At 38.0% G+C, this 60,504-nt stretch overlaps 2 protein-coding genes across 2 annotated transcripts; one reads left to right on the forward strand and one right to left on the reverse strand.

The window, feature by feature from the left end:
• The first annotated feature begins 23,669 nt into the window (after window positions 1–23,669).
• LOC131852204 (E3 ubiquitin-protein ligase RNF113A) lies at window positions 23,670–30,196 on the forward strand. The gene is made up of 7 exons (XM_059202846.1): window positions 23,670–23,712; window positions 24,903–25,045; window positions 25,317–25,472; window positions 26,093–26,220; window positions 27,392–27,453; window positions 28,170–28,347; window positions 30,025–30,196. Exons 1-7 carry the CDS (start codon window positions 23,670–23,672, stop codon window positions 30,194–30,196), a joined length of 882 nt encoding a protein of 293 aa, XP_059058829.1.
• A 3,608-nt stretch (window positions 30,197–33,804) lies between these two features.
• On the reverse strand, window positions 33,805–59,961 carry LOC131852205 (mucin-2-like). Its single transcript, XM_059202847.1, has 28 exons — window positions 59,935–59,961; window positions 52,721–53,068; window positions 51,964–52,242; window positions 51,282–51,785; window positions 50,600–51,103; window positions 49,918–50,421; window positions 48,995–49,342; window positions 48,239–48,517; window positions 47,315–47,662; window positions 46,557–46,835; window positions 45,875–46,378; window positions 45,040–45,252; window positions 44,522–44,722; window positions 43,840–44,343; window positions 43,158–43,661; window positions 42,476–42,979; window positions 41,594–41,923; window positions 40,912–41,415; window positions 40,230–40,733; window positions 39,548–40,051; window positions 38,866–39,369; window positions 38,178–38,681; window positions 37,496–37,999; window positions 36,814–37,317; window positions 36,132–36,635; window positions 35,450–35,953; window positions 34,768–35,271; window positions 33,805–34,053 (listed from the first exon to the last, which is right to left on the reverse strand). The coding sequence occupies exons 1-28, from the start codon at window positions 59,959–59,961 to the stop codon at window positions 33,805–33,807; spliced, it is 11,469 nt and encodes a 3,822-aa protein (XP_059058830.1).
• Between the last annotated feature and the right edge of the window lie 543 nt (window positions 59,962–60,504).

Consider the following 60,504-nt stretch of genomic DNA (forward strand, 5'->3'; position numbering starts at 1 on the left):
TAACAATTGGACACTACACTTAATATACAACAGCGACATGGACCCAGAAACTCTTCTCCAGTGCATGTTTATTTCTCCATACGAAAGATTATCCAGCGCCGAAGCAGAGATCCAGAGAAGCAGAGATCGGTTCTTATCGTAGGTACATATGTCCCGTCTATACGTTATTGTTGATCTGTGCACTACGCATGCAAAATACACTTTATGTGTTCCTGCATTGGTTTTTCCGTGTAACATCTGTAGAGACAATGAGGTTCTTCCCACTGTTAGTAACTAGAGTTATTTGTAACGGAGTACTGAGTTATTTATGTAACAATTTTGTTCTTATTTATAGATTTATATGGGATGACGTCCCTATGTGCGCTAAGGGTATACGCTAGCTGGTGGACTGTCCCTAAGGTCTAATAACTTGCTCAAAATTCCGTTAGAGTTATATATACTTTGGTATATGAATACAAATACGGTACATACACTAAAATAACATTCTTGTCTGTCTGTTCCGGCTAATCTCTGAAATGGCTGGACCGATTTTGATAGGACTATTTTTGGCAGGTAGCTAGAAGAAGGAGTAACATAGGCTACTTTTATTTTAGAAAAATAAAGTTACATTCCACGCGGACGAAGTCGCGTATACAGCTAGTTATTAATAAAAAATCACATACAATTGAAGGACATTTCCGCGTCCTTCTATTGTAATAACTAGCTGTACAGGCGACTTCGTCCACGTGAGATTTTTCACTAAAGTCCCGGTGATGGAAACATCGTTAACAAATCAAATTAATCCGAGACTGAGGTAAACTAATTTATGTTAAATTCAAATATATACACATATATAATCTGTTTGACCTTCGATTACAAATATTTCTGCCACTTTCACAAGTAAACATTCACACGATAATACAATAACAAGTCTGTTATATATTTTTGTGGATCTGTCCGTCCGTCCGTATACACAAAGGAATGGAAAGTTGCGAGTTGCAATGTATCAACAAACATACCCAGGATTTGTGTTAAATATGGCAACATTAATAAACAAGTGATGCATCTGCGAAAAGGGATTTTTTTATGTAACTGTAATACCAATAAGCATACGGCCCGCCTGGTAGTCTGTAATATATATACATTGTCTCTCCCGACAACATAGTATTATTATCCCGCAACACAGTTCAATAATATTCTCAAATTCAGAAATCATGTAAAATTGTTTTATGTTATAATTATTTCCCTAGCTCAGTATATATATATATATAAATCCAATTGAGAGGAACTGGCAACAAACTGAATTGAATTATTTATTTTTATAAGCCAGTTTATTTACAATGTATATATATAGGTGTCTATGTCTAACATTAAATGAAAATCCCGAACATGAAAACTATTGCCATGCTCGCTCTACGTTCAAGTAATCGTTTAGTGAGTACTAAGCTTTGCTCAGTAAATATGATTTAACAGATGTTTTTTTTTTAAGGGTAGTTCCAGTATATCCTTTGGCATGTTATTGTCATTTTTTTATTTTATTTATTTAATTATTCAGGGTACATGGCCCATATTATAAATACCTTATAAACTAACATCCATAAGAAATAATAATCATTACATAGTATAAAACAAAGTCGCTGTCGCTGTCTGTCCCTATGTATGCTTAAATCTTTAAAACTACGCAACGGATTTTGAAGCGGTTTATTTACAATATATATTTATATAGGTGTCTATGTCTAAAATTAAAAGAAAATCCCGAACATGAACAACTATTGCCATGCACGCTCGTCATTCAAGTAATCGTTTAGTGAGTAATAAATAGGCTTTGCTCAGTAAATAATATTTAATTTAATAAATATTTTGCATTCGTATCATGCTATTTACCACGATTATATGAAGTATAAAGTTGTAAACAAACGTGAAATAAATTTAAAAAGGGTTTTTTATAATGTTTTATTGATAACAACTATTGGCGATCGGCCTAATACTTACTTCCTTACTAATAATATAAATGCGAAAGTAACTCTGTCTGTCTGTCACACTTTTACGTCAAAACTAAAAAATAAATAGGTAATCCGGCAGTTGTAGAACGGATGGGATTTAATATTCCACCGAATTACGTGAGAAGTGGCACCCATCATCGTGTCCGACTGTTTGCAACCGTCGATACGCACAAGAAACGATAACAATTCTCCCACTATGAGAGCATTGCAATTATTAAATTTATTTTTAGGTAAGGTCCAAGATGCTGACGTATACACAGAAGCCTTGCCTTCCATAATAAATAAATCGTAAATATATACATAGAAAACACCCAGACCGACACAAACAATCATACTCATGAATACAAATGTTTGTGCCGTGCGAGGAATCGAACCCGCGACCATAGGACGTAAAGCGGTGTGCTAAACCACTGGACCACCGAGGTCGTCTCATATATAAAGTAGTATTGTGGGGGGAAGGGGATTGTTAGTAATGTGGACTAATAATCCTATTACTAGCAATGTACCATGTCAGGTTGACCTCCACGCGGTTCCCCTGGAAACCATCGTGATAAATTCTTGGTGAATTTGTCACGATGAGCTAACTGACCTGACCTCATGCTCATCTTATCATGCTCCACTGGTGCCCCGCCAGCGTAAACCGTTAGCGCAGGCGGGTGCACCATTCCATTATCTTCCCAAAAAAAAAAGTAGTATTGTATTTTTGCCTAGATGGGTTGTACGGGAAATGGTCTTTTTTAAAGCTAGAAACTTGAAACTTTATTTAGACTGTTGATTAAATATAAATAAATATGATATGAAAAATAAAATAGGTAATGAAAATTTGTATGGAAATTCATTCGTTCACTTCATGTTATTTCTGAAGCTAGAACGATACATTTTTGGCTTACAATTGGATTATTAAATGAAAAGCTCAAAGTCACTATTCAACGCGGACGAAGTCGCAGGCACAGCTAGTTCTGAAATAAATATGTGAATTTTAAATTTGCTATTTCCATTAAGAAAATTCTTTCACAGTTCTACCAGCAAACAAATTTACACAATCATTTGGTCGAAGTCACTATTCAACGCGGACGAAGTCACGAGCACAGTTAGTTAAAAAATAACCGTTTGAATTTTAAATTTGTTATTTGCATTAAAAAATAGTTCGTTCGCAGTTCAGGCAGGAAACAAATTTTACATCAATATTTCACAATTGTGGGGGAAGTCCACGTGTATATATATATATACCTATAAGTCCTATGTACCTAATTATAAAGTCTGAGCTGTTTTCATGGAAACGATTATTCAATTATAATTATTGATTCACTTCTTTAGAAATCTTTACGTAATAGATCGTGTATCTAAAACTGCACTAGCAGACTCCTACCAGATATGTCTGGGCAGGGAGAGAAACACGAGATGTTAAGGTGAGTGATGACGTCGGCAAGGAGTCTCTTAAACCTACACCCGGGTCCAGTCCCGGGAACTGCTCGGAGTTTCCCTCTGCCACACGATGGACCCGGCACCTGCACGATAAATCCCTGGAATTCTAGAAGATTATATCATATTCTTTAAGTCTTCATAGGAAGCTAAGTGTTTTAACTACAATATATTTATAATCCAAACAAAATGTGATAATAAACACAAATGCAAATGTTCGCAGCGAGGCATCGATCCTGAGTCCATCGATAATAAAGCGGTGTGTTTAATCGCTGGACAACAGAAACCATCAGATATAGAGGTATATTAGAAGCCAACGTGGCGGGGAGCGAGTTATTTTAATCAGTGTATGAATACATATATTTCTTACTAGCTGTTCCCGCGACTTTAACTTTATCACCGTGGAATTTAACTTTATTTTTCTAAAATAAAAGTAGCCTAAGTTACTCCCTATTACATCAGATACCAGCCAAAAAAAGTCCCGTTAAAATCGGTCCAGTCATTTCAGAGATTAGCCGGAACAAACAGACCGACAGACAGACAGAAAAAAATTTTAAAAAATGGCTTTTTGACATATATATATGTACTGTATATATATTCATATGCATGTAGTAAAAAACGGTTATTTCAATATTACAAACAGACACTCCAATTTTATTTATATGTATAGATTCATCAAAAACAAATAAATATAATACGCAAGGGGTACGCAAGGTCTTTTTTGAAGTGGTACGCAGTAAAAACTAATTGGTAACCACTGCTATAGATCTTTTAGAAGATTGTAGGCAGTCTAGAACTGCAGTGAGTTCTACTATATAATATTATATTATCTGTGGTTCTACACTAGAACGTGTATCTAAAGCTGCACTAGCAGACTCCTACCAGATTTGTCTGGGCAGGGAGAGAGTCACGAGCTGCGAAGGTGAGTGTTAACGTCGGCAAGAGACCTCTTACACTACACCCAGGTCACAAGTCCTGGGAACTGCTCAGAGTTTCCCTCTCTGCCGCACAATGGACCCGGCACCCGGCCTTTTTTTTTTTTACTCTAATGCTGTTGGCCGTAGCTGGCCTTTACAGCTTCACCGGACGTTAGGGGCGAGTGCAAATGGCACTCCAAACCAAAGGAAGGACTTATAGAGCGGCTGAAGGCCAACTCCTGTCTGACGGATACGACTTTAGTGCCATAGGTACTTCTGTTAACATATTTATATTAAATTATTTTTATTTGTAAATATTTTTTCTGTTCACAATAAAGAGTCATAATAATTATTATTTAAAAAAACATTGTAACTATTACTTTTATTATTAAAATTGCGTTCTGTAGTTTCTGCAAGAAAGATAAACAAACATCCATCCATTCTCAAAAAATGCCTTGATTTTTATAAGAAAAAGAAGAACGATTACAATGAAAGAACAAAAGAAGAACAGAGAGAAGAAGACTTGAAATAGAATAAAACAATATAAATAAATAAATTAAAATAAATAAAATTGTTACGATATTTATGAAACTGTTGGCCCAACTGTCAACAGAATTACAGCATGACATAGTGTAATCGTGAAAAAATATTTCAATCACAGCTACACGTGTAAACTTACATGTATTTACATGTACAGATGATTATCTAACATTTATAAAATTTATTTAAATACTAGCTGTCCCAGCAAACGTTGTTTTGCCATATAAATTAATAACGCTATAAAAAAATAGGGGTTGATGATAGAAGGGTGAAAAGTATTTTTGTATGTTGTATCATAAAAAAATAGAAAGTAAAAATTGTCTAAAAATAAAAAAATAAAAAATGAGGGATGGACTACCCCTAACATTTAGGGGAATGAAAAATAGATGATGGCCGATTCTCAGACCTACACAATACGCTCACAAAATTTCATGAGAATCGGTCAAGCCGTTTCGGAGGAGTATGGGGACGAAAACTGTGACACGAGAATTTTATATATAAGAAATAAATAGCCCTGGACAATTAACATAACGCCATCCAGTCCCACAGTAAGCAGAGCTTGTGTTATGGGTACTAGACAACTGATATAAATACTTAAACGCATTATTTTGTAAATATATAGAAAACACCCAGACCGATACAAACAATTATACTAATGAATACAAATATTTGTGACGTTCGAGGAATCGAACCCGCGACCGTCGGTCGTAAACCGCTACACCACCGAGGCCGTCATATAATATAACACAATAAGAGTCAATATTTAACATGAATATATATAACGTAGCACTGCGTAGCGGCGTAGGTGCATGCTACGAGTTCGATAATAAGATGAGTCTGGCTGTAGTACGATGACGTCACATAGCAATCTAAATATATATAACTCAAAGGTGACTGACTGACATAGTGATCTATCAACGCACAGCCCAAACCACTGGACGGATCGGGCTGAAATTTGGCATGCAAGTAGATGTTATGACGTAGGCATCCGCTAAGAAAGGATTTTGATAAATTCTATTCCCAAGGGGATAAAATAGGGGATGAAAGTTTATATGAAACTTTGTCAATTTTAAACCGATCGGGCTGAGACTTTGCATGCATAAAGCTACTATGACGTAGGTATCCCCTAAGAAAGGATTTTGATAAATTCCACCCCTAAGGGGATGAATTATTGCGAGCGAAGCCGCGGGCAAAAGCTAGTATATGTATATATATGTCTATAAATCTATATATATACTAGTGGTCGCCCTGTGGTCGTACAAATATATAAATATAGTCTATTTTCGTAAATACATATGTACATATTATACATAGAAAACACCCAGACCGATACAAACAATCATACTCATGAATACAAATGTTTGTGCAGTGCCGAATCGAACCTGCAACCATCGGACCGATTTTTTTTTATGCATTGCGATTATAGTAATACTACCTGTGCCCGCGACTCCGTCCGCGTGAATAGTTTTTATTCTACCACTCATTCTGAACGCTGATTTTCACAAGAAGAATGAGCAAGCAACTTGCGTGTTGCTCTTTTGTATAGATTTTTTTAATACATAATTACACAATATGGGCCGTAAAAGGGATGGACGAAAGACGTGTGCATGTGGCAGAAATGCGAATGTTAAGATGGATGTGTGGGGTTACCAGGAATGACAGAATAAGGAATGAGTATATACGAGGAAGTTTGAAAGTTGCGCCGGTTATAGAAAAGTTACGAGGTAACAGATTGAGCTGGTATTGGCATGTTATGCGGAGGAATGAGGACCATGTCTTATGGAAAGTGTATAATATGAATGTGGATGGATATAAAGGGAGGGGACGCCCTAAGAAAAGATGGATGGATTGTGTGAAAGATGATATGAATAAAAGAAGAGTATGTTTAGATATGACGACTGATAGAGATCAGTGGAAGAGAATGACATACTGCGCCGACCCCAAATAATGGGATAAAGGCAAGGCAATGATGACACAATAACAAGTAAGAGGCATGCGATAATCAACATACAAACCGCTCTCATTCTTAGTGCAATCAGATAATATTTTTAGCGCTGTGAATTTTAAGTTTTTCTACATAAACATTATTATCGTTAACGAACTCAAGTTTATAAGTAATTGTTTTTTTACAAAGGAAGTATCTTATACGACATTTGACTGGATGAATGGCGGTCCTCCATAGATTTCTAGAAACTTTACCACGCACAACATTGCGTAATCACCTTCCAGCAATGGTATTTCCGAACCGATACGATATTCAAACCTTCAAGAAAAGAGCTTATTCCTTTTTAAAAGGCCGACAACGTACTTGCAATTCCCCTGGTGTTGCGGGGCTCATGGGCGGCGGTAATCACTTACCATCAGGTGAGCCGTATGCTCGTTTGTCCCCTGTGTTTAAAAAAAAAAATTTTCTTTTATCTTATTATACTCGTAAGGATTATTATATTAAACGACACTAGCTACTCGCTCCGGCTTCGCCCGAGTATACATGTATTATACAAATATACCTTTCTCTTGAATCGTTCTATCTATTAAAAAAAACCGCGCCAAAATCCGTTGCGTAGTTTTAAAGATTTAAGCATACATATGGACGGACAGACAGCGACAGCGACTTTGTTTTATATTACTAGTAAGGAGGGGTGGATTGTTATTATTATGTGGACTAATAACCCTATTACAAGCAATGTACCATGTCAGGTTGACCTCCACGCGGTTCCCCCTGGAAACCATCGTGATAAATTCTTGGTGAATTTGTCACGATGGGCTAACTGACCTGACCTCATGTTCATCTTATCATCCTCCACTGGTGCCCCGCCAGCGTAAACCGTTAGCGCAGGCGGGTGCACCATTCCATTATCGTCCTCTAAAAAAAATAAATAAAAATAAATAATAAAAATACCAGCTGTTGAGTGTCACCACCGTACCACCCGTCAGAAACTAAAATACCATCCTGATCATCTGGATGAATGGCGGTCCTCCACAGTGCGGTTTTCTAGAAACTTTTTGCCTCGCACAACCACATCGTGGAAACACCTTCCAGCAATGGTACTTCCGAATCGATACGATATTGATAAAAAATAAATACTAGTAAAGTTTCATTAAAATCAATTCAGTAATTTAAGTATGAATTTTTTTTTAACTTTCGCATACTCACAAATTTCTCGGTTCTAATATTAGTAAGGAGATCAGATCATAGCTCACCCCAAGTACCTACCATTACTCATTGCGACCTGGGTGACGTTAGCTAGTATAGCGACATTAATTTCGCATTCAGTAAATTTTGCGTAAATTTTTACTTAATTTTCGCATACTCACAAACTTTCTCGTTTATTATATTAGTAAGGAGATCAGATCATAGCTCACCCCAAGTACCTACCATTACTCATTGCGACCTGGGTGACGCCAGCTAGCAAGGCCGTACGTCAACACCTACACGCGTCTCGCTTAGGTTTTGTGTTGCTACAAGGTTCCTTGTGTTTACTCTCGAAACAACTGAATTACAGATAATATTATATTGTTTTGTTAGCATATAAGTCAGCTCGTCAGACTCCAACCAGACTCCTTCCAACAATGGTATTTCCGAACCGATACGATATTGAAACCTTCAAGAAAAGAGCTTATTCCTTTTTAAAAGGCCGACAACGTACTTGCAATTCCCCTGGTGTTGCGGGTGCTCATGGGCGGCGGTAATCACTTACCATCAGGTGAGCCGCATGCTCGTTTGTCCCCTGTGTTATAAAAAAAATCACGGCTAATGCAACCTAGTCGAAACATCGAGATACGTTTTACCTTTATTTGCCATTCTTCGATTACGTCGACACCTGCTGGACCTCACCGAAGACCAATTAAACAAACTTGAGCGTCTTCAAAATATTTGTATCAGGTTTATGCCGTCATACTCGTGAACGAATGCTGCTTGTAGGGTTACTGGTCTGCTCTTATCACTACGACTGATTTAATCTTATTATATATTTATACTTGACCCAAAAAAATTAGTGCTGGTTGGTAGTTTGTATTCACACGTTTCGACTTGTAAATGTAAACTTACAAGGATTATTAAAAGTGCAACACACAAGTTCCTTGCTCGTTTTTCTTGTGATGAGACAGCTTTCCGAATGAGCGGTAGATAAAAAAAATTGTTATGACTATTCAAAAGTGCTTAAATTAAGTTTATTTGAATAAATGATTTTCTATTCTTCTATTCTATTCTATATAGTCGACAACGTCCTACTCCTTAGTGGCGCAATGTAGATAGATAGGTACATTGCCGTGGTCGGTACAGCAGCACGCAGCAGGTACTCAGCATCAAACTACAGATAAATCTGCAGCGCTGATATTCTGTTAGCTCCTATTTCTTACAGAGCTCAAGCTACAAGCTCTACATACCTTGGACCTTGGGTATCGCTGAAATTTCCAGGGTTACCGAAATATTTGTCAGATATTACCTTAGCTTTGGACTACATGGTGCTATGTGAATTATAATTAATAATAATATAATAATCTCAGGACAATTCACACAGCGCCATCTAGACCCAAGTTAAGCTAGCTAAAGCTTGTGTTATGGGTACTAGACAACTGATACAAATACATAGATATGTTTTTTTGTAAATACATACATATTATACATAGAAAACACCCAGACTGATACAAACAATCATACTCATGAATACAAATGTTTGTGCGATGCGAGGAATCGAACCCGCGACCATCGGTCGTAAAGCAGTGTGCTAGTCCGCTAGACCACCGAGGTCGTCAATCTTATATATAAAAATGAATCGCTAAATGTGTTGGTAAGCGCTAATCTTGAGAACTACCGAACCGATTTCGATAATTCTTTTTTTAGAATATTCCTTTTCTGTAATCCCATACAAACAATTCTTAATGATACTTAAAAGTCAATTTGAACTTTAATACCATACCATAAAGTTCAAATGTTAATGGAGAGTTCAGCATGAATTGTTTAATCGTGAGCAAACATTTAATAAAAGTCACTTGAAATGTAAATGTCTCATTGATATGTATTTATAATATTATAAAATCTAAAAATAAAATTTAATAAGTGTTGTGTGATTGTAACTCATTTATACAAATACAAGATACTTATAAGATATGCCTCCATAATGTTCAACAGTCATATATATAGGTCTGTAACATTTATTAATAAGGCGACGGAAATATTTAGGCAGAATAACCCGAAATGCAACGACATCTCATCTAATCGTACTGCTCACGGAAGAGTGTGTTAGGCGATACGAAGTTCGCCGCGCCAGCTAGTATAATATACATTTTTTTACAGAAAATCGACGCCCAGACAAAAAATCTGAACTGCAAACTGCATTCAGAAAACACCGACGTTTCCTGCATCAGTCCACGGTCTGACGGTCACGGTCTGGACCGCTTGACTACCGAGGTCGTCAATACCTCGGTAATAATAATTAGGTATTACTGTTACAATATTTTGAAACTGTTGAGCCAAGTTGCCAATAGAGTTACAGCATGAATCACATAGTGTAATCGTGAGCAAACATTTGAATCACATCTACACGTGTAAGCTTACATGTATTTACATGTACAGATGATTAGCAAACATTTATAAAATTTATTTAAATAAAATAAAACAGAGCTTGTGTTATGGGTACTAGACAACTGATACAAATACATAGATACTTTTTTTGTGAATACATTCATACATATATATAGCACAAACATATATAACATTTTTATTTAAATATAATAAAATAACATGTACAATTAACACAACGCCATACAGCGGTTCTATAGAAATTTATATAGCAGTGTGTTATGGGTACTAGACAACTGATATAAATACTTTTTGTAAATACATACATAATATATGTACATAGAAAACACCCAGACCAATACAAACAATCATACTCATGAATACAAATGTTTGCAGCGTGCGCAGAATCTACTTCGCAAACGTCGGAAGTAAAGCGGTGAGCCAAACCTATAGACCACCGAGGCCGTCTTTTGAATTTGAATACAGAATCTTCGTTACCCGTTGTCCTCGTTGCCCGTTGTCCCCTTTGCCCGTTGTCCCCGTTGCCCGTTGTCCCCTTTGCCCGTTGTCCCCGTTGCCCGTTGTCCCCGTTGCCCGTTGGTCTCGTTGCCGTTGGCCCCGTCGTTTTCGTTGTCCCCGTTGCCCGTTTTTTTTGTGGATGATAATGGAATGGTGCACCCTCCTGCGCTAACGGTTTACGCTGGCGGGGCACCAGTGACCAGTGGAGGATGATAAGATGAGCATGAGGTCAGGTCAGTTAGCACATCGTGATAAATTTATCAGGAATTTAACACGATGGTTTCCGAACGTATTTGTGACTGTGTGTTGGAAATTAAACCTCCTTGTTAATAATTTTTATAGCCATATATTTATAATGTCCTGTCACTGTTCTTCTTTGTTTTTTTCATTGGAATTGAAATAGAAATAGAAATAGAAATAATCTTTATTCAAATAAACTGGATGTCAACCTTTTGAATAGTCATATTTTGATTCTAGCAATGGATAACCCATCACAAGAAGCTACATTACTAAGAATCCCCTTTTAATAGATGTTTTTTTTTTTTATATACATAATTACAGTGTAACACGTTATCATGTGACACCCGTGATAACACTCATGCATTACCATTCTAGTTGGCCCCGTCGTTTTCGTTGTCCCCGTTGCCCGTCGTCCCCGTTGCCCAAAAACGCATACAGCACAAACATATATACATTCATTTTTATTTATGACGATATAATAAAATCAACATAGCTTTGAAACACAAAACCTACAGCGGTTCTATAGAAATTTATAAATAGCGAGACGCTGTCGGTTTGTGTATTTGGTCATCATTTGTTTTGCATAATTATATACTAGCTGTACCCGTCTGACTTTGTCCGCTTGGAATTTACCTTTATTTTTCTACAATAAAAGTAATTAACTTAGGCTAAGTTACTCCTTATTACATCAGCTACCAGCCAATAAAAGTCTATATACCTCTATATCTGATGGTTTCCATTGTCCAGCGATTAAACACACCGCTTTATTATCGATGGTCTCAATCGAGTAATATATGCATTTGTGACTTTTTTTTTTAAAAAGAGACTATCTAATGCTGTTGTCCGAAAATGTTATAAGATAATTTGGACGATCAGGGGCCATGCAGATGGCACTCCAAACCAAAAAAGGACTTATACACAAATGAAAATATATAGACGGATACATAAATAATATATAGGGGTTCGAACCTCGGCTCAATATATAATTATAATACATATATATGTAAAATAATACGTCAACATTGTGGCAGATAATTTTAAATATAGCATAGCTAGCATAGCTAGAGCTGTCATGCAATTCGTGTGGTAATGAATGAGTGAAATAATGTATAATATATATGTATTTACAAAAATAAATGTATTTTTAGTATTTTATCAGTTCAGTACCCTTAACCTAAGTTCTGCTTAATTTGAGACTAAACTTGGCGCTCTATGAAATGTCTAAGGTTTTTATTTACTTGGGTACGTCAAGTATTACCTTCAGCACGATGTCAATACTTGGCAATGCAGGTTTGATCACAAATAGACTAAAAACTCGTCTTTTTTATTAACATAGCCATGTCAAGTGTTGTTTTCACCACGATTTCAATTCTTGGCAATGCAGGTTTCACCACAGATAGAATTTAAAAACTCGTCTGCGTATGTACGTCAGTCTCACCTATTTCAGCCAAGCAGCTTGCTTTGTAAGCTGTTTCGGTTGTAGGGTGCAGATTAGGCAGTGAAATTACAGGATAAGAGGCGTGACATCTTAGTACTCTGGAATGACAACATGAATAGTATCATGGGTGTCAGAGAATAAAGTATTTTTTTATATAGCACAGGGAGAAAAGCGAGCATGCGGCGCACCTGATGGTAAGTTACTACCGCCGTCCATAAGCACTCTAACACCAGGGGAATCGCAAGTGCGTTGTCGGCCTTTTAAAAAGGAATAAGCTCTTTACTTGAAGGTTTCAATATCATATCGGTTCGGCAATACCATTGCTGGAAGGTGATTCCACAATGTGGTTGTGCGTGGCAAAGTTTCTAGAAATATACTGTGGACGACCGCCATGCATCCAGTCAAATGTCTGTTCGAAAAGCAATGGTAGGAAGGTAATTCAACAATGTGGTTGTGCGTGACAGAAAAAACGTCATTTCCGTAATGCTGTTCATGTATATAATCGACGGTGACCACTTACCATCAGGTGGACCGTCAGCAGGTTCATTCCGTTCTATTCCAGTTAAAAAAACTGTCCACAAAAAAGGTTTGCAGACGGGATGCCGTCTGCAAACCTCGCAAACGAAGTGAAATTAAAAGAAGTACTTGTGAATGACCAAATAAAAAATGTCACAGATCCTGGTCACACGGAAGAAAGTCCACGAAATCTGTGGCACTTTCATCAATGGAGAAATACCAAACGAAACCCAACCATCTCAGTTGCGAATCGTATATATCCATTCATTAAAACCATATACTTATTACGTTATCGAACTGAGCCACTCGAAATTAGTATACCATTTTTAAAACGAGTCCAAACTCATATCAACAACGAAAAGATACATCCTTACGTTCTGTTATATGCACATAAGCCGTTTCGCAAATAAAGCTGTTTTCTTCAAAAGTAGTATACTATTTATTGAATTCAATTGCTAAAACGTCGTAAGTGAATATATTTTGAGGGTTACATGGAACGTTTTGTTATCAGAAGAATAGTTTAAAAGGCATTTATGATGCAATACGCGAACGTATTAGTTAAACGTTGTTTTTCACGTGCTTTGAATATTAATAATAACTTTGTTAGTATCACGTAATGTCCAGTATTTATTGTTGAATGTTTCTATTTATGTAATTTCATTTAGTCTTAGATAGTCTATTTAAAATCATATATTTATCTATGTTACAGTTGCCAACCGTCCTATTTTCCCGGGACATGTCCTAGTTTTTGAAGTGTCCTGGGAAATCCTGAATAGTTATGTGGCAGCGTCCTGTGTTTTTAAAATATTCGCTTTTAAAATATTCTATTCTATACTGTAATTAAGAGTAATTACAGTATAGAATAGAATAGAAATTCAAATAAACTTACATTGAAGCACTATTGAATAGTCATTACATTTTTTCAGTATAATTTTATCAAATACTTTTTATAAAAAACCTGATTGTATTAATTAATTGAATTTTACTATATATTAATATAACTATTGCAACACTATTACTGCGTTCTGTTTTTAAACAGGATAATCTTGGATGGTTGAGCTTTCAATCCTGGTTTTTTAAATTTAGCATGGCAACCCTTATCTATGTATAATGAATGACTAATACTAGATTTAAAGAAAAACTTACTGTTAAATCTATATATATATATATAATTCAAAGGTGACTGACATAGTAATCTATCAACGCACAGCCCAAACCACTGGACGGATCGGGCTGAAATTTGGCATGCAGGTAGATGTTATGACGTAGGCATCTGCTAAGAAAGGATTTTGATTAATTCTGCCCTCGAGGGGATAAAATAGGAGATGAAAATTTTTGTATGAAACTTTGTCAATTTTAAACCGATCGGGCTGAGACTTTGCATGCATAAAGCTTCTATGACGTAGGCAACCCCTAAGAAAGGATTTTGATAAATTCCACCCCTAAGGGGAGAAATTAACGCGAGCGAATCCGCGGGCAAAAGCTAGTATTCTATATGTACATAAAAAACTTCACTTATTTATAAAATAAACGGCAAAATACATAAGATGTATAAAATGTGGATCTATTACGAAGTTATCATTCAGAAAAATTTACTTTGTTTCTGAGGGTGTGTCTAAAATTTTATCATAATATACCACAGGATATGTTTGAATTACGTTTGAATCATTTCAAAACATTAATTAAAACGTTAACTTATATTTATTGAGCAGAGCCCTCACTGGAATAGAAATAGAAATAATCTTTAATCAAATAAACTCAATACAAGCACTTTTGAATAGTCATATTTTTTTATTCTACCACTCATTTAGAACGCAGTAACTATATGATTACTTGAATGACGAGCGTGCATGGCAATAGTTGTTCATGCACGGGATTTTCATTTAATTTTAGACATAGACACCTATGTAAATATACATTGTAAATAAACTTTAAAAAAAAAGTAATTCAATTGAGTTTCTTGCCAGTTCTTCTCAATTGGATCTATATACTGAACTGGGCGGTAGGGAAAAATTATAATATAAAAAATTTAAAGTTCATAAGCGGCTAAAATGTCCTACATGAATTTTGATTTTGAATTTTAATCTAAACTACTTATGGTAGTAAATTACTATTTACATATATCGTTTCAATTCAAATATTTATATATAAGTTCACGTCCAGAAGCACTGGTCTGCAGCAGTGCAGTGATTTCCGGTGCGTTGCCAGATGTCCCGAATTTCCCGGGACGTCCCGTATTTTCGGCTTTGTTGTCAAAATGTCCCGGCGGTCATGACTCTGTCCCGTATTGAAACCGTGCTGCGTTTTTTTATGATTAAATCGATCAATCTACGCTAGACAAAAATAATATAATAATAATAAAGTAAGTTGGAAGGGGGTAAGTTGCCATCTCCTCTCCTTAAGAGGGGAGATGAGAATTTTTTTAATAAACTTAAAAATAATAAATAATAATAATAATAATCTCAGGACAATTCACACAGCGCCATCTAGACCCAAGTTAAGCTAGCTAAAGCTTGTGTTATGGGTACTAGACAACTGATGCAGATACGTAGATATTTTGTTTTTGTAAATACATACATATTATACATAGAAAACACCCAGACCGATACAAACAATCATACCCATGAATACAAATGTTTGTGCCGTGCGGGGAATCGAACCTTTTTTATTTGTCCCTGGTAAAAAAACTATATACACATATCTTTTTGTCTATTTAAGCTTTTGCCCTTTATATGCTGAATCACGCATCGAAAAATTCGTAACCTAGTAATTTAATAAAAAGCAAGTTGTTGACCGTTTTTTATTACGATTATATTTGTATTGATTTTTATAAATATTTAAAACTCAATGTAAGTTTATTTGAATAAATGATTTTCATCATCTATTCGCAGCCCGGAAGACATCACATCAGTGATGCAGACACAGTTCCACAGGAAAATATATAACTGTTTAAATGTATATATATTGTATGAATATAAAAATATCTGATATCATGTTATGATTAGACTTTGTAAAATATCGCCTGCGGCAAAACTGTTATGGAGACAGACTCTTAAACTGAAAACTGAAAATGCCCTTTACATGCTGAATCATCCATGAAAAATCATAAATCTAGTGGGTGTAACTGGAGCGTTACTAGTTTTAGCTTTTTTTGTTGTTGTTTTGTTCTTGTTATATCTATATGTGACTGTACAGCGGCCTTGACGCGCGCGCGCAATGTAAGTTTATTTGAATAAATGATTTTCTATTCTATTCTATTCTATTCTATTCTCCCCCGAATTCTTCACATCAGTGATACAGTTCTGTTCCACAATCCATAAAGGTAAATGATTGACGCTGCTCTAAACATTTTGATATCATGTCCCAAACACTATACATATAGTTAATTTTAAACTTTCGTGTTTAATATACATTATTTAAATTATTAGACAGCCTCTTAAACTGAAAACTGAAAATCAGCGCTGAAAGTAAAACATCCCAATTTCAATAGAATGATGGCTTAGAAGTTATCATCAGCGTTACTAGTCATAAATTTTTTGTTGTTGTTTTGTTCTTGTTATATCTATATGTGACTGTACAGCGGCCTTTACGCGCGCGCGCATTGTGTTGTGAATCTAGTGAAGATGAAATTAAAACTGTGTTCACCTATCTACATTGACATCGCTGTTACTCCAGTCACCTTCGAGACCACGGCTAGTGCAACCTAGTCGAAACGTCGAGAGAGGTAAATACCTTTATTTGCCATAAAATTATTCGTGTTAAGATCCGGTTAATACTTTAAATAATACTATACATATAAATAAAATTGGAGTGTCTGTTTGTAATATTGAAGTAAACGTTTTTTACTATATGCATATGAATATAAATACGGTACAAATACCAAAAAATCACTTTTTGCAATTTTTGTCTGTCTGTTCGTTCCGGATTATCTCTGAAATGGCTGGACCGATTTTGACGGGACTTTTCTGGCAAGTAGCTAATGTAATATGGAGTAACTTAGACAACGTTTATTTTAGAAAATTCTTTTATTTTAAAATAGTAAAGTAAAATTCGGAAAAGACGAAGTCTCGAGTACAGCTAGTAGTATATAAAAAAAAGTCTGAGGGCACCACTATAAGTGCGAAGCTCGGCTCAGGCCGTCGTAATTTCGATTTCGAGACGTGGCCGGCAGCCACAAACTTTACCATATCTAGGCCAGATGATAAAACTCTAAAATTACTATTTTAGACACTAGTAAAATGAAATCAAATAAACTTAAGACAAAATTAAGGGAAAGCCCCCAATAATGTAATTGTAAAGAAACTGTTTCATAGAAACCGTTTCCTTATTTGATTTGAATAATGTACTCGTAATAATGGGCGATAACACGATTTCTATGGTATGTTTATTGCGAGTTCAACTGTTCATTTCTCGGAAACTCTATAACATATGCAAGCGATATGGGACGAGGCATTGTCAATTTAATCAAGAGGACTTCATAATATTTATTTAAAAACTAGCTATTCCCGCGACTACGTCCGCGTGGAATTTAACTTAATTTTTCTAAAATAAAAGTAGCCTAAGTTACTCCTTATTACATCAACTACCTGCCAAAAAAAGTCCCGTTAAAATCGGTCCAGCCATTTCAGAGATTAGCCGGAACAAATAGACAGACCAAAATTGTAAAAAGTGGTTTTTGGTGTTTGTACCGTATTTATATTCATAACAAAGATTAACAAAAAACAAAGATTAATCCGAGAGAATCTTATTTAATCTATACCTCTATACATATAAATAAAATTGGAATGTCTGTTTGTAATATTGAAATAACCGTCTTTTACTACATGCATATGAATATAAATATGGTACATACACCAAAATAATATCTTTTATAATTTTTGTCTATCTGTCTGTCTGTTTGTTCCGGCTAATCTTTGAAAATGGTCGACCGATTTTGGCGGAACTGTTTTTGGAAGGAAGCTCTGATGTAATAAGGCTACTTTTATTTTAGAAAAATAAAGTAAAATTCGCGGGACGAAGTCGCGTGTATCGCTAGTCTAACATAATATTAACATCCGATTTAAAGACAAACTTACTGTCCCCAAGTATCGTATACAAAAAGTCAATAGGTCTTTTATGGGAATAGTTATAAAAAATACAATAAGATACCAAAGGATATACTGGAATTACTCTTAAATAAATTCAGAACATCTGTTAAATCATATTTACTGAGCAAAGCCTATTACTCACTAAACGATTACTTGAATGACGAGCGTGCATGGCAATAGTTGTTCATGCACTGGATTTTCATTTAATGTTAGACATAGACACCTATATAAATATACATTGTAAATAAACTGGCTTAAAAAAAAGTAATTCATTTGAGTTTCTTGCCAGTTTTTCTCAATTGGATCTGTATATATTGAACTGGACGGTAGAAAAAGAAATTGATGTTTATTAGCGGCTAATATTTTTGAGTTTGAATTTGAAATCTGACGGCCTCGATGGTCTAGCGGTTTAGCACACCGCTTTACTTCCAATGACCGCGGGTTCGATTCCTCGCAATAAACCTTTGTATTCATGAGTATGAATATAAAGGACAGCGCGTCCTGCAGCGCAGGACAGATCGTCGTGGAGATCTTTGGGGGAGGCCTATGACCAGCAGGGCTGCCATGATGATGATGATGATTCATAAGTATGATTGTTTGCATCGGTCTGGGTGTTTTCTATGTATAATATGTATGTTGTATTTACAGAAATAATTTATTTAAGTATTTAATATCAGTTGTCTAGTACCTATAACACAAGCTCTGCTTACTGTAGGACTAGATGGCACTGTGTTAGTTTTCCATGTTTAGAAAAAAAAATCTACAGCTCATTCAGAATATCTCATCAGAAGAAATATTCGATCTTATTAGAATAGAATAGAACAGAAAATAATTTATTCAAAGAAACTTAATTTAAGCACTTTTGAATAGTCAATATTTTTTTTTATCTACCGCTTATTCAGAAAGCTGTCTCATCACGAGAAGAATAAGCAAGAAACTTGTGTGTTGCTCTTTTAAACAATCCTTGTTCACATTTTACAAGTCGAAACGTGTGAATACAAACTACCAACCAGCACTAATTTATTTAGGCTCAAATATAAAAACACAATAAGATTAAATCAGTCGTAGTAATATTGAAACGAAATTGCGTGTTGATATTAAATAATAGTTGCGTAACTAAATAAGAGTAAATAATTTGTTATAAGTGATAAGAGCAGACCACTTCCTATAACCAGCATTCGTTCACGAGAATGACGGATGGCGTAGGCTAGCTCTCTGTCGCCTTTTATTCAAACATACCGAGCGAAAGTGGACATGCCATGTGGTGTCACCACAATATCGACAGTTGACAATCACTCTGTCTACTCCATCAAGGATAACAGTCGTGAAGTTATGTTAGTATTACCGATCCTACAGTGAATATACCAGGAGAACATGACTCGCAAGTAGGCTAGAGACTACCGCCCTATATTGGAGTAATGTGTTTTCTTTATTCAAACATACCGAGCGAAATGTTGACATACCAAGTGTTGTCACCACAAAATCGACAGTTGACAATGACTCTGACTACTCCATAAAAGATAACAGTCGTGAAGTTGTCTTAGTATTACCGATCCTATAGTGAATGTACCAGGAAAACATGACTCGCAAGTAGGCTAGAGACTACCGCCCTATATTGGAATAATGTGTTTTCTTTATTCAAACATACCGAGCGAAATGTTGATATACCAAGTGTTGTCACCACAAAATCGACAGTTGACAATGACTCTGACTACTCCATCAAAGATAACAGTCGTGAAGTTGTCTTAGTGTTACCGATCCTACAGTGAATGTACCAGGAGAACATGACTCGCAAGTAGGCTAGAGCCTACCGCCCTATATTGGATATGTGTTTTCTTTATTCAAACATACCGAACGAAATGTTGACATACCAAGTGTTGTCACCACAAAATCGACAGTTGACAATGACTCTGACTACTCCATAAAAGATAACAGTCGTGAAGTTGTCTTAGTATTACCGATCCTACAGTGAATGTACTAGGAGAACATGACTCGCAAGTAGGCTAGAGACTACCGCCCTATACTGGATATGTGTTTTCTTTATTCAAACATACCGAGCGAAATGTTGATATACCAAGTGTTGTCACCACAAAATCGACAGTTGACAATGACTCTGACTACTCCATCAAAGATAACAGTCGTGATGTTGTCTTAGTGTTACCGATCCTACAGTGAATGTACCAGGATAACATGACTCGCAAGTAGGCTAGAGACTACCGCCGTATACTGGAGTAAGGTATGTTGTTTATTCAAATATACCGAGCGAAATGTGGACATGTCAAGTGTTGTACTTGTTGGAAACTCCAAGAAAAATAGGTATTCAAAACCTCTTCAATTATTTATTTAATCATATTTAAATGTAGTAACGCTGTGTTCTCAATATATCGATTGTCATTTGTTTTTACTGTGATTCAATATTTTGTTACACCGCTAATTATATCGACATTTTAATAAATATATATAATTACGATAAATTACAATTTGATGTTTTTCTAATTATTTACAACTAATACATGCACGCACCTCGTCGAGATTCACACAGTATTCACCCCAATATGGACGGTTGACAATGACTGACTACTCCATCAAAGATAACAGTCGTGAAGTTGTCTTAGTATTACCGATCCTACAGTGAATGTACCAGGAGAACATGACTCGCAAGTAGGCTAGAACCTGCCGCCGTATATTGGAGTAAGGTGTGTTCTTTATTCAAATACACCGACCGAAATGTGGCTTGTCAAGTGTATTCACCACAACATTGACAGTTGACAATGCAACTGTCGATGTTATAACTGTCAAGTATATCACTGAGTCCTGGTTTTAAACTAAATTATCCTATAAGCCAGTTTCAAATCCTAGTTTTTTAAATTTGGTGTTGGCAACCCTAAATTATAATCGACTTTATATAAAATGACGTTACACAATAAAACACACAAAACAAAGAAAAATCATTGCAATAATTACAAAAAAAATAGGAGAAATACATTTACTACATTATTTTGAGATGTTAATACTTAGTATTAACACTCTGGCTAGCCCATTTAGGATAGCAGTCATGATGGTATGTTTGTTAATGAAATTCCGAAAGGTAATTGTTTGCAATTGCAAATAGCCATTTAATATATTTAAAAATAAAATTATAAAAATTCAAATTTGGAACGTTAGGCACAGAACATTGATTTTATATACAATTTAGCACTCCTCGAACATTCCGTGGCGTTATTATTAAAATCCGTGTACAATATATTCTAAATATTTTATTTATTACAATTAAAACAAATTAAACATTGCAATATTCCTCCAGCAAACAGTAATGTCTAGATCAGTGATTCCCAAAGACCCTTGGGGGTCTATATCGACCCCCAGGGGTCTATGACAAACTGCAAGGGATCTACGACAGCGGTCATCTTGTTGTTTTTACTTACTACAGTTAGAAATTTACAAAAAATCAATACCAGGTAAGAATGAGGAGTCTACCCAAAAACTAAAAATATAGCAAGGGATCTACGACACAAAAAAGTTTGAGAACCTCAGGTCTAAATGATAGTGAAAGTTGTATGGAAATTCATTATGTAATTTAAAAATACGCGGAAACACAGACTGTCGGAAACAGGGATTTTACTTTATTAGAACAGAATAGAATATAAAATAGAACAGAACAATAATCGAATAGAATAGAATAGAATAGAATTTAGATCTATTCCGGTGTTTCCCAATTAGTGGTACGCGTACCCCCAGGGGTACGTGAAATTTGCACCAAGAGATACGTGCGGCTATCAGTAAAACAAACATACAGACACACTCACAAACTTTCACATTTATAATGTTAGTGTGATTGCTACAAGACCTCAAACCTTGCGTACCCCTTACGAAAGGTTTGAGGTCTTTTTTGAAGTGGTACGCAACAAAAACTATTTGGGAACCACTGATCTATTCTATTATAATAAAGACACTACAATAATGACTTAAAAAAATACAATAACAACGCTAGCGAGGCACCAGTGTCACAATCAGGCACTACCTATGTAATTGACTAAGTACACCATCTTCCAATCACTCACGCAATCACGCAAAAAAAATGTATTGGGTACAACAATGTTACAACAACGACTGAGTTATTGTATCATTTAAAAAAACCGTTATCGTAATCGTAACAAAACAAAAACCAGCATATTTATATCATACTGTATTTGTTTACCTATAAATGGTCATACTTAATAAAAAAGTTTTTTTTTACTTCCCAACAGGGCCCCGAATTCTTGTGTGCCTAAGGGCCCCAGCCTTATTAAGACGGCGGTGCATAGGACATGTAGTGGCGTTTCCTCTTCAGTTTGACTCTAGCGGCATTACATCTAATGAATTCTCCATGAGTCAAGCGGAAGTACAGTAAATAAATTGAATCGAATAGAATTGAATTGAAGATTCAAAATGATATAACAAAGTTATATAGTTGTAACGGTCCACACCAACACACAGGAATTGATATATATTAAAAATATTGTATACTTGTCTATTTTATAATAGACAAGTAATTTGTCTATGGTAAAAATAAAAGATATCTATGGAAGAACCAGTAAATCTCTTGAGTAGTATATTCTTTGCAGTAAATAGGAGTTTTGTAAAACGGTTAAAATGGTGTGTTTTTTTTATAAATATAAAAGGCTATTTGATTTTGAAATTGTATTTTATTCACAAGGTGTCACGGACGGCCCGGACACTACAGGAATATTACAAGTAGCAAGGCATACACCCATTGGTCCCAGAACAATCCTCTCACTCCCTTCATCCAATAAACATAGGCTTCCCTTCGTATCAATAAATATAGGTATCTCAAATGACTATCTTTAAGAGAATAAAAGTTCGTCTTTATTCAACATTTTATTAAAAAGCGAGAACTCAAATATATAGTTATTTGGAAATCGTCCAAATGGACCACTCTAATGACGTCGTAGTAATTGGTTTTACCAACAGATTATAAAAGTAACAATTCTAAATTCCTATACAATAAATGCACATTTCACGGTAAATAAGGAAGTTGCTAAAATATATATGAAGTGATTCAAAACAACACGGACTAAAATAGAAGTCCCCTAAATGATCTCTATTGTATTGCCTACAGTCAATATTAATGTATGAGTTGCAATAAAAAATATATCAAACAATAACAATTTTATTAAACTTTTATAGTCGTAAATATATAAATCGTAGTAGTTTTAATGTTGTATTTTAATTTTAATTTAATATTTAACACCAAACAGCCTAAATAAGATTCTCTAACTGTCAATGTCAACTGCTGTCAAGTTGACATTTTCAAATCTTATAAACAGTGTTCTGCTCTGTGTTCACGAGTTGTAAACAAATTGGATTGTTTTTGATAAGTTTATATTATTTATTCCATTTAATAATATTGTATTTCAAAATAAAACCACTATATTAAGTATATAATTGATAAAACTAAGTGTTAACGTTCATGGTAAATCAACGAAAATGTCAGACGAAGAAGTGGAAGTAGCTACGACTTTCAAAAAGCGTAACTTCAAGAATAAAGGCGGGAGAAAACATATATAGCTATATATTTATACGTATACTTTGTGCACACGAGTATCGATAAAACTTTAAATAATTTGATACAAGGATATGGACTTTGTAAGATGTGTAGTGGAATTTTGAACACGTTATGAAGACATAATAAATAAACATTAATGAACTTATGCACTTTGGCCTCATCACTTGTTCTATCAGTTGTTTAGTAACCACTAGTGGTCAAAAATCGACCATAATTTATTAGAAAGCTATAGACAAATAATATTAAAGACAAACAGTATTCCTCCTTAGCCACCTTATTGTAGTTACATACAAATGTATTTATAAATGTTACAGTGTAATTTTTCTCTTTTCTGTACATTGCAAGTATATTCTATCTATTATACTATGCTCAGTCTGACCACAGCACACATGCGAATAATTTTTCATTTAATATCTAAATATATATAACTCAAAGGTGATTGACATAGTGATCTATCAATGCACAGCCCAAATCACTGGACAGATCGGGCTGAAATTTGGCATGCAGGTAGATGTTATGATGTAGGCATCCGCTAAGAAAGGGTTTTGATTAATTCTACCCTCAACGGAAAAAAAAGGGGATGAAAGTTTGTATGCATAAAGCTACTATGACGTAGGCATCACCTAAGAAAGGATTTTGATAAATTCCACCCCAAAAGTGATAAAAAAACGCGAGTGAAGCCGCTGGCAAAAGCTAGTTGCATATCATAGGCGGCAAAATTTTTCTACATGAACAAATTCTTTTTTATTTGATTTCATTTAATTTGATGAAAAAGAAATAAATAGTAAAAAATAAGATAGAATTTTATGTCCATATACATACGCTTGTTATTTATGTTTTGCGGAATAAACATATTGTTCAATAAACATTAATAAATTTATAGAAATAGAAAATCATTTATTCAAGTAAACTTAATTTAAGCACTTTTGAATAGTCATAACAATTTGTTTTGTTTTATCTACCACTCGTTCAGAAAACTATCTCATCACAAGAAGAATGAGCAAGAAACTTGTGTGTTGCTCTTTTAAATAATTCTTGTAACTTTACATTTTTAAGTCGAAACATGTGAACACAAACTACCAATTTTTTGGGTCAAATATAAATATGCAATAAGATTAAATCATTTGATCAAATTATATTTCTGTTGTTCACAGAAAAAAACAGTTCAGACTCGGATGAACAAACGGTAGTGTTGCCAACAAAACGTGCACAGAAACAGAATCCGAACAAACAGTCAACAGCGGGAACCAGGAAGCAGAAACCAGACATAAATACAGAGAACAGTGATGATGATAAGGTACTTATGTCTACAAACAACACTTTGTTAGTAAATCCTTTTAGGATTAGGATTAATAAACTCATTACAAGCACTTTTGAATAATCGTAGTTTGATTCTACCACTCAATCACAATGCAGATTGCTCTTTTGAAATATAAAAATAAATGTCTGAATTTAGATAAATAGATAGATAAGAATTTTTATTTATATCTTAGTACACACATATAGGCTCGATTTCTATTTTCCTGCAATGTTAGTAATATTTAATAGTAATATATATTTTTTTTCAGGCTGAGGAATCAAGGACAACACTTTCGGTACAACAGCAACGAGAGAATGCGACGGCAACATACGAACTTGATACCGAGAGAGACAGAGACGCACAGGCTATATTCGAGAAGGCGCAGAAAATTAACGAGGAATTACAAGGCCAGGCCGATGATAAAGTAATTGATATTCATAAGCGTCTAAAATGTTCTATGTGAATTGTGTATTTCTGATTTTGTTTCTATAAATATAAACAATTATAACAGTTGACGACCTCTGTGGTCTAGCGGTCTAGCACACCGCTTTACGTCCGATAGTCGCGGGTTCGATTCCTCGCACGGCACAAACATTTGTATTCATGGGTATGATTGTTTGTATCGGTCTGGGTGTTTTCTATGTACATATATTATATATGTATTTACGAAAAAAATATCTATGTATCTGTATCAGTTGTCTAGTACCCGTAACACAAGCTTGGGCTAGCTTAACTTGGGTCTAGATGGCGCTGTGTGAATTGTCCTGAGATTATTATTATTATATTAATTACATTTTCAGATTTTTTTACATTAATGATAATGGAATGGTGCACCCGCCTGCGCTAACGGTTTATGCTGGCGGGGCACCAGTGGAGGATGATAAGATGAGCATGAAGTCAGGGCAGGTAGCTCATCGTGACAAATTCTCCAACAATTTATCACGATGGTTTCCCGGGGATCCGCGTGGAGTTCAACCTGACATAGTACATGCCAGCAATGGGTCACCAGTCCCTATTACTAATAATCCCTTCCCCCACTTTCAGATTTACCGCGGTATAAATAATTACGCGCAATACTACAAGAAACGGGATACGGCCGCCGGGAACGCCAGCTCGGGACTGGTGAGAAAAGGGCCTATTAGGGCTCCAGCGAATTTGAGGGCCACAGTCAGGTACCTATATATAAGCAATTTTAATTCAAATACATTTGTAGATTTTGAAATTTAAATTTTTATATATTAAACATGTACAATCTCATTTGAAAGTAAGAGCTGAGTTTCTTATCAGTTCTTCTCATATCAAAAGCACTCAAAACTGACAATAGATTTGACATATCGTTAGTCTGTAATAAACCTACTTGAATATCAACTTGAAAATGTAAAGTTACATTTATTTATAAAAGCAACACGCTAGTTTCTTGCTCGTTCTTGTGATGAAAACTTTCCAAATGAGCAGTAGATTAATAAAATGACTGATATCTATTCAAAAATGCTTAAATGTAGATTTATTTGCATAAATTATTTTCTATTCTATTCTATCTTTACTTTCCTTACTACTACGTGTTGATGCAGCTCGAATGCTCAGATAGTAGATGTTGATGGCTTCAGCAGATTACAGGGTTTTAAAAATGATAGTTTTACTTATTCTTCAATTTAATGGGAAAATACTGTGATAAATTACATTAGATCGATCGGTTGATTTTTTAAGTCTATTACGTTACGTAGGGAATTTAAATTGGATGGGTGTGCGCTCCAATCAGAACGCCCTCTTCGTGTTGAGTTTTGTTGCTGCTTGTACGCGACACTTAGTAATATTATAAATGCGAAACTAACTGTCTGTCTGTAAAGAGACAAACAGTAAAGTGGGTGTGTCACTTTTATGCTAAAATTACTGAACGGATTTAAATGAAATTTGTTACACAGATAATCTAGACTATTGCCTACTTTTGATTGCGTAAAAAGGATTGTAAGCTCTTGAAATGGAACATAAAGGTTTTATGGAGTATCGTAATTTTTAAAGTTACAAACTTTTTGGTTGTAGATTAAATAAAAATAAGTATCACATATAAAGTTTATAATAAATTACCCTTAAGGGGGTAAAATAAAATAGGGGATGACAATTGTACGGAAATTTATATTTTTTTAAGCTAGAACGATGATTTTATGATACATTTTGCTTTGGATTAGATTATTAAATATTTTTTCTTTATTTGGTTAAGATCATTATTCTACGTGGACGAAGTCGCGGCCACAGCTAGGTCTAAATAGGGGTTGAAAGTTTTAGGGTGTAGGTAATGCCAATAAATAATAGTTGGGACGAAATTAAAATTCCTTTTGCCCACAGATGGGACTACCAACCGGATATATGCAAGGATTACAAGGAAACCGGTTTTTGTGGTTTCGGAGGTAAGTGGCGACAAATTGAGTCGATTTTTAACTCGGAATGAGATTCAAACTGACGACCCACCTGATGGACACTGGTAACAGAATAATAGAATAATAATAGTAAATAAATAACCCTGGACAATTAACACAGCGCCATCTAGTCTCACGGTAAGCAGAGCTTGTATTATGGGTACTAGACAACTGATGTTAAATACTTAGATTTTTTTTAAATACATACATAATACATAGAAAATACCCAGACCGATGCAAACAGTCATACCCATGAATACAAATGTTTGCACCGTGCGAGGAATCGAACCCGCAACAGGCTATAAACTTCACCCAAGTGAAACCGCGGGCTAAGCTAGTCTTTAATACTTAAATTCAAATTCAAAAATCATTTATTCATGTAGGACATTTTAGCCGGTAAATTTTTTCCTACTATACAGATTCAATTGGGAAGAACTGACAAGAAACTTGAATTTTTTATTTTTTTCTTTTTAAAGCCAGTTTATTTACAATGTATATTTATATAGGTGTCTATGTCTAACATTAAATGAAAATCCCGTCCATGAATAACTATTGCCATGCACGCTCGTCATTCAACTAATCGGTTAGTGAGTAATAGGCTTTGTTCAATAAATATGACTTAACATTTGTTTTGAATTTATTTAAAAGTAATTCCAGTATATCCTTTGCTATCTTATAAATTATGAAAATGTAAATATTAATTTCAGATTCCTGTAAATTTCTTCACGATCGCTCCGATTACAAACACGGCTGGCAGCTGGAAAGAGAAGAGGTGGAGGCTGCAGCAGTTGGAGGCGACTCCGATTATGAGGTCCACAGCGACGAGGAGCTGCCCTTCCGCTGTTTTATATGCAGAGGAAGCTTCACAGACCCTATTGTCACCAAGTAAGAGATGACCATACTTCAATCCGCGACCATTGGCAGTAAAGCGGTGTGCTCAACCACTACACCACCGAGGTCGTATGTACGATGATATGTCATAAAGCAATCATGTAAGAACCACTTATTATGATGACGGCTTAGGCTTTGGGGCCGTTCAAGTATTATGTAAGCAGATTTATTACAATTATTTACCCCCTCATCCCCCTTAGCAAAAATAAGCAAAGCTCTTACCCCCTTCCCCATGATTACGTAAACATTTTTCAATTAATGTATTGTTTTAGCAAAGACCATGTGAGAGTTGCCATTCGTGTAAAAAAAATAACCCGATGACGTAATCATCATCTGGACTTCCCTACGCCCCATGTGTTCCAAAATTAAAAAAAAAATCAAAATATCTTCATTCATGTAGGTCTATTACAGACTATTATGATATGTCAAATCTACCGTCAGTTCGGAATGATTTCGAGATGAGAAGAACTAACAAGAAACTTTGTTCGTATTTTTTTTTAAATAAATGTACATGATTTTAATAATACAGATTCATTTAAATTCAAATTTAGGAAGTAAGCAAAGACCCCCCCACCCTCTGGTGTGGTGTGGGATCCCCCTCTGATCGATCCCCCATCCAATTCAAACGGGGATCGAAATTACGACGGCCCAAGCCGAGGTTCGCACCCTTAGCGGTGCCCTAAGACTAAAGTCATATCCGTCAGGCGGGAGTTGTCCTTCAGCCGCTCCATAAGTCCTTCCTTTGGTTTGGAGTGCCATCTGCACTCGCCCCTATCGTCCGGTGAAGCTGTAAAGGCCAGCTGCGGCCAACAGCATTAGAGTTGAACAAAAAAACATTGTGGAAAACGACTGTTGACTATTTTTTTTTATTGGATTGCTTGGGCTTTTGTCGCGTGCCTGTAGCACCTGTAGCACTGCGACCTGTATAGATCTATTTTGCTCGCCCTTTTTCAATTTTCGCTACCTAGACCCGTCAGGGACAAGAATTGAATTCTTAGGAGCGATAGTTTTTATCTCCTCGGGAAAGAGTGTAAACTTTCCAAAGGTCGACTATATATTATTAAAAAAAATTCTACCATACGAATATATTCATAAACTAGAGGAAGAGATGTTTATCTTAACTTACTACTCTATATTTTGTCTGTATGCCGTTCGTATAGATTTCATACTGTAAGAAGCACTAATTAATGATAACAACTTAGGCTTTGAAGCCGGCTACCGCAAGGAAAACCTTAAATAGCGCCCGTGACTTGTGACACGGGTGTAGGTTTAAAAGGCCCTTTTAGAATACATTAACACTCACCTTCACTACTCGCAGCTTCCCCCCAGGCCCAACTAAGACCGGGATAAACCCATTTCTAATACAATTCACTTTAATATCCGAAACAGAACCGGCACGCTCTGCGCTCGTCGACTGAATGCCGAGGCTCACCCAACGAAAGAGGATTATTCAACTACCGACCTCCGTATTTATAGACCAAAGTCAGTGTAGTAGGTCGGTCTATAAATACTAGATGGCGCTATTTACAATATTTGTAATAATCTTTACATTGGGTACTTCATTAGTACTAAACACAAACTACCTTCTTGTAATATCATTTTAAAATATCGGATTTTTCTACAATATTGATGTGAACTCTAACAATACAAAGGTACCCAATATCCTTTCAGATGTAAACACTACTTCTGCGAGAAATGCGCTTTAGAAAATTACAAGAAATCTGCAAGATGTTTCATATGCAACGCTCAAACTGGAGGTGTGTTCAATCCAGCGAAGGAGCTTGAAGCCAAGTTGGTGAAGAGAGAAGAGAGTGATGATGATGATGATGATGATGATGATTAAATATTGTACATATTATATAATCTTTTTTATTTCTTTGTGACAAAGATGGACATGAAATATATAATTTTATATCATGATTAAATTGACGTGTTGTTAACCAATGGTTCGTTTTTAGACTGACATATAAAATTGTTATATAATATTATAAACGCGAATCTTTGTGAGTATTTCGGTGGATCTCTGGCAAAAACTACTGAACGGATTTTTATGAAACTTTACAGTAGTACTTTACATATGGTGTCTGTTTGTAATATTGATATAACCGTTTTTTACTACATGCATATGAATATAAATACGGTACATACACCAAAATAACATTTTTTTTCAGATTTTGTCTGTCTACTTTTGCGGCTAATCTCTGAAATGACTAGAAACAAGATTTTGATGCAGACTGTTACAAACTGGAGTGTGTTCAATCCAGGAGTAACTTGAAGCTACTATTATGGTAGAAAGAAGAAAGATTTGATGATGATGATGATGATGATTAAATATTGTACATATTATATAATCTTTTTTATTTCTTTGTGACAAAGATGGACATGAAATATAGAATTTTATATCAGGTTACAATTGACCCTTATTATAAATACCTTATAGACTGACATATAAAATTATTATATAATATTATAAATGTCACGCCTGTGATATGGATGGATAGTTGTTCAGTCTTTCTGCAAAAACTACTGAACGGATTTTGATGAAACTTTAAGCTGCTTTGAAATAGGGTGTCTTTTTGTAATATTGATATAACCGTTTTTTACTACATGCATATGAATATAAATACGGTACATACACTAAAATAACATTTTTTTTTTCAATTTTTGTCTGTTTGTTCCGGCTAATCTCTGAAATGACTAGACCGATTTTGACGAGACTGTTACAGGCTGGTAGCTGATCTAATAAGGAGTAACTTAGTCTACTATTATTTTAGAAAAATAAAATAAAATTTCACGTGGACGAAGTCGCGAGTACAGTTAGTAGTATACATATTTTGTTACCTTCAAATTATATATATGCATATTCACATATATAATATGATGATATATTATGAACACCTGTTAAACATTATCATTTCGTAGAACTAAGATGTCACGCCTCTTATCCTGTAATTTCACTGCCTAATCTGCACTGCACCCTACAACTGAAACAGCTTACAAAGCAAGCTGCTTGGCTGAAATAGGTGAGACTGAGGTACACACGCAGACGAGTTTTTACAATCTACCTTGGTACAAAGAAAAAAATGCAAGTATATAACATGTGTATTTTATATTATACTAGCTTTTGCCCGCGGCTTCGTTCGCGTTAATTTATCCCCTTAAGGGTGGAATTTATCAAAATCCTTTCTTAGCGGATGCCTACGTCATAGTAGCTTTATGCATGCAAAGTCTCAGACCGATCGGTGTAAAATTGACAAAGTTCCATACAAACTTTCATCCCCGTCCAGTGGAATTAATCAAAATCCTTTTTTTGGATGCCTACGTCATAACATCTACCTGCATGCCAAGTTTCAGCCCGATCCGTCCAGTAGTTTGGGCTGTGCGTTGATAGATCACTATGTCAGTCACCTTTGAGTTATATATATTTAGATATAAATATTTACAATTCATATCTTTACATAGTATAAAACAAAATCGCCACCGATGTCTGTTTCTTTATATCTTAAATCACACAACGGTTTTAATGCAGTTTTCATCAATAGATAGAGTGATTCAAGAGGAAGGTTTATATGTATAATACATGCGTGTTATAGTATAGAATATAGCAAGAAATTCAAAGATTTGTAACGCATCCGAGCGAAGCTGGGACCGGTCATTAGTTTTATTATAAACTAGCTGGATTTCCCGCGACTTCGTCCGCGTGGAATTTAACTTTAATATTCTAAAATAAAAGTAGCCTAAGTTACTCCTTATTACCTGCCAAAAAAAGTCCCGTCAAAATCGGTCCAGCCATTTCAGAGATTACCCGGAACAAACAGACCGACAGACAGACAGACAAAAATTGAAAAAAATGTTATTTTGGTGTATGTATCGTATTTATATTCATATGCATGTAGTAAAAAACGTTTATTTCAATATTACAAACAGACACTCCAATTTTATTTATATGTATAGATAACTTTAATTGAACATTTAGTGTGTAGTATATTTTAAGTTTTCAGCGCTGCACAGCCATTTTCAGATGTTAAGATGCATTCCTGAAAATAAAAACAAATTAAGAAGAGAGACTGCACCATCGGGTTTTTCAAGAAGTGTATATTAAGCTTTCATAAGGGGCGGCACCCCTGGTGTTTCAGGCGTCTATAGGCTACGGTAACCATTTACCATCAGATGGGCCGTATGCTTGTTTGCCATCATTCAAACAGAAAAAAATAGGTCTGTCTTAATCAGTTATTATAAATTCTTAAGTTTTATTGCATGCCTTCACCTTGTTAATGTGTATTTACTTAGAACAACACTTATTTAAAAATACAACTGACAAGTTTCTTGCTCATTCTGACGACCACTGGTCTAGCGGTTTAGCACATCGCCTTACTGCCGATGGTCGCGGGTTCAATTCATGGTACAAATATTTGATTTGTATTCATGAGTATGATTGTTTATATCATATTATACATATATAATATGTATTGTATTTACGAAAAAAATATATATCTATGTATATCAGTTATCTAGTACCCATAATACAAGCTTTAACTAGCTTAACTTGGGACTATGGCACTGTGTGAATTGTCTTGAGACTTTATTAATATTTTTATATGTTTTTCACGGCTTAAGCTGTTGACCAGTACCGAGGACGGGACATGCCAAGTCTCTGTTTCACTTTATTCTGTGCCATTCAGGAAGCGACGGACTATTGCACATGTATCTAAGACAACAGCCTTTTGTAGTGGAATGTAGATTAGTTTATATAATTTCAGATCATCTATTGCTTTATATAGTGTTTTAGGAATAGTTCCTGTAGATAATAATATTACTGGTATTATTTCAACTGTTACTGTCATTGGGCTCCCAAAAATATGGTCGAGCGCAGTGATGGCGTGAACGAGTGCTGCTTGTAGGGACTGGTCTGCTCTTATCACTACGACTGATTTAATCTTATTGTTTTTATATTTGAGCCTAAATAAATTAGTGCTGGTTGGTAGTTTGTATTCACACGTTTCGACTTGTAAAATGTGAACTTACAAAGATTGTTTAAAAGAGCAACACACAAGTTTCTTGCTTATTCTTCTTGTGATGAGACTTTCCGAATAAGCGGTAGATTAAAAAAAAATGTTGACTATTCAAAACAGCTTAAATTAAGTTTATTTGAATAAATGATTTGAAAACAAAACCCTAATTTAGCATGACTATGTTTTTAATATTATGATTATTATGAAATCATCGTACAAAACAAGCTAATGGCAAATCAATATCCAGTGAGTGGTAAGCGTCACCTATACACGTGAACAGCACTACAGACATCACGTTATCACGTGACATCCGTGATACTAGTAATGCTTGACTGATTAAACTGTCAATAGTGTTGTAATCTAAAATCGAACCGGCTTACAAAGCAAGCTAGCTAGCGGCTGAAATAGGTGAACCTGAGGTACACACGTAGACGAGTTTTTACTCTGTGTGCAGCTGTATAGAGTTTACCTGAGAATCGTCATCATATTTATATCCATCCGGACAGAACAGCTGTATCAGGACACCTCCTGTGCACAGGTTGTACGAGTTGCACAGTTCCGGGTGCTTAACACGCCACGACATGTTCGATTGGCACTCCAACTGAGTCGGTTGATCACTCTCAGCTGGGAGATTGACACTTGTTCTCTGATGGATTGTACATCCTCCTGTATCAATTTCTATGCACACCTGTAATTATATAATTTATATTATAATCAACATTACATTATTTTATTTATACATTACATGCCATAATTATACAGTACTACTAACTACTAAGTAGATAGTTAAATTGGCAAAACGAATTCATAGATGACAGCATATCAAGTAAATAATTAGTTTACAATGTGGTGGGCCGGGTCATTGGGCTCCCTAAAATATGGTCGAGCGGAGTGATGGCTGGCTCATCCGTCATACTCGTGAACGGGTGCTGCTTGCTGATTTGCTCTAATCACTACGACTGATTTCCTCTTATTAATTGTTTAACCAGTTGGGTCTATATTCAATATTTTTTCAATTTGAGTATTTAATTGAATTAGTACTAATTGATGATTTGTATTCACACACGTAAAAAAATGTATTCAAAATGTAAACTAATAATAAAATAATTTACAAGAGCAACACGCAAGTTTCTTGTTCGTTCTTCTTGTGATGAGACAGCTTTCCGAATGAGCGGTAGATAAAAAAATTGTAATGAATATTCAAAAGTGTTTCAATGTAAGTTTATTTAAATAAATGTTTTTCTATTCTATTCTAAACTTGTCCTTAGAAAGTCCAATACCAATAGAAATAGAAATAGAGAATTTACATTTACAAAGCAACCCATCGTGTTGCTATGTGTCCTAGTAAATGACAATGTATGCACCAGATTAGATAAAATTGACAATAATTCGCAACACTTACCCTTAACTCAGGATCAAATTCTTGTCCATCCGGACAAAACACTTGTATCGGAATACCCCCAGTGCAGAGGTAGTACGAGTTGCACAGTTCCGGATGGGGGACATTGCCGAAAGTGCCCGGCGGACAGATGGATGGAGTCGTCGTTAGTATAGACTCGGTCGTGGCGCTCGCGTCGTCGGTAGTAGCGGTGGGCTGTGGACTCGTCGTTGGTACGTCGGTGATAGCAGTGTCACTAGTTGTATACGTAGGACCGCTGCTGGTGGTACTTTCTATTAGATCTACATCAGTAGTGCCTGCCGTCGTCTCCTCGGTGACGACGTCATCCGTTGAGGTCGTTGACACATCGTCTCCAGTTGTCCTCGTCTGTGTGGATGTTTGGAGTTCCTCTGTGGTGCGAGTGGTGGGATCTGTATCGCCAGGGGTCGAGTTATCTGTAGAGTCGGGTTGCTCAGTAGTTGTTGTCTGACTGAGTGTACACCCACCAGGACCGATTTCTACGCACACCTGAAATAGTACGAGTATTTTCAAACAAAATATTACTTTGTAAGTCTAAACTTGTCCTTAGAAAGTACAATACCAATATTTACACTTACAAAACAGCCCATCGTGTTTCTATGCGTCCTAGTAAATGACAATGTATGCACCAGATTAGATAAAATTGACAATAATTCGCAACACTTACCCTTAACTCAGGATCAAATTCTTGTCCATCCGGACAAAACACTTGTATCGGAATACCCCCCGTGCACAGGTAGTACGAGTTGCACAGTTCCGGATGGGGGACATTGCCGAAAGTGCCCGGCGGACAGATGGATGGAGTCGTCGTTAGTATAGACTCGGTCGTGGCGCTCGCGTCGTCGGTAGTAGCGGTGGGCTGTGGACTCGTCGTTGGTACGTCGGTGATAGCAGTGTCACTAGTTGTATACGTAGGGCCGCTGCTGGTGGTACTTTCTATTAGATCTACATCAGTAGTGCCTGCCGTCGTCTCCTCGGTGACGACGTCATCCGTTGAGGTCGTTGACACATCGTCTCCAGTTGTCCTCGTCTGTGTGGATGTTTGGATTTCCTCTGTGGTGCGAGTGGTGGGATCTGTATCGCCAGGGGTCGAGTAATCTGTAGAGTCGGGTTGCTCAGTAGTTGTTGTCTGACTGAGTGTACACCCACCAGGACCGATTTCTACGCACACCTGAAATAGTACGAGTATTTTCAAACAAAATATTACTTTGTAAGTCTAAACTTGCCCTTACAAAGTCCAATACCAATATTTACATTTACAAAACAACCCATCGTGTTTCTATGCGTCCTAGTAAATGACAATGTATGCACCAGATTAGATAAAATTGACAATAATTCGCAACACTTACCCTTAACTCAGGATCAAATTCTTGTCCATCCGGACAAAACACTTGTATCGGAATACCCCCCGTGCACAGGTAGTACGAGTTGCACAGTTCCGGATGGGGGACATTGCCGAAAGTGCCCGGCGGACAGATGGATGGAGTCGTCGTTAGTATAGACTCGGTCGTGGCGCTCGCGTCGTCGGTAGTAGCGGTGGGCTGTGGACTCGTCGTTGGTACGTCGGTGATAGCAGTGTCACTAGTTGTATACGTAGGGCCGCTGCTGGTGGTACTTTCTATTAGATCTACATCAGTAGTGCCTGCCGTCGTCTCCTCGGTGACGACGTCATCCGTTGAGGTCGTTGACACATCGTCTCCAGTTGTCCTCGTCTGTGTGGATGTTTGGATTTCCTCTGTGGTGCGAGTGGTGGGATCTGTATCGCCAGGGGTCGAGTAATCTGTAGAGTCGGGTTGCTCAGTAGTTGTTGTCTGACTGAGTGTACACCCACCAGGACCGATTTCTACGCACACCTGAAATAGTACGAGTATTTTCAAACAAAATATTACTTTGTAAGTCTAAACTTGCCCTTACAAAGTCCAATACCAATATTTACATTTACAAAACAACCCATCGTGTTTCTATGCGTCCTAGTAAATGACAATGTATGCACCAGATTAGATAAAATTGACAATAATTCGCAACACTTACCCTTAACTCAGGATCAAATTCTTGTCCATCCGGACAAAACACTTGTATCGGAATACCCCCCGTGCACAGGTAGTACGAGTTGCACAGTTCCGGATGGGGGACATTGCCGAAAGTGCCCGGCGGACAGATGGATGGAGTCGTCGTTAGTATAGACTCGGTCGTGGCGCTCGCGTCGTCGGTAGTAGCGGTGGGCTGTGGACTCGTCGTTGGTACGTCGGTGATAGCAGTGTCACTAGTTGTATACGTAGGGCCGCTGCTGGTGGTACTTTCTATTAGATCTACATCAGTAGTGCCTGCCGTCGTCTCCTCGGTGACGACGTCATCCGTTGAGGTCGTTGACACATCGTCTCCAGTTGTCCTCGTCTGTGTGGATGTTTGGATTTCCTCTGTGGTGCGAGTGGTGGGATCTGTATCGCCAGGGGTCGAGTAATCTGTAGAGTCGGGTTGCTCAGTAGTTGTTGTCTGACTGAGTGTACACCCACCAGGACCGATTTCTACGCACACCTGAAATAGTACGAGTATTTTCAAACAAAATATTACTTTGTAAGTCTAAACTTGCCCTTACAAAGTCCAATACCAATATTTACATTTACAAAACAACCCATCGTGTTTCTATGCGTCCTAGTAAATGACAATGTATGCACCAGATTAGATAAAATTGACAATAATTCGCAACACTTACCCTTAACTCAGGATCAAATTCTTGTCCATCCGGACAAAACACTTGTATCGGAATACCCCCCGTGCACAGGTAGTACGAGTTGCACAGTTCCGGATGGGGGACATTGCCGAAAGTGCCCGGCGGACAGATGGATGGAGTCGTCGTTAGTATAGACTCGGTCGTGGCGCTCGCGTCGTCGGTAGTAGCGGTGGGCTGTGGACTCGTCGTTGGTACGTCGGTGATAGCAGTGTCACTAGTTGTATACGTAGGGCCGCTGCTGGTGGTACTTTCTATTAGATCTACATCAGTAGTGCCTGCCGTCGTCTCCTCGGTGACGACGTCATCCGTTGAGGTCGTTGACACATCGTCTCCAGTTGTCCTCGTCTGTGTGGATGTTTGGATTTCCTCTGTGGTGCGAGTGGTGGGATCTGTATCGCCAGGGGTCGAGTAATCTGTAGAGTCGGGTTGCTCAGTAGTTGTTGTCTGACTGAGTGTACACCCACCAGGACCGATTTCTACGCACACCTGAAATAGTACGAGTATTTTCAAACAAAATATTACTTTGTAAGTCTAAACTTGCCCTTACAAAGTCCAATACCAATATTTACATTTACAAAACAACCCATCGTGTTTCTATGCGTCCTAGTAAATGACAATGTATGCACCAGATTAGATAAAATTGACAATAATTCGCAACACTTACCCTTAACTCAGGATCAAATTCTTGTCCATCCGGACAAAACACTTGTATCGGAATACCCCCCGTGCACAGGTAGTACGAGTTGCACAGTTCCGGATGGGGGACATTGCCGAAAGTGCCCGGCGGACAGATGGATGGAGTCGTCGTTAGTATAGACTCGGTCGTGGCGCTCGCGTCGTCGGTAGTAGCGGTGGGCTGTGGACTCGTCGTTGGTACGTCGGTGATAGCAGTGTCACTAGTTGTATACGTAGGGCCGCTGCTGGTGGTACTTTCTATTAGATCTACATCAGTAGTGCCTGCCGTCGTCTCCTCGGTGACGACGTCATCCGTTGAGGTCGTTGACACATCGTCTCCAGTTGTCCTCGTCTGTGTGGATGTTTGGATTTCCTCTGTGGTGCGAGTGGTGGGATCTGTATCGCCAGGGGTCGAGTAATCTGTAGAGTCGGGTTGCTCAGTAGTTGTTGTCTGACTGAGTGTACACCCACCAGGACCGATTTCTACGCACACCTGAAATAGTACGAGTATTTTCAAACAAAATATTACTTTGTAAGTCTAAACTTGCCCTTACAAAGTCCAATACCAATATTTACATTTACAAAACAACCCATCGTGTTTCTATGCGTCTAGTTCCTAGTAAATGACAATGTATGCACCAGATTAGATAAAATTGACAATAATTCGCAACACTTACCCTTAACTCAGGATCAAATTCTTGTCCATCCGGACAAAACACTTGTATCGGAATACCCCCAGTGCAGAGGTAGTACGAGTTGCACAGTTCCGGATGGGGGACATTGCCGAAAGTGCCCGGCGGACAGATGGATGGAGTCGTCGTTAGTATAGACTCGGTCGTGGCGCTCGCGTCGTCGGTAGTAGCGGTGGGCTGTGGACTCGTCGTTGGTACGTCGGTGATAGCAGTGTCACTAGTTGTATACGTAGGGCCGCTGCTGGTGGTACTTTCTATTAGATCTACATCAGTAGTGCCTGCCGTCGTCTCCTCGGTGACGACGTCATCCGTTGAGGTCGTTGACACATCGTCTCCAGTTGTCCTCGTCTGTGTGGATGTTTGGAGTTCCTCTGTGGTGCGAGTGGTGGGATCTGTATCGCCAGGGGTCGAGTAATCTGTAGAGTCGGGTTGCTCGGTAGTTGTTGTCTGACTGAGTGTACAGCCACCAGGACCGATTTCTACGCACACCTGAAATAGTACGAGTATTTTCAAACAAAATATTACTTTGTAAGTCTAAACTTGCCCTTACAAAGTCCAATACCAATATTTACATTTACAAAACAACCCATCGTGTTTCTATGCGTCCTAGTAAAAGACAATGTATGCACCAGATTAGATAAAATTGACAATAATTCGCAACACTTACCCTTAACTCAGGATCAAATTCTTGTCCATCCGGACAAAACACTTGTATCGGAATACCCCCCGTGCACAGGTAGTACGAGTTGCACAGTTCCGGATGGGGGACATTGCCGAAAGTGCCCGGCGGACAGATGGATGGAGTCGTCGTTAGTATAGACTCGGTCGTGGCGCTCGCGTCGTCGGTAGTAGCGGTGGGCTGTGGACTCGTCGTTGGTACGTCGGTGATAGCAGTGTCACTAGTTGTATACGTAGGGCCGCTGCTGGTGGTACTTTCTATTAGATCTACATCAGTAGTGCCTGCCGTCGTCTCCTCGGTGACGACGTCATCCGTTGAGGTCGTTGACACATCGTCTCCAGTTGTCCTCGTCTGTGTGGATGTTTGGATTTCCTCTGTGGTGCGAGTGGTGGGATCTGTATCGCCAGGGGTCGAGTAATCTGTAGAGTCGGGTTGCTCAGTAGTTGTTGTCTGACTGAGTGTACACCCACCAGGACCGATTTCTACGCACACCTGAAATAGTACGAGTATTTTCAAACAAAATATTACTTTGTAAGTCTAAACTTGCCCTTACAAAGTCCAATACCAATATTTACATTTACAAAACAACCCATCGTGTTTCTATGCGTCCTAGTAAATGACAATGTATGCACCAGATTAGATAAAATTGACAATAATTCGCAACACTTACCCTTAACTCAGGATCAAATTCTTGTCCATCCGGACAAAACACTTGTATCGGAATACCCCCCGTGCACAGGTAGTACGAGTTGCACAGTTCCGGATGGGGGACATTGCCGAAAGTGCCCGGCGGACAGATGGATGGAGTCGTCGTTAGTATAGACTCGGTCGTGGCGCTCGCGTCGTCGGTAGTAGCGGTGGGCTGTGGACTCGTCGTTGGTACGTCGGTGATAGCAGTGTCACTAGTTGTATACGTAGGGCCGCTGCTGGTGGTACTTTCTATTGGATCTACATCAGTAGTGCCTATCGTCGTCTCCTCGGTGACGACGTCATCCGGTGAGGTCGTTGACACATCGTCTCCAGTTGTCCTCGTCTGTGTGGATGTTTGGATTTCCTCTGTGGTGCGAGTGGTGGGATCTGTATCGCCAGGGGTCGAGTAATCTGTAGAGTCGGGTTGCTCAGTAGTTGTTGTCTGACTGAGTGTACACCCACCAGGACCGATTTCTACGCACACCTGAAATAGTACGAGTATTTTCAAACAAAATATTACTTTGTAAGTCTAAACTTGCCCTTACAAAGTCCAATACCAATATTTACATTTACAAAACAACCCATCGTGTTTCTATGCGTCCTAGTAAATGACAATGTATGCACCAGATTAGATAAAATTGACAATAATTCGCAACACTTACCCTTAACTCAGGATCAAATTCTTGTCCATCCGGACAAAACACTTGTATCGGAATACCCCCCGTGCACAGGTAGTACGAGTTGCACAGTTCCGGATGGGGGACATTGCCGAAAGTGCCCGGCGGACAGATGGATGGAGTCGTCGTTAGTATAGACTCGGTCGTGGCGCTCGCGTCGTCGGTAGTAGCGGTGGGCTGTGGACTCGTCGTTGGTACGTCGGTGATAGCAGTGTCACTAGTTGTATACGTAGGGCCGCTGCTGGTGGTACTTTCTATTAGATCTACATCAGTAGTGCCTGCCGTCGTCTCCTCGGTGACGACGTCATCCGTTGAGGTCGTTGACACATCGTCTCCAGTTGTCCTCGTCTGTGTGGATGTTTGGATTTCCTCTGTGGTGCGAGTGGTGGGATCTGTATCGCCAGGGGTCGAGTAATCTGTAGAGTCGGGTTGCTCAGTAGTTGTTGTCTGACTGAGTGTACACCCACCAGGACCGATTTCTACGCACACCTGAAATAGTACGAGTATTTTCAAACAAAATATTACTTTGTAAGTCTAAACTTGCCCTTACAAAGTCCAATACCAATATTTACATTTACAAAACAACCCATCGTGTTTCTATGCGTCCTAGTAAATGACAATGTATGCACCAGATTAGATAAAATTGACAATAATTCGCAACACTTACCCTTAACTCAGGATCAAATTCTTGTCCATCCGGACAAAACACTTGTATCGGAATACCCCCCGTGCACAGGTAGTACGAGTTGCACAGTTCCGGATGGGGGACATTGCCGAAAGTGCCCGGCGGACAGATGGATGGAGTCGTCGTTAGTATAGACTCGGTCGTGGCGCTCGCGTCGTCGGTAATAGCGGTGGGCTGTGGACTCGTCGTTGGTACGTCGGTGATAGCAGTGTCACTAGTTGTATACGTAGGGCCGCTGCTGGTGGTACTTTCTATTAGATCTACATCAGTAGTGCCTGCCGTCGTCTCCGAGGAATCTCGTAAGCCATTATGCTAAACGACGTCATGAACATCATTATCTGTGCCGTTGTACAACCGTGGCACGTTGACACTAACTCACCCACGGTCGTTGAGTCATACTCCAGTTGTCCTCGTCTGTGTGGATGTTTGGATGCGGCACAATAAATGTAACTTCTTCCTCTGTGGTGCGAGTGGTGGGAGCTGTAGTTTCGCCAGGGGTTGTGAGTCTGTAATCTGTAGAGTCGGGTTGCTCAGTAGTTGTACAACCATTGTCTGTACACACTGAAATGAGTGGTAGCATAAATTATTACAGCATCCATCATTACAGGACCGATTATAAATTCTCCGTCTCGCTTTCACGCCGAAACTACTGAACCGATTTAAATTAAACTTTGTGACAGATAGATAGGTACTTGAAAGAGTATTTTCAAACAATATATTACTTTGTAAGTCTAAACTTGCCCTTACAAAGTCCAATACCAATATTTACATTTACAAAACAACCCATCGTGTTTCTATGCGTCCTAGTAAATGACAATGTATGCACCAGATTAGATAAAATTGACAATAATTCGCAACACTTACCCTTAACTCAGGATCAAATTCTTGTCCATCCGGACAAAACACTTGTATCGGAATACCCCCAGTGCAGAGGTAGTACGAGTTGCACAGTTCCGGATGGGGGACATTGCCGAAAGTGCCCGGCGGACAGATGGATGGAGTCGTCGTTAGTATAGACTCGGTCGTGGCGCTCGCGTCGTCGGTAGTAGCGGTGGGCTGTGGACTCGTCGTTGGTACGTCGGTGATAGCAGTGTCACTAGTTGTATACGTAGGGCCGCTGCTGGTGGTACTTTCTATTAGATCTACATCAGTAGTGCCTGCCGTCGTCTCCTCGGTGACGACGTCATCCGTTGAGGTCGTTGACACATCGTCTCCAGTTGTCCTCGTCTGTGTGGATGTTTGGATTTCCTCTGTGGTGCGAGTGGTGGGATCTGTATCGCCAGGGGTCGAGTAATCTGTAGAGTCGGGTTGCTCAGTAGTTGTTGTCTGACTGAGTGTACACCCACCAGGACCGATTTCTACGCACACCTGAAATAGTACGAGTATTTTCAAACAAAATATTACTTTGTAAGTCTAAACTTGCCCTTACAAAGTCCAATACCAATATTTACATTTACAAAACAACCCATCGTGTTTCTATGCGTCCTAGTAAATGACAATGTATGCACCAGATTAGATAAAATTGACAATAATTCGCAACACTTACCCTTAACTCAGGATCAAATTCTTGTCCATCCGGACAAAACACTTGTATCGGAATACCCCCCGTGCACAGGTAGTACGAGTTGCACAGTTCCGGATGGGGGACATTGCCGAAAGTGCCCGGCGGACAGATGGATGGAGTCGTCGTTAGTATAGACTCGGTCGTGGCGCTCGCGTCGTCGGTAGTAGCGGTGGGCTGTGGACTCGTCGTTGGTACGTCGGTGATAGCAGTGTCACTAGTTGTATACGTAGGGCCGCTGCTGGTGGTACTTTCTATTAGATCTACATCAGTAGTGCCTGCCGTCGTCTCCTCGGTGACGACGTCATCCGTTGAGGTCGTTGACACATCGTCTCCAGTTGTCCTCGTCTGTGTGGATGTTTGGAGTTCCTCTGTGGTGCGAGTGGTGGGATCTGTATCGCCAGGGGTCGAGTAATCTGTAGAGTCGGGTTGCTCAGTAGTTGTTGTCTGACTGAGTGTACACCCACCAGGACCGATTTCTACGCACACCTGAAATAGTACGAGTATTTTCAAACAAAATATTACTTTGTAAGTCTAAACTTGCCCTTACAAAGTCCAATACCAATATTTACATTTACAAAACAACCCATCGTGTTTCTATGCGTCCTAGTAAATGACAATGTATGCACCAGATTAGATAAAATTGACAATAATTCGCAACACTTACCCTTAACTCAGGATCAAATTCTTGTCCATCCGGACAAAACACTTGTATCGGAATACCCCCCGTGCACAGGTAGTACGAGTTGCACAGTTCCGGATGGGGGACATTGCCGAAAGTGCCCGGCGGACAGATGGATGGAGTCGTCGTTAGTATAGACTCGGTCGTGGCGCTCGCGTCGTCGGTAGTAGCGGTGGGCTGTGGACTCGTCGTTGGTACGTCGGTGATAGCAGTGTCACTAGTTGTATACGTAGGGCCGCTGCTGGTGGTACTTTCTATTAGATCTACATCAGTAGTGCCTGCCGTCGTCTCCTCGGTGACGACGTCATCCGTTGAGGTCGTTGACACATCGTCTCCAGTTGTCCTCGTCTGTGTGGATGTTTGGAGTTCCTCTGTGGTGCGAGTGGTGGGATCTGTATCGCCAGGGGTCGAGTAATCTGTAGAGTCGGGTTGCTCAGTAGTTGTTGTCTGACTGAGTGTACACCCACCAGGACCGATTTCTACGCACACCTGAAATAGTACGAGTATTTTCAAACAAAATATTACTTTGTAAGTCTAAACTTGCCCTTACAAAGTCCAATACCAATATTTACATTTACAAAACAACCCATCGTGTTTCTATGCGTCCTAGTAAATGACAATGTATGCACCAGATTAGATAAAATTGACAATAATTCGCAACACTTACCCTTAACTCAGGATCAAATTCTTGTCCATCCGGACAAAACACTTGTATCGGAATACCCCCCGTGCACAGGTAGTACGAGTTGCACAGTTCCGGATGGGGGACATTGCCGAAAGTGCCCGGCGGACAGATGGATGGAGTCGTCGTTAGTATAGACTCGGTCGTGGCGCTCGCGTCGTCGGTAGTAGCGGTCGGACCTGTGGACTCGTCGTTGGTAGAATACGTATATCATTCAATATTTCGGTGATAGCAGTTATATGGTCACTAGTTGTACACAGCGCCATCTACTAAGATAAGCGGAGCTTGTGCCGACAACTGCTGGTATAAATATTTTTATCTACATCAGTATAGTACCTATGAATACAATTATTTCTGTCGTGCGAGGAATCTAACCCACGATAATTACAAATAAGCCATTATGCTAAACCGCTAGAGCACTGTGAACATCATTATCTGTGCCGTTGTACAACCGTGATAAAAGCACATACTAAGTAGAATGAACGTGAAATATCCTAACTCACCCATCGGTCGAAGTCATACTCATAGCCATCTGGGCAGAACTCTTGAGTGGACACTCCGTCTATGCAAATATAGAACGAGTCAAAGTGGATGACACAATAAATGTAATCTGGTCTCGGACAAATGATTGGTCCTCGTCTGTGTGGATGATTTTGGAGTTTCGCTCGAGGTGGTTGTGTGGTGCTGCAATGCTCGTGGTAGAGGATCTGTATGTCCTGTGGTCGAAGTTTGGCTTAACGTACAACCATTGGGACCTATTTGTACACACGTCTGAAATACAGGAGAATAGAATAATATTTGTTACATCACACAACAATACAACAATGACGGTGCTGGTAGCATGTATAAATTATTACAGCATCATAAAATTTATTATAGCAGCATATAAATTGGAGATGAAATCATTACATAGAAAAATTTAAAGATCCTTATTAGTATTATAAATACGAAAATAGCTCTGTCTATCTGTCCGTCTCGCTTTCACGCCGAAACTACTGAACCGATTTAAATTAAACTTTGTATACAGATAGACTAGGCCCTAAGAAAACACAGGCTACTTTTTAATGCGAATGAAAGAGGTTGAAATATTGTACGGATGCATCCTCGTTTTTAAAGGTCTAAAGAATACAATACAATACAATATCGATTTCTACGCACGCCTGAAATATTACGAGTATTTTCAAACAAAATATTACTTTGTGAGTCTAAACTTGCCCTTACAAAGTTCAATACCAATAGTTACATTTACAAAACAACCCATCGTGTTTCTATGCGTCCTAATAAATGACAATGTATGCACCAGATTAGATAAAATTGACAATAATTCGCAACACTTACCCTTAACTCAGGATCAAATTCTTGTCCATCCGGACAAAACACTTGTATCGGAATACCCCCAGTGCAGAGGTAGTACGAGTTGCACAGTTCCGGATGGGGGACATTGCCGAAAGTGCCCGGCGGACAGATGGATGGAGTCGTCGTTAGTATAGACTCGGTCGTGGCGCTCGCGTCGTCGGTAGTAGCGGTGGGCTGTGGACTCGTCGTTGGTACGTCGGTGATAGCAGTGTCACTAGTTGTATACGTAGGGCCGCTGCTGGTGGTACTTTCTATTAGATCTACATCAGTAGTGCCTGCCGTCGTCTCCTCGGTGACGACGTCATCCGTTGAGGTCGTTGACACATCGTCTCCAGTTGTCCTCGTCTGTGTGGATGTTTGGAGTTCCTCTGTGGTGCGAGTGGTGGGATCTGTATCGCCAGGGGTCGAGTAATCTGTAGAGTCGGGTTGCTCAGTAGTTGTTGTCTGACTGAGTGTACACCCACCAGGACCGATTTCTACGCACACCTGAAATAGTACGAGTATTTTCAAACAAAATATTACTTTGTAAGTCTAAACTTGCCCTTACAAAGTCCAATACCAATATTTACATTTACAAAACAACCCATCGTGTTTCTATGCGTCCTAGTAAATGACAATGTATGCACCAGATTAGATAAAATTGACAATAATTCGCAACACTTACCCTTAACTCAGGATCAAATTCTTGTCCATCCGGACAAAACACTTGTATCGGAATACCCCCCGTGCACAGGTAGTACGAGTTGCACAGTTCCGGATGGGGGACATTGCCGAAAGTGCCCGGCGGACAGATGGACGGAGTCGTCGTTAGTATAGACTCGGTCGTGGCGCTCGCGTCGTCGGTAGTAGCAGTGGTAGAGTCTGGTTGTGTAATGTCTGACGTCCCTATAGGAATTGTCGTTTGACCATAAGTGCAGCCTCCAGGAGCAATTCGTACACAACTCTGAAATGATATTGACAAAATGTTTAGATATAATAACATAGAATACGTAGATAGTATATCATTCAATATTTCTATGAGGATCCTGGTAGATAGGTTTCTTTTGTCCATTCACTGTTGTTATATGGATACGGGGAAGGCGCAAAGGTAAAAAAAAGACAGTAGGTACGTGTTAATAACCCTAGGACAGTTTACACAGCGCCATCTAATCCTAAGATAAGCGGAGCTTGTGTTATCTGTACTAGACAACTAATAGAAATACTGAAATATAAATATTTTTATGCATACATAGTATACGTAGAGAACACCATACCTATGAATACAATTATTTCTGTCGTGCGAGGAATCTAACCCACGATAATTACAAATAAGCCATTATGCTAAACTGCTAGAGCACTGTGATCATCATTATCTGTGCCGTTTTGTACAACCGTGATAATAGCACATACTAAGTAGAATGAACGTGAAATATCCTAACTCACCCATCGGTCGAAGTCATACTCATAGCCATCTGGGCAGAACTCTTGAGTGGACACTCCGTCTATGCAAACATAGAACGAGTTACAAAGTTCTGGATGCGGCACAATAAATGTAACTTCTGGCTCATCCGGACAAATGATAGAGGGCGTGGTCGCAGCGGTCGTATCCGAGCTGCCCTGGTCGGTACTCGTGAGGGTGGTGGATTCAGTGCTCAAGCTGGTAGTTTCGCTCGAGGTGGTTGTGTCGTCTGTGACTGCAATGCTCGTGGTAGAGTAGACAGTAGAGCTTGTATGTCCTGTGGTCGAAGTTTGGCTTAACGTACAACCATTGGGACCTATTTGTACACACGTCTGAAATACAAGAAGAATAGAATAATATTTGTTACATCACACAACAATACAACAATGACGATGCTGGTAGCATGTATAAATTATTACAGCATCATACAATTTATTATAGCAGCATATAAATTGGAGATGAAATCATTACATAGAAAAATTGAAAGATCCTTATTAGTATTATAAATACGAAAATAGCTCTGTCTATCTGTCTGTCTCGCTTTCACGCCGAAACTACTGAACCGATATAAATTAAACTTTGTATACAGATAGTCTAGACCCTAAGAAAACACAGGCTACTTTTTAATGCGAAAAAAAGCTTGAAAGAGGTTGAAATATTGTACGGATGCATCCTCGTTTTTAAAGGTCTAAAGAATACAATACAATACAATATCGATTTCTACGCACGCCTGAAATATTACGAGTATTTTCAAACAAAATATTACCTTGTGAGTCTAAACTTGCCCTTACAAAGTTCAATACCAATAGTTACATTTACAAAACAACCCATCGTGTTTCTATGCGTCCTAATAAATGACAATGTATGCACCAGATTAGATAAAATTGACAATAATTCGCAACACTTACCCTTAACTCAGGATCAAATTCTTGTCCATCCGGACAAAACACTTGTATCGGAATACCCCCCGTGCACAGGTAGTACGAGTTGCACAGTTCCGGATGGGGGACATTGCCGAAAGTGCCCGGCGGACAGATGGACGGAGTCGTCGTTAGTATAGACTCGGTCGTGGCGCTCGCGTCGTCGGTAGTAGCAGTGGTAGAGTCTGGTTGTGTAATGTCTGACGTCCCTATAGGAATTGTCGTTTGACCATAAGTGCAGCCTCCAGGAGCAATTCGTACACAACTCTGAAATGATATTGACAAAATGTTTAGATATAATAACATAGAATACGTAGATAGTATATCATTCAATATTTCTATGAGGATCCTGGTAGATAGGTTTTTTTTGTCCATTCACGGTTGTTATATGGATACGGGGAAGGCGCAAAGGTACAAAAAAGACAGTAGGTACGTGTTAATAACCCTAGGACAGTTTACACAGCGCCATCTAATCCTAAGCTAAGCGGAGCTTGTGTTATCTGTACTAGACAACTAATAGAAATACTGAAATATAAATATTTTTATGCATACATAGTATACGTAGAGAACACCATACCTATGAATACAATTATTTCTGTCGTGCGAGGAATCTAACCCACGATAATTACAAATAAGCCATTATGCTAAACCGCTAGAGCACTGTGAACATCATTATCTGTGCCGTTGTACAACCGTGATAAAAGCACATACTAAGTAGAATGAACGTGAAATATCCTAACTCACCCATCGGTCGAAGTCATACTCATAGCCATCTGGGCAGAACTCTTGAGTGGACACTCCGTCTATGCAAACATAGAACGAGTTACAAAGTTCTGGATGCGGTACAATAAATGTAACTTCTGGCTCATCCGGACAAATGATAGAGGGCGTGGTCGCAGCGGTCGTCTCCGAGCTGCCCTGGTCGGTACTCGTAAGGGTGGTGGATTCAGTGCTCGAGCTGGGAGTTTCGCTCGAGGTGGTTGTGTGGTCTGTGACTGCAATGCTCGTGGTAGAGTAGATAGTAGAGCTCGTATGTCCTGTGGTCGAAGTTTGGCTTAACGTACAACCATTGGGACCTATTTGTACACACGTCTGAAATACAAGAAAAATAGAATAATATTTGGCACACCACAATACAACAATGACGATGCTGGTAGCATGTATAAATTATTACAGCATCATACAATTTATTATAGCAGCATATAAATTGGAGATGAAATCATTACATAGAAAAATTGAAAGATCCTTATTAGTATTATAAATACGAAAATAGCTCTGTCTATCTGTCTGTCTCGCTTTCACGCCGAAACTACTGAACCGATTTAAATTAAACTTTGTATACAGATAGACTAGGCCCTAAGAAAACACAGGCTACTTTTTAATGCGAAAAAAAGCTTGAAAGAGGTTGAAATATTGTACGGATGCATCCTCGTTTTTAAAGGTCTAAAGAATACAATACAATACAATATCGATTTCTACGCACGCCTGAAATAGTACGAGTATTTTCAAACAAAATATTACTTTGTGAGTCTAAACTTGCCCTTACAAAGTTCAATACCAATAGTTACATTTACAAAACAACCCATCGTGTTTCTATGCGTCCTAATAAATGACAATGTATGCACCAGATTACATAGATAAAATTGACAATAATTCGCAACACTTACCCTTAACTCAGGATCAAATTCTTGTCCATCCGGACAAAACACTTGTATCGGAATACCCCCCGTGCACAGGTAGTACGAGTTGCACAGTTCCGGATGGGGGACATTGCCGAAAGTGCCCGGCGGACAGATGGATGGAGTCGTCGTTAGTATAGACTCGGTCGTGGCGCTCGCGTCGTCGGTAGTAGCGGTGGGCTGTGGACTCGTCGTTGGTACGTCGGTGATAGCAGTGTCACTAGTTGTATACGTAGGGCCGCTGCTGGTGGTACTTTCTATTAGATCTACATCAGTAGTGCCTGCCGTTGTCTCCTCGGTGACGACGTCATCCGTTGAGGTCGTTGACACATCGTCTCCAGTTGTCCTCGTCTGTGTGGATGTTTGGAGTTCCTCTGTGGTGCGAGTGGTGGGATCTGTATCGCCAGGGGTCGAGTAATCTGTAGAGTCGGGTTGCTCAGTAGTTGTTGTCTGACTGAGTGTACACCCACCAGGACCGATTTCTACGCACACCTGAAATAGTACGAGTATTTTCAAACAAAATATTACTTTGTAAGTCTAAACTTGCCCTTACAAAGTCCAATACCAATATTTACACTTACAAAACCACGCATCGTGTTTCTATGCGTCCTAATAAATGACAATGTATGCACCAGATTACATAAAATTGACAATAATTCGCAACACTTACCCTTAATTCAGGATCAAATTCTTGTCCATCCGGACAAAACACTTGTATCGGAATACCCCCCGTGCACAGGTAGTACGAGTTGCACAGTTCCGGATGGGGGACATTGCCGAAAGTGCCCGGCGGACAGATGGATGGAGTCGTCGTTAGTATAGACTCGGTCGTGGCGCTCGCGTCGTCGGTAGTAGCGGTGGGCTGTGGACTCGTCGTTGGTACGTCGGTGATAGCAGTGTCACTAGTTGTATACGTAGGGCCGCTGCTGGTGGTACTTTCTATTAGATCTACATCAGTAGTGCCTGCCGTTGTCTCCTCGGTGACGACGTCATCCGTTGAGGTCGTTGACACATCGTCTCCAGTTGTCCTCGTCTGTGTGGATGTTTGGAGTTCCTCTGTGGTGCGAGTGGTGGGATCTGTATCGCCAGGGGTCGAGTAATCTGTAGAGTCGGGTTGCTCAGTAGTTGTTGTCTGACTGAGTGTACACCCACCAGGACCGATTTCTACGCACACCTGAAATAGTACGAGTATTTTCAAACAAAATATTACTTTGTAAGTCTAAACTTGCCCTTACAAAGTCCAATACCAATATTTACACTTACAAAACCACGCATCGTGTTTCTATGCGTCCTAATAAATGACAATGTATGCACCAGATTACATAAAATTGACAATAATTCGCAATACTTACCCTTAATTCAGGATCAAATTCTTGTCCATCCGGACAAAACACTTGTATCGGAATACCCCCCGTGCACAGGTAGTACGAGTTGCACAGTTCCGGATGGGGGACATTGCCGAAAGTGCCCGGCGGACAGATGGATGGAGTCGTCGTTAGTATAGACTCGGTCGTGGCGCTCGCGTCGTCGGTAGTAGCGGTGGGCTGTGGACTCGTCGTTGGTACGTCGGTGATAGTAGTGTCACTAGTTGTGTAAGTAGGGCCGCTGCTGGTGGTACTTTCTATTGGATCTACATCAGTAGTGCCTATCGTCGTCTCCTCGGTGACGACGTCATCCGGTGAGGTCGTTGACACATCGTCTCCAGTTGTCCTCGTCTGTGTGGATGTTTGGAGTTCCTCTGTGGTGCGAGTGGTGGGATCTGTATCGCCAGGGGTCGAGTAATCTGTAGAGTCGGGTTGCTCAGTAGTTGTTGTCTGACTGAGTGTACACCCACCAGGACCGATTTCTACGCACACCTGAAATAGTACGAGTATTTTCAAACAAAATATTACTTTGTAAGTCTAAACTTGCCCTTACAAAGTCCAATACCAATATTTACATTTACAAAACAACCCATCGTGTTTCTATGCGTCCTAATAAATGACAATGTATGCACCAGATTAGATAAAATTGACAATAATTCGCAACACTTACCCTTAACTCAGGATCAAATTCTTGTCCATCCGGACAAAACACTTGTATCGGAATACCCCCAGTGCAGAGGTAGTACGAGTTGCACAGTTCCGGATGGGGGACATTGCCGAAAGTGCCCGGCGGACAGATGGATGGAGTCGTCGTTAGTATAGACTCAGTCGTGGCGCTCGCGTCGTCGGTAGTAGCAGTGGTAGAGTCTGGTTGTGTAATGTCTGACGTCCCTATAGGAATTGTCGTTTGACCATAAGTGCAGCCTCCAGGAGCAATTCGTACACAACTCTGAAATGATATTGACAAAATGTTTCGATATAATACCAAAGAATACGTAGATAGTATATCATTCAATGTTTCTATGAGGATCCTGGTAGATAGGTTTCTTTTGTCCATTCATTGTTGTTATATGGATACGGGAAGGCGCAAAGGTAAAAAAAAGACAGTAGGTACGTGTTAATAACCCTAGGACAGTTTACACAGCGCCATCTAATCCTAAGATAAGCGGAGCTTGTGTTATCTGTACTAGACAACTAATAGAAATACTGAAATATAAATATTTTTATGCATACATAGTATACGTAGAGAATACCATACCCATGAATACAATTATTTCTGTCGTGCGAGGAATCTAACCCACGATAATTACAAATAAGCCATTATGCTAAACTTCTAGAGCACTGTGATCATAATTATCTGTGCCGTTTTGTACAACCGTGATAAAAGCACATACTAAGTAGAATGAACGTGAAATATCCTAACTCACCCATCGGTCGAAGTCATACTCATAGCCATCTGGGCAGAACTCTTGAGTGGACACTCCGTCTATGCAAACATAGAACGAGTTACAAAGTTCTGGATGCGGCACAATAAATGTAACTTCTGGCTCATCCGGACAAATGATAGAGGGCGTGGTCGCAGCGGTCGTATCCGAGCTGCCCTGGTCGGTACTCGTGAGGGTGGTGGATTCAGTGCTCAAGCTGGTAGTTTCGCTCGAGGTGGTTGTGTCGTCTGTGACTGCAATGCTCGTGGTAGAGTAGACAGTAGAGCTTGTATGTCCTGTGGTCGAAGTTTGGCTTAACGTACAACCATTGGGACCTATTTGTACACACGTCTGAAATACAAGAAAAATAGAATAATATTTGGTACATCACACAACAATACAACAATGACGATGCTGGTAGCATGTATAAATTATTACAACATCATACAATTTATTATAGCAACATATAAATTGGAGATGAAATCATTAAATAGAAAAATTGAAAGATCCTTATTAGTATTATAAATACGAAAATAGCTCTGTCTATCTGTCTGTCTCGCTTTCACGCCGAAACTACTGAACCGATTTAAATTAAACTTTGTATACAGATAGTCTAGACCCTAAGAAAACACAGGCTACTTTTTAATGCGAAAAAAAGAGGTTGAAATATTGTATGGATGCATCCTCGTTTTTAAAGGTCTAAAGAATACAATACAATACAATACAATACCGATTTCTACGCACGCCTGAAATATTACGAGTATTTTCAAACAAAATATTACTTTTTGAGTCTAAACTTGCCCTTACAAAGTCCAATACCAATTGGTAGGACTTTACAATATCTACAATCGATTGCGACGGTGGGAGAGGGATGGGGGGAGGGGAGTGGGTGGGATGGACTCCCCCCTTGAAGGGGGCGTTGCAATTCCACATAGTTTTTTTTATGAATTTTTGAAATTTTTTAGGTTAGGACGCTTTTAGCTTTATATCTAATAGATTTTGGGAGGGGCGGTGATACCCTTACTGTGGGGAATCTCCTTTGGGGGAAGGATCCCCCCCTTGAAAATTCATTCTTGGTTGCGATTCGTCATAGTTTTTTTTTATGATTTTTTGAAAATTTTTAGTATAGGTCGCTTTTTGCATCGGTGACCATCGCTCCAGTTTTTTTTGTGTGATCATTAAACTCTAACCTAACCTAACCTACGTTTTGTTTTCTGTGCGAGGGGTTGAGGGGGTGGGGATACCCCTACCGCTGTGGTGGAAACTTTTAAAGAAGTTGCGTGTGAAATAGTAAAAACAATAACTATATTTTCTCATACAAACGGCTGACAGCTGTCAAACAGGGTGCGTTCAAAAATTTGTTGCGTAACAAAACTTTAAAAAACATTTGACATACCGATCAGTACTCGCGGGGTCAACTAGTTAACATATAGATAATTATTTGAATATATACCTGTTTATTGGCATCAAAATAGAGTCCAATTGGACAATTTCTGAGTACTCCAATACCGTCATAGTAATAGTAGAATTTGGTGCAATCCGCCTCGTGTGGTCTCAGCTGTGACTGATGAGAAACTGATGGCAACCCATCAGGTAAATAATGACTGGTTGCCGCAGCAAGAAACAGCAATAACAATATTATCTGCATTTCTGTAATTAAAAACAAATATGAATAATAAAAAAGTCCCACGGTAAGCAGATGTATTGATTGTATTATGGGTACTAGATATATATAATATATATTGTAAATACGTAGATAATATGTATATAAACACCCAGATCGATACATACAATCACACACATGAATACCGTGCGAGGAATCGAACCCACGACCATCGGACGTAAAGCGAGGCTGTCAAATGTAGTGACTGTGAGGTTGATAAACCCACATTTTCACATCAACATTCATCAAAAAGAAAGCCTATAAACCAACGTTGTATACGAGTAGGTGCACCTCATTGAGCTTGTACTTATATCAGCAACAGCGGAGGCAGCTCCAATTGACAAAATTCTCTGTTTCTATTTTATTTTATACTACCTGTTCCCAAGACTTCAACTTTAACGCGTAGAATTCAACATTATTTTTCTAAAATAAAAGTAGCCTAAGTTACTCCTTATTACATCAGCTACCTGCCAAAAAAAGTCCCGTCAAAATCGGTCCAGCCTTTTCAGAGATTTGGCGGAACTAACAGACAGACAGACAAAAACTGTAAAAAAATGTTATATTGGTGCATGTATCAAATTCAAATTCAAATTCAAAATATCTTTATTCATTTAGGTCTATTACAGACTCTTATGATATGTCAAATCTACCGTCAGTTCGGAATGATATCGAGATGGGAAGAACTGACAAGAAACTCAGCTCGTATTTTTTCAAATAATAGTGGAACATGTTTATAATAATACACAGTCATTAAAATTCAAATTTGGGAGAATAGAGTGACCACCAGCATATGCTATCGCAAAGAACAAAAAATTTAATCAGTGTTCACAACCTGAACAGACCAGTCCCCACAAGCAGCACCCGTTCACGTGTATGACGTATGAGCCAGCCATCATTGCACTCAACCATATTTGAGGGAGCACATCGACCTCGCCCACCACGCCGCCACAAGTTTGAACTTTATAGTGAGCATGACTGTTTCAGGTTACTCCACTACGTCAAATATATTACTTACAGCCTAGGCTGTATCGATCACAGTTTTCACCCATTACAATATTAAATTTACAATATGTCATTACAAAATTTATAATAAGTATATATATTCATATGCATGTAGTAAAAAACGGTTATTTCAATATTACAAACAGACACTCCAATTTTATTTATATGTATTTTGTCTAAAGATATTCTTTGTAATTGGTTTAATGATAACAATAATTATTTTATCTCTCTATCTATCTATCATTTGATATCTTCTTCTAGCGCCCTGATAACATAGTAGTGATTTTATCATGATATAATTGCTGATATTTCTAAGTGTTTTTTTTATGTAATCGTTTAAATGACATTATATTTATTCCAAGTATCCATAATTCTTTTATTTTTCCTTATATCAATCAATTTATTTATTAACTAGCTGACACAGAAAGGAAAAGAGAAAGGAATTATCTACTATTAATATTAGAAATAGAAATAATCTCTATTCAAATAAACTCATTACAAACACTTTTGAATAGTCATATTTTTTATTCTACCGCTCATTCGGAACGCAGTTTCATCACAAGAAGAATGAGCAAGAAACTCGTGTGTTGCTGTTTTGAATAGATGTTATTTAAAATAATTACATAATAACAAGTAACATATATGTATATAATGAACAATGAAATGCGTTTAATATATATATAATATATATATGTATAAATTATATTATTATTAATCTTACTTTGTATTACTAAAAATTCTATACATATAAATAAAATTGGAGTGTCTGTTTGTAATATTGAAATAACCGTTCTTTACTACATGCATATGAATATAAATACGGTACATACACCAAAATAATAGTTTTTACAATTTTTGTGTCTATCTGTCTGTTTGTACCGATTAATCTCTGAAATGGCTACACCAATTTTGACGGGACTTTTATTGGCAGGTAGCTGATGTAATAAGGAGTAACTTAGGCTACTTTTATTTTAGTAAAATTATTTTATTTTGAAATAACCGTTCTTTGACGGGAATTTATTGGCATGCTGATATGAATATAAACTTTTATTTTAGTAAAATTATTTTATTTTACAAATAATATTTTTTGACGAGACTTTTATTTGTGTCTAATCTGTACTTTTATTTTAGTAAAATTATTTTATTTTACAAAAATGAAAGTAGCTTAAGTTAAGCAATTTTGACGGGACTTTTATTGGCAGGTAGCTGATGTAATAAGGAGTAACTTAAGCTACTTTTATTTTAATAAAATTCTTTTATTTTAGAAAAATAAAGCTAAATTCCACGCGGATGAAGTCGCGGGTACAGCTAGTATTCATTATAATTACACTTGCCTAGGACGTGATAACAATGATTCCTATCTGATAAGATGAGATAATAATCTGTTTTGATAAGTTTATAATACAACTTGTTTATAACCAAGACTCCGTGTGCATAGAATTGACGGTCTCGATGGTCTAGCGGTATAGCATACCGCCTCACTTCCAAAGGTCACGGGTTTGATTCCTCGTCAAACATTTGTATTCATGAATATAAGTGATTGTATAGGTTTCTATGTATTTTATGTTTAAAAAATCGCAATGTAAGGCTCTACTTTACTTTCACTCTTATGAAAGAAGAATTTGTTAAATAGAGTAAATCGTTCTATTGGACAAGAGCTCTGACCAATCATCCACATTAAGTCAAAGGTTATGGAAGTCAAACCACCTTGCTCTTCGGACTTTATTCGAACAGCCGAACACGAACCCCCCTGCAAAGCCGTCTTAAAATAGACTGGGGCCCTTGGGCACACAAGAACACGGGGTCCTTTTGGAAAATAAAAAAAACCTCATTAGATATAAGAACAGTAACATTACTGATTTGTGAAAAAAGTGTAGTGTACTCGACAAAAACTTTTGAGAATAAATGTGTGAGAAAAATTCTCAGTCCACCTGAGAAGACAAGCACCTGGGGCCCTGGTTACGGGCCTCGTGTGCCCTTATGGTAATGACGGTATAGCCCCGAGGACCTGTGGTCCACTTTGAAGTCCCTCAATAGACAGTGAATTCAAGTGATAATGAGGTGCAGGGAAGCGACTGTGGAGCATCTGTTAAACTATTTAACCAACTCCCAACTTCTATAACAACTTTACAACAGACTGGAATACAACTCATTTATTTCATATTTCATTTATTAATCAATATAAAAAAACTTCTTTACCTACATATATGGCAAGTCATAACATACAAAAATTAATATTTATATAAATTCAATCCAATTACAAATTAAAATAATAAAATAAAATAACATTAATAAATAAAATAAATGCCTTGTTTAAAAGTTTTACCGAGTCTTGTTTTAGGCAACTGTATATTACCTTTATTTCGTGTATGGTACTTATGATTATCGGAAATCTTATTTAACTCATTGCTTTAATCGTGTATATTCAATAAGCTGTGGTAGATATACAATGAAATTACTAATTATTCAAATAAACTTACATTTAAGCACTTTTGAATAGTCATAACATTTTTAATTTTTTAATCTACCGCTCATTTGGAAAGCTGTCTCATCACAAGAAGAACGAGTGAGAAACTTGTTTGTTGCTCTTTTATGTAATCCTTGTAAGTTTATTATTCATCATCATCATCATCATCGCAGCCCGGAAGACGTCCACTTCTGGACATAGGTCTCCCCCAAAGATCTCCACGACGATCGGTCCTGCGCTGCTCGCATCCAACGCCCTCCAGCGATCTTGACCAGATCGTCGGTCCAGTTTATTAATATTATTATTAAAATCTTCACTTACCAAATCATATTTATATCGTGTTAACTTAACAATATTAACTTCTTACTGACTCCATATCAATTAAATGAATTTGTATGACATTAGAGTAATTATCAATTTAATCCAATGATAAAGTGCTAAGCAATATTTTAATAATGATAAATATATTATACATACTAATATTATAAATAACAAAATTTGTATGTCTGTTATGCGACATTTTCGGATTTGAAGGGATCTTAATGCATTCAATATGAAGACATATTCTTAGAAATAGAAATAATCTTTATTCAAATAAACTTAATATAAGCACTTTTGAACAGTCAAGTTTTTTTATTCTACCGCTTATTCGGAATACAGATTCATCACAAGAAGAATAAGCAAGAAACTTGTGTGTTGCTCTTTTAAATAAATATCGATTTATTTATATTTAATTAACAACAAGGATTAGGCATGCGACAATCAACATAAAAACCGCTGCGCACTTAATCTCTGTCACGAAGGACGTAGGACTATCTTTTATGTCAGAAAACCAGAAAATAATAATTATCACTCAAATTCAAAAATCATTTATTCATGTAGGACATTTTAGCCGCTTATGAACGTCAAGTTTTACATTATAATTTTTTTCCCTACCGTCCAGTTCGGTATATAGATCCAATTGAGAAGAACTGGCAAGAAACTCAATTGAATTACTTTTTTTTTTAATCCAGTTTATTTACAATGCATAGGTATTTATATAGGTGTCTATGTCTAACATTAAATAAAAATCCCGAACATGAAAACTATTGCCATGCACGCTCGTCATTCAAGTAATCGTTTAGTGAGTAATATGCTCTTGCTCAGGAAATATGATTTAACAGATGTTTTGAATTTATTTAAGGGTAATTCCAATATATCTTTTGGCATCTTATTGTAAAATTTTATACCTATTCCCATAAAAGACCTATTGACTTTTTCTAAACGATACTTGGGGACAGCAAGTTTGTCTTTAAATCTAGTATTAATATTATGAATATTGCTGTTTTTTGGAAATAAGTCAAGATTTTTATGAACATATTGTGATGAGACAGTTTTTCGAATGAGCGGTAGATTAAAAAAACAACTGCCTTTGTAAAAACAATATTTTATTTGAATAAATGATTTCTATTCTATTCTATTCTAACATGTAAAACTTTTGACGACCTCAATGGTCTTGTGCCGGTGGCATGCGTGCCATTCACGGCACGTGACACAATACTTTGGGCACGTCGTCGATCATAAAACTGTTTGAAGAAGCTGGCTCATGCTATTTTAACAATATTTTCACCTACCTATGCCTGCGAGTCATTAATTTCAGAGATGAATAACATTAAAAACTCGGTTAGAAACCGTTTGACAGATGAATCCAGTTCAGCATGCATTTTGCTAAAATTAACATCGTACAAGTCTGACATAAATTATATGTCATCTAACCTGCAGCAACAGAAGTCTCACTAATTTTACAGTAATTTAATTTATGCGTGTAATGAAAACAATCCAAAATGTACCTCTTTTGTTTACTTTATTTCATAGAGAGTTTTGATAGTATTTATTATTATTATTTTCCAAATAATCAGAAAGTCAAAATTATTTGTGATGGCACGTCAATGACCCTAATAAACATTTTTTGGAAAAAATGGCACATATACATAACACAAGCTCTGCTTAGCTTGGGACTAGATGGCGCTATTTAATCGTGTTTATTATTACTATTAATTCGTAAACGATTTGCTTTTTAAAAAATGATTGATAGCGTAATAATACCTTTACACCCTGTAATGTCACTGCCATATTAATCCCTTATATGGCAGTGAAATTACAGGGTATAAAGGTATTTATGCCCTTCAATGGTACAAGAAACAAATAAACAAACAAGGTACATTGCCGTGTTCGGCGTTGCGTGCGTGCCGACGCAGCAATATGTTTGTCAATCATTGTTTATTATACAATTTTGCAATTGACGCCTATACAAATTAATAAGCAATTTGTCTCCAACTCGAATTATAAGTATTTAGTGAGCAGGCGTAAGCACACAATTACTTTTTCATTTATCGTATAAATAATCGGCAAATTAAATATATCTAAGTTTTCTTGGTTTTAGGATACTAGATTGAGAGCAACTATCAATGACGAAGACTGCAGCTGCTAACAAAAACTTGCAAACAAAACAACAATTCGCGACGTATCGGCGTCGCGAATTGTTGTTTTGTTTGAATAGAAACTAATTGTTTGACATGATGCCCATTGCTACCTTTTACCATCGCTCGGCTGGCCATCGACAGGGAATTCATCCCCATACGCTAGAACCTAAGTGATCTCTACCAGTGCGGTTTC

Source organism: Achroia grisella, unplaced genomic scaffold (genome assembly GCF_030625045.1).
Source record: "Achroia grisella isolate CSIRO2021 unplaced genomic scaffold, CSIRO_AGI_Agris_v1 utg841, whole genome shotgun sequence".
NCBI classification, from domain to species: Eukaryota; Metazoa; Arthropoda; class Insecta; order Lepidoptera; family Pyralidae; genus Achroia; species Achroia grisella.

Bases quoted from the DNA above. Each gene is read 5' to 3' on its own strand.
- LOC131852205 (XM_059202847.1), bottom strand. From the start codon at position 59,961: ATGGCAGTGACATTACAGGGTGTAAAG. The intron at 43,662-43,839 runs GTAAGTGTTGCG...GTACTATTTCAG, and splicing joins AATTTGATCCTGAGTTAAGG to GTGTGCGTAGAAATCGGTCC. The intron at 41,924-42,475 runs GTAAGTGTTGCG...GACGTCGTTTAG, and splicing joins AATTTGATCCTGAGTTAAGG to CATAATGGCTTACGAGATTC.
- LOC131852204 (XM_059202846.1), top strand. From the start codon at position 23,670: ATGTCAGACGAAGAAGTGGAAGTAGCTACGACTTTCAAAAAGC. The intron at 25,046-25,316 runs GTACTTATGTCT...ATTTTTTTTCAG, and splicing joins AGAACAGTGATGATGATAAG to GCTGAGGAATCAAGGACAAC. The intron at 26,221-27,391 runs GTACCTATATAT...TTTTGCCCACAG, and splicing joins AATTTGAGGGCCACAGTCAG to ATGGGACTACCAACCGGATA.